Source organism: Phasianus colchicus, chromosome Z (genome assembly GCF_987193195.1).
Source record: "Phasianus colchicus chromosome Z, bPhaCol1.hap1.1, whole genome shotgun sequence".
In the NCBI taxonomy this organism is placed as follows: Eukaryota; Metazoa; Chordata; class Aves; order Galliformes; family Phasianidae; genus Phasianus; species Phasianus colchicus.
In genome coordinates this window covers 41,344,066-41,414,951 of record NC_143476.1, presented here as the reverse complement: position 1 = coordinate 41,414,951, position 70,886 = coordinate 41,344,066, and the positions used below count along the sequence as shown (strand labels likewise).

At 45.4% G+C, this 70,886-nt stretch overlaps 2 long non-coding RNA genes across 3 annotated transcripts; both read right to left on the bottom strand.

Moving 5' to 3' along the window:
* Positions 1 to 31,550: 31,550 nt before the first annotated feature.
* Positions 31,551 to 32,463, bottom strand: LOC149912911 (uncharacterized). Its single transcript, XR_016462314.1, has 3 exons — positions 32,314 to 32,463; positions 31,973 to 32,117; positions 31,551 to 31,571 (listed from the first exon to the last, which is right to left on the bottom strand). It is a non-coding gene; the product is annotated as an uncharacterized LOC149912911 (long non-coding RNA).
* A 10,548-nt stretch (positions 32,464 to 43,011) lies between these two features.
* LOC149912910 (uncharacterized) lies at positions 43,012 to 48,208 on the bottom strand. 2 transcript variants are annotated; one of them, XR_016462201.1, is made up of 3 exons: positions 48,062 to 48,204; positions 47,721 to 47,865; positions 43,012 to 43,119 (listed from the first exon to the last, which is right to left on the bottom strand). It is a non-coding gene; the product is annotated as an uncharacterized LOC149912910 (long non-coding RNA). The 2 variants fall into 2 exon arrangements; XR_016462202.1 differs by lacking the exon at positions 43,012 to 43,119 and adding an exon at positions 45,362 to 45,482 and having other exon boundaries at positions 48,062 to 48,208.
* Positions 48,209 to 70,886: the final 22,678 nt, after the last annotated feature.

Below are 70,886 nucleotides of genomic sequence, written 5' to 3'. Positions count from 1 at the left end.
GAGAAAATGCCCCAAATCGGGGAGTAAGTGTCATCCTGAGGCGTGTCATGGAGTAGATTTGGGAGGAAATGGAGGTGTTTCAAAGAGTAGCGGCACTTCTGGGAGAAAATGTCCTCAGTGGGAAAGACAATGTCCTCTTGAGGGAAGAAAACAGGTCTTTCTTACAGCAAATGTCATCCAATTGGGAGAAAATCTCCTCTCTTGGGGAGAAAAGTGGTCTTTCTGAGAGAAGGTGTCCTCTTCTTGGCTGCAAGTGTCCCATTTGGCATTGTCATGGAGGCTTTTTGGGGAGAAAGCGTGTGGCAGTTGTAAGAGAAGGGGTATTTCTGGGAGCAAATCTCCTCTTTTTGGAAGAGAAGGTGAAATTTCCAAGGGAAAAGTGGCATTTCTGGGAGGAAATGACATAGCTGGGGGAGAAAAGTGGGAACCGGTGGGAAAGAAGATCTTGTACTGGAGAGCAACGGTGGTCTTTTTGGTGTGCCAAGTGGTCTCTTGGGGAGACAACGTGGTAAATAGGGGAGACAATGTCCTCTGGAGGAGTGTCAAGTAGTATTTGGGAGAGCAAACGTCAGGTATTTCTCGGAAACCGGCTGTTTCTGGGAGATAGTAGCAGACTTGGTTGGAAAATGACAGGTGTTTGTGAGAAAGCTGGTATTTTGGGGAAAAAAGGCCGTTTTTTAAAGAATAAGCTGGCATTTCTGGGAGAATATGTCCCATCTTTGGGAGAAAACGGGTGTATGTGGGAGAAAATGTCGTGTATTTGGGAGAAAGCTGGTGTACGTGGGAGAAAAGGCCATTGTGATGGGAGTCAGTGTGATCTTGAGGAGTGGAAAGCAGTATTCTTGAGATGAAACGTGAGGTATTTCTAAGAGTCCTGGTATTTCTGGGAGAAAATGTCTTGTTTTGGAGAGCCAAAGTCCCATTTTGGGGGCAGAAGCTGGTATTTCTGTGACACTGCCATCTTGATGGGGGTAAGTGTGATCTTGAGGAGTGTAAAGCAGCATTTTGGTTAGAAAATGGGAGCTCTTCCTAAGAGCAGTGCTATTTCTGGGAGAAAAGGAGCTCTACTGGGCATAAAAATGGTGTATCTGTGATAAAATGCCACGTTTCTGAAAGAAACTGTCCTCTTGCGGAGTGTAATGCTGTATGTTCCGGAGGAAATGGGAAATATTCAGCAGAGTCCTGGTATTTCTGGGAGAAGAGGTCTGATGTGGGGGGGGGAAGGTGATGTATCTGTGAGAAAGCTGGTGTTTCTGGGAGCAAATGCCAGGTATTGGTGAGGAAACAGATGCTAGAGAGGGAAAAGGCCATCCCTTTGGGAGAGAAGTGGTATTTCTGGGAGAAAATGCCCCAAATCGGGGAGTAAGTGTCATCCTGAGGCGTGTCATGGAGTAGATCTGGGAGGAAATGGAGGTGTTTCAAAGAGTAGCGGCACTTCTGGGAGAAAATGTCCTCAGTGGGAAAGACAATGTCCTCTTGAGGGAAGAAAACAGGTCTTTCTTACAGCAAATGTCATCCAATTGGGAGAAAATCTCCTCTCTTGGGGAGAAAAGTGGTCTTTCTGAGAGAAGGTGTCCTCTTCTTGGCTGCAAGTGTCCCATTTGGCATTGTCATGGAGGCTTTTTGGGGAGAAAGCGTGTGGCAGTTGTAAGAGAAGGGGTATTTCTGGGAGCAAATCTCCTCTTTTTGGAAGAGAAGGTGAAATTTCCAAGGGAAAAGTGGCATTTCTGGGAGGAAATGACATAGCTGGGGGAGAAAAGTGGGAACCGGTGGGAAAGAAGATCTTGTACTGGAGAGCAACGCTGGTCTTTTTGGTGTGCCAAGTGGTCTCCTGGGGAGACAACGTGGTAAATAGGGGAGACAATGTCCTCTGGAGGAGTGTCAAGTAGTATTTGGGAGAGCAAACGTCAGGTATTTCTCGGAAACCGGCTGTTTCTGGGAGATAGTAGCAGACTTGGTTGGAAAATGACAGGTGTTTGTGAGAAAGCTGGTATTTTGGGGAAAAAAGGCCGTTTTTTAAAGAATAAGCTGGCATTTCTGGGAGAATATGTCCCATCTTTGGGAGAAAACGGGTGTATGTGGGAGAAAATGTCGTGTATTTGGGAGAAAGCTGGTGTATGTGGGAGAAAAGGCCATTGTGATGGGAGTCAGTGTGATCTTGAGGAGTGGAAAGCAGTATTCTTGAGATGAAACGTGAGGTATTTCTAAGAGTCCTGGTATTTCTGGGAGAAAATGTCTTGTTTTGGAGAGCCAAAGTCCCATTTTGGGGGCAGAAGCTGGTATTTCTGTGACACTGCCATCTTGATGGGGGTAAGTGTGATCTTGAGGAGTGTAAAGCAGCATTTTGGTTAGAAAATGGGAGCTCTTCCTAAGAGCAGTGCTATTTCTGGGAGAAAAGGAGCTCTACTGGGCATAAAAATGGTGTATCTGTGATAAAATGCCACCTTTCTGAAAGAAACTGTCCTCTTGCGGAGTGTAATGCTGTATGTTCCGGAGGAAATGGGAAATATTCAGCAGAGTCCTGGTATTTCTGGGAGAAGAGGACTGATGTGGGGGGGGGAAGGTGATGTATCTGTGAGAAAGCTGGTGTTTCTGGGAGAAAATGCCAGGTATTGGTGAGGAAACAGATGCTAGAGAGGGAAAAGGCCATCCCTTTGGGAGAGAAGTGGTATTTCTGGGAGAAAATGCCCCAAATCGGGGAGTAAGTGTCATCCTGAGGCGTGTCATGGAGTAGATCTGGGAGGAAATGGAGGTGTTTCAAAGAGTAGCGGCACTTCTGGGAGAAAATGTCCTCAGTGGGAAAGACAATGTCCTCTTGAGGGAAGAAAACAGGTCTTTCTTACAGCAAATGTCATCCAATTGGGAGAAAATCTCCTCTCTTGGGGAGAAAAGTGGTCTTTCTGAGAGAAGGTGTCCTCTTCTTGGCTGCAAGTGTCCCATTTGGCATTGTCATGGAGGCTTTTTGGGGAGAAAGCGTGTGGCAGTTGTAAGAGAAGGGGTATTTCTGGGAGCAAATCTCCTCTTTTTGGAAGAGAAGGTGAAATTTCCAAGGGAAAAGTGGCATTTCTGGGAGGAAATGACATAGCTGGGGGAGAAAAGTGGGAACCGGTGGGAAAGAAGATCTTGTACTGGAGAGCAACGCTGGTCTTTTTGGTGTGCCAAGTGGTCTCCTGGGGAGACAACGTGGTAAATAGGGGAGACAATGTCCTCTGGAGGAGTGTCAAGTAGTATTTGGGAGAGCAAACGTCAGGTATTTCTCGGAAACCGGCTGTTTCTGGGAGATAGTAGCAGACTTGGTTGGAAAATGACAGGTGTTTGTGAGAAAGCTGGTATTTTGGGGAAAAAAGGCCGTTTTTTAAAGAATAAGCTGGCATTTCTGGGAGAATATGTCCCATCTTTGGGAGAAAACGGGTGTATGTGGGAGAAAATGTCGTGTATTTGGGAGAAAGCTGGTGTATGTGGGAGAAAAGGCCATTGTGATGGGAGTCAGTGTGATCTTGAGGAGTGGAAAGCAGTATTCTTGAGATGAAACGTGAGGTATTTCTAAGAGTCCTGGTATTTCTGGGAGAAAATGTCTTGTTTTGGAGAGCCAAAGTCCCATTTTGGGGGCAGAAGCTGGTATTTCTGTGACACTGCCATCTTGATGGGGGTAAGTGTGATCTTGAGGAGTGTAAAGCAGCATTTTGGTTAGAAAATGGGAGCTCTTCCTAAGAGCAGTGCTATTTCTGGGAGAAAAGGAGCTCTACTGGGCATAAAAATGGTGTATCTGTGATAAAATGCCACCTTTCTGAAAGAAACTTTCCTCTTGCGGAGTGTAATGCTGTATGTTCCGGAGGAAATGGGAAATATTCAGCAGAGTCCTGGTATTTCTGGGAGAAGAGGTCTGATGTGGGGGGGGGAAGGTGATGTATCTGTGAGAAAGCTGGTGTTTCTGGGAGCAAATGCCAGGTATTGGTGAGGAAACAGATGCTAGAGAGGGAAAAGGCCATCCCTTTGGGAGAGAAGTGGTCTTTCTGGGAGAAAATGCCCCAAATCGGGGAGTAAGTGTCATCCTGAGGCGTGTCATGGAGTAGATTTGGGAGGAAATGGAGGTGTTTCAAAGAGTAGCGGCACTTCTGGGAGAAAATGTCCTCAGTGGGAAAGACAATGTCCTCTTGAGGGAAGAAAACAGGTCTTTCTTACAGCAAATGTCATCCAATTGGGAGAAAATCTCCTCTCTTGGGGAGAAAAGTGGTCTTTCTGAGAGAAGGTGTCCTCTTCTTGGCTGCAAGTGTCCCATTTGGCATTGTCATGGAGGCTTTTTGGGGAGAAAGCGTGTGGCAGTTGTAAGAGAAGGGGTATTTCTGGGAGCAAATCTCCTCTTTTTGGAAGAGAAGGTGAAATTTCCAAGGGAAAAGTGGCATTTCTGGGAGGAAATGACATAGCTGGGGGAGAAAAGTGGGAACCGGTGGGAAAGAAGATCTTGTACTGGAGAGCAACGCTGGTCTTTTTGGTGTGCCAAGTGGTCTCCTGGGGAGACAACGTGGTAAATAGGGGAGACAATGTCCTCTGGAGGAGTGTCAAGTAGTATTTGGGAGAGCAAACGTCAGGTATTTCTCGGAAACCGGCTGTTTCTGGGAGATAGTAGCAGACTTGGTTGGAAAATGACAGGTGTTTGTGAGAAAGCTGGTATTTTGGGGAAAAAAGGCCGTTTTTTAAAGAATAAGCTGGCATTTCTGGGAGAATATGTCCCATCTTTGGGAGAAAACGGGTGTATGTGGGAGAAAATGTCGTGTATTTGGGAGAAAGCTGGTGTATGTGGGAGAAAAGGCCATTGTGATGGGAGTCAGTGTGATCTTGAGGAGTGGAAAGCAGTATTCTTGAGATGAAACGTGAGGTATTTCTAAGAGTCCTGGTATTTCTGGGAGAAAATGTCTTGTTTTGGAGAGCCAAAGTCCCATTTTGGGGGCAGAAGCTGGTATTTCTGTGACACTGCCATCTTGATGGGGGTAAGTGTGATCTTGAGGAGTGTAAAGCAGCATTTTGGTTAGAAAATGGGAGCTCTTCCTAAGAGCAGTGCTATTTCTGGGAGAAAAGGAGCTCTACTGGGCATAAAAATGGTGTATCTGTGATAAAATGCCACCTTTCTGAAAGAAACTGTCCTCTTGCGGAGTGTAATGCTGTATGTTCCGGAGGAAATGGGAAATATTCAGCAGAGTCCTGGTATTTCTGGGAGAAGAGGACTGATGTGGGGGGGGGAAGGTGATGTATCTGTGAGAAAGCTGGTGTTTCTGGGAGCAAATGCCAGGTATTGGTGAGGAAACAGATGCTAGAGAGGGAAAAGGCCATCCCTTTGGGAGAGAAGTGGTATTTCTGGGAGAAAATGCCCCAAATCGGGGAGTAAGTGTCATCCTGAGGCGTGTCATGGAGTAGATCTGGGAGGAAATGGAGGTGTTTCAAAGAGTAGCGGCACTTCTGGGAGAAAATGTCCTCAGTGGGAAAGACAATGTCCTCTTGAGGGAAGAAAACAGGTCTTTCTTACAGCAAATGTCATCCAATTGGGAGAAAATCTCCTCTCTTGGGGAGAAAAGTGGTCTTTCTGAGAGAAGGTGTCCTCTTCTTGGCTGCAAGTGTCCCATTTGGCATTGTCATGGAGGCTTTTTGGGGAGAAAGCGTGTGGCAGTTGTAAGAGAAGGGGTATTTCTGGGAGCAAATCTCCTCTTTTTGGAAGAGAAGGTGAAATTTCCAAGGGAAAAGTGGCATTTCTGGGAGGAAATGACATAGCTGGGGGAGAAAAGTGGGAACCGGTGGGAAAGAAGATCTTGTACTGGAGAGCAACGCTGGTCTTTTTGGTGTGCCAAGTGGTCTCCTGGGGAGACAACGTGGTAAATAGGGGAGACAATGTCCTCTGGAGGAGTGTCAAGTAGTATTTGGGAGAGCAAACGTCAGGTATTTCTCGGAAACCGGCTGTTTCTGGGAGATAGTAGCAGACTTGGTTGGAAAATGACAGGTGTTTGTGAGAAAGCTGGTATTTTGGGGAAAAAAGGCCGTTTTTTAAAGAATAAGCTGGCATTTCTGGGAGAATATGTCCCATCTTTGGGAGAAAACGGGTGTATGTGGGAGAAAATGTCGTGTATTTGGGAGAAAGCTGGTGTATGTGGGAGAAAAGGCCATTGTGATGGGAGTCAGTGTGATCTTGAGGAGTGGAAAGCAGTATTCTTGAGATGAAACGTGAGGTATTTCTAAGAGTCCTGGTATTTCTGGGAGAAAATGTCTTGTTTTGGAGAGCCAAAGTCCCATTTTGGGGGCAGAAGCTGGTATTTCTGTGACACTGCCATCTTGATGGGGGTAAGTGTGATCTTGAGGAGTGTAAAGCAGCATTTTGGTTAGAAAATGGGAGCTCTTCCTAAGAGCAGTGCTATTTCTGGGAGAAAAGGAGCTCTACTGGGCATAAAAATGGTGTATCTGTGATAAAATGCCACGTTTCTGAAAGAAACTGTCCTCTTGCGGAGTGTAATGCTGTATGTTCCGGAGGAAATGGGAAATATTCAGCAGAGTCCTGGTATTTCTGGGAGAAGAGGACTGATGTGGGGGGGGGAAGGTGATGTATCTGTGAGAAAGCTGGTGTTTCTGGGAGCAAATGCCAGGTATTGGTGAGGAAACAGATGCTAGAGAGGGAAAAGGCCATCCCTTTGGGAGAGAAGTGGTATTTCTGGGAGAAAATGCCCCAAATCGGGGAGTAAGTGTCATCCTGAGGCGTGTCATGGAGTAGATTTGGGAGGAAATGGAGGTGTTTCAAAGAGTAGCGGCACTTCTGGGAGAAAATGTCCTCAGTGGGAAAGACAATGTCCTCTTGAGGGAAGAAAACAGGTCTTTCTTACAGCAAATGTCATCCAATTGGGAGAAAATCTCCTCTCTTGGGGAGAAAAGTGGTCTTTCTGAGAGAAGGTGTCCTCTTCTTGGCTGCAAGTGTCCCATTTGGCATTGTCATGGAGGCTTTTTGGGGAGAAAGCGTGTGGCAGTTGTAAGAGAAGGGGTATTTCTGGGAGCAAATCTCCTCTTTTTGGAAGAGAAGGTGAAATTTCCAAGGGAAAAGTGGCATTTCTGGGAGGAAATGACATAGCTGGGGGAGAAAAGTGGGAACCGGTGGGAAAGAAGATCTTGTACTGGAGAGCAACGCTGGTCTTTTTGGTGTGCCAAGTGGTCTCCTGGGGAGACAACGTGGTAAATAGGGGAGACAATGTCCTCTGGAGGAGTGTCAAGTAGTATTTGGGAGAGCAAACGTCAGGTATTTCTCGGAAACCGGCTGTTTCTGGGAGATAGTAGCAGACTTGGTTGGAAAATGACAGGTGTTTGTGAGAAAGCTGGTATTTTGGGGAAAAAAGGCCGTTTTTTAAAGAATAAGCTGGCATTTCTGGGAGAATATGTCCCATCTTTGGGAGAAAACGGGTGTATGTGGGAGAAAATGTCGTGTATTTGGGAGAAAGCTGGTGTATGTGGGAGAAAAGGCCATTGTGATGGGAGTCAGTGTGATCTTGAGGAGTGGAAAGCAGTATTCTTGAGATGAAACGTGAGGTATTTCTAAGAGTCCTGGTATTTCTGGGAGAAAATGTCTTGTTTTGGAGAGCCAAAGTCCCATTTTGGGGGCAGAAGCTGGTATTTCTGTGACACTGCCATCTTGATGGGGGTAAGTGTGATCTTGAGGAGTGTAAAGCAGCATTTTGGTTAGAAAATGGGAGCTCTTCCTAAGAGCAGTGCTATTTCTGGGAGAAAAGGAGCTCTACTGGGCATAAAAATGGTGTATCTGTGATAAAATGCCACCTTTCTGAAAGAAACTGTCCTCTTGCGGAGTGTAATGCTGTATGTTCCGGAGGAAATGGGAAATATTCAGCAGAGTCCTGGTATTTCTGGGAGAAGAGGTCTGATGTGGGGGGGGGAAGGTGATGTATCTGTGAGAAAGCTGGTGTTTCTGGGAGCAAATGCCAGGTATTGGTGAGGAAACAGATGCTAGAGAGGGAAAAGGCCATCCCTTTGGGAGAGAAGTGGTCTTTCTGGGAGAAAATGCCCCAAATCGGGGAGTAAGTGTCATCCTGAGGCGTGTCATGGAGTAGATTTGGGAGGAAATGGAGGTGTTTCAAAGAGTAGCGGCACTTCTGGGAGAAAATGTCCTCAGTGGGAAAGACAATGTCCTCTTGAGGGAAGAAAACAGGTCTTTCTTACAGCAAATGTCATCCAATTGGGAGAAAATCTCCTCTCTTGGGGAGAAAAGTGGTCTTTCTGAGAGAAGGTGTCCTCTTCTTGGCTGCAAGTGTCCCATTTGGCATTGTCATGGAGGCTTTTTGGGGAGAAAGCGTGTGGCAGTTGTAAGAGAAGGGGTATTTCTGGGAGCAAATCTCCTCTTTTTGGAAGAGAAGGTGAAATTTCCAAGGGAAAAGTGGCATTTCTGGGAGGAAATGACATAGCTGGGGGAGAAAAGTGGGAACCGGTGGGAAAGAAGATCTTGTACTGGAGAGCAACGCTGGTCTTTTTGGTGTGCCAAGTGGTCTCCTGGGGAGACAACGTGGTAAATAGGGGAGACAATGTCCTCTGGAGGAGTGTCAAGTAGTATTTGGGAGAGCAAACGTCAGGTATTTCTCGGAAACCGGCTGTTTCTGGGAGATAGTAGCAGACTTGGTTGGAAAATGACAGGTGTTTGTGAGAAAGCTGGTATTTTGGGGAAAAAAGGCCGTTTTTTAAAGAATAAGCTGGCATTTCTGGGAGAATATGTCCCATCTTTGGGAGAAAACGGGTGTATGTGGGAGAAAATGTCGTGTATTTGGGAGAAAGCTGGTGTATGTGGGAGAAAAGGCCATTGTGATGGGAGTCAGTGTGATCTTGAGGAGTGGAAAGCAGTATTCTTGAGATGAAACGTGAGGTATTTCTAAGAGTCCTGGTATTTCTGGGAGAAAATGTCTTGTTTTGGAGAGCCAAAGTCCCATTTTGGGGGCAGAAGCTGGTATTTCTGTGACACTGCCATCTTGATGGGGGTAAGTGTGATCTTGAGGAGTGTAAAGCAGCATTTTGGTTAGAAAATGGGAGCTCTTCCTAAGAGCAGTGCTATTTCTGGGAGAAAAGGAGCTCTACTGGGCATAAAAATGGTGTATCTGTGATAAAATGCCACCTTTCTGAAAGAAACTGTCCTCTTGCGGAGTGTAATGCTGTATGTTCCGGAGGAAATGGGAAATATTCAGCAGAGTCCTGGTATTTCTGGGAGAAGAGGTCTGATGTGGGGGGGGGAAGGTGATGTATCTGTGAGAAAGCTGGTGTTTCTGGGAGCAAATGCCAGGTATTGGTGAGGAAACAGATGCTAGAGAGGGAAAAGGCCATCCCTTTGGGAGAGAAGTGGTATTTCTGGGAGAAAATGCCCCAAATCGGGGAGTAAGTGTCATCCTGAGGCGTGTCATGGAGTAGATTTGGGAGGAAATGGAGGTGTTTCAAAGAGTAGCGGCACTTCTGGGAGAAAATGTCCTCAGTGGGAAAGACAATGTCCTCTTGAGGGAAGAAAACAGGTCTTTCTTACAGCAAATGTCATCCAATTGGGAGAAAATCTCCTCTCTTGGGGAGAAAAGTGGTCTTTCTGAGAGAAGGTGTCCTCTTCTTGGCTGCAAGTGTCCCATTTGGCATTGTCATGGAGGCTTTTTGGGGAGAAAGCGTGTGGCAGTTGTAAGAGAAGGGGTATTTCTGGGAGCAAATCTCCTCTTTTTGGAAGAGAAGGTGAAATTTCCAAGGGAAAAGTGGCATTTCTGGGAGGAAAGGACATAGCTGGGGGAGAAAAGTGGGAACCGGTGGGAAAGAAGATCTTGTACTGGAGAGCAACGCTGGTCTTTTTGGTGTGCCAAGTGGTCTCTTGGGGAGACAACGTGGTAAATAGGGGAGACAATGTCCTCTGGAGGAGTGTCAAGTAGTATTTGGGAGAGCAAACGTCAGGTATTTCTCGGAAACCGGCTGTTTCTGGGAGATAGTAGCAGACTTGGTTGGAAAATGACAGGTGTTTGTGAGAAAGCTGGTATTTTGGGGAAAAAAGGCCGTTTTTTAAAGAATAAGCTGGCATTTCTGGGAGAATATGTCCCATCTTTGGGAGAAAACGGGTGTATGTGGGAGAAAATGTCGTGTATTTGGGAGAAAGCTGGTGTATGTGGGAGAAAAGGCCATTGTGATGGGAGTCAGTGTGATCTTGAGGAGTGGAAAGCAGTATTCTTGAGATGAAACGTGAGGTATTTCTAAGAGTCCTGGTATTTCTGGGAGAAAATGTCTTGTTTTGGAGAGCCAAAGTCCCATTTTGGGGGCAGAAGCTGGTATTTCTGTGACACTGCCATCTTGATGGGGGTAAGTGTGATCTTGAGGAGTGTAAAGCAGCATTTTGGTTAGAAAATGGGAGCTCTTCCTAAGAGCAGTGCTATTTCTGGGAGAAAAGGAGCTCTACTGGGCATAAAAATGGTGTATCTGTGATAAAATGCCACGTTTCTGAAAGAAACTGTCCTCTTGCGGAGTGTAATGCTGTATGTTCCGGAGGAAATGGGAAATATTCAGCAGAGTCCTGGTATTTCTGGGAGAAGAGGTCTGATGTGGGGGGGGGGAAGGTGATGTATCTGTGAGAAAGCTGGTGTTTCTGGGAGCAAATGCCAGGTATTGGTGAGGAAACAGATGCTAGAGAGGGAAAAGGCCATCCCTTTGGGAGAGAAGTGGTATTTCTGGGAGAAAATGCCCCAAATCGGGGAGTAAGTGTCATCCTGAGGCGTGTCATGGAGTAGATTTGGGAGGAAATGGAGGTGTTTCAAAGAGTAGCGGCACTTCTGGGAGAAAATGTCCTCAGTGGGAAAGACAATGTCCTCTTGAGGGAAGAAAACAGGTCTTTCTTACAGCAAATGTCATCCAATTGGGAGAAAATCTCCTCTCTTGGGGAGAAAAGTGGTCTTTCTGAGAGAAGGTGTCCTCTTCTTGGCTGCAAGTGTCCCATTTGGCATTGTCATGGAGGCTTTTTGGGGAGAAAGCGTGTGGCAGTTGTAAGAGAAGGGGTATTTCTGGGAGCAAATCTCCTCTTTTTGGAAGAGAAGGTGAAATTTCCAAGGGAAAAGTGGCATTTCTGGGAGGAAATGACATAGCTGGGGGAGAAAAGTGGGAACCGGTGGGAAAGAAGATCTTGTACTGGAGAGCAACGGTGGTCTTTTTGGTGTGCCAAGTGGTCTCCTGGGGAGACAACGTGGTAAATAGGGGAGACAATGTCCTCTGGAGGAGTGTCAAGTAGTATTTGGGAGAGCAAACGTCAGGTATTTCTCGGAAACCGGCTGTTTCTGGGAGATAGTAGCAGACTTGGTTGGAAAATGACAGGTGTTTGTGAGAAAGCTGGTATTTTGGGGAAAAAAGGCCGTTTTTTAAAGAATAAGCTGGCATTTCTGGGAGAATATGTCCCATCTTTGGGAGAAAACGGGTGTATGTGGGAGAAAATGTCGTGTATTTGGGAGAAAGCTGGTGTACGTGGGAGAAAAGGCCATTGTGATGGGAGTCAGTGTGATCTTGAGGAGTGGAAAGCAGTATTCTTGAGATGAAACGTGAGGTATTTCTAAGAGTCCTGGTATTTCTGGGAGAAAATGTCTTGTTTTGGAGAGCCAAAGTCCCATTTTGGGGGCAGAAGCTGGTATTTCTGTGACACTGCCATCTTGATGGGGGTAAGTGTGATCTTGAGGAGTGTAAAGCAGCATTTTGGTTAGAAAATGGGAGCTCTTCCTAAGAGCAGTGCTATTTCTGGGAGAAAAGGAGCTCTACTGGGCATAAAAATGGTGTATCTGTGATAAAATGCCACCTTTCTGAAAGAAACTGTCCTCTTGCGGAGTGTAATGCTGTATGTTCCGGAGGAAATGGGAAATATTCAGCAGAGTCCTGGTATTTCTGGGAGAAGAGGTCTGATGTGGGGGGGGGAAGGTGATGTATCTGTGAGAAAGCTGGTGTTTCTGGGAGAAAATGCCAGGTATTGGTGAGGAAACAGATGCTAGAGAGGGAAAAGGCCATCCCTTTGGGAGAGAAGTGGTATTTCTGGGAGAAAATGCCCCAAATCGGGGAGTAAGTGTCATCCTGAGGCGTGTCATGGAGTAGATTTGGGAGGAAATGGAGGTGTTTCAAAGAGTAGCGGCACTTCTGGGAGAAAATGTCCTCAGTGGGAAAGACAATGTCCTCTTGAGGGAAGAAAACAGGTCTTTCTTACAGCAAATGTCATCCAATTGGGAGAAAATCTCCTCTCTTGGGGAGAAAAGTGGTCTTTCTGAGAGAAGGTGTCCTCTTCTTGGCTGCAAGTGTCCCATTTGGCATTGTCATGGAGGCTTTTTGGGGAGAAAGCGTGTGGCAGTTGTAAGAGAAGGGGTATTTCTGGGAGCAAATCTCCTCTTTTTGGAAGAGAAGGTGAAATTTCCAAGGGAAAAGTGGCATTTCTGGGAGGAAATGACATAGCTGGGGGAGAAAAGTGGGAACCGGTGGGAAAGAAGATCTTGTACTGGAGAGCAACGGTGGTCTTTTTGGTGTGCCAAGTGGTCTCCTGGGGAGACAACGTGGTAAATAGGGGAGACAATGTCCTCTGGAGGAGTGTCAAGTAGTATTTGGGAGAGCAAACGTCAGGTATTTCTCGGAAACCGGCTGTTTCTGGGAGATAGTAGCAGACTTGGTTGGAAAATGACAGGTGTTTGTGAGAAAGCTGGTATTTTGGGGAAAAAAGGCCGTTTTTTAAAGAATAAGCTGGCATTTCTGGGAGAATATGTCCCATCTTTGGGAGAAAACGGGTGTATGTGGGAGAAAATGTCGTGTATTTGGGAGAAAGCTGGCGTACGTGGGAGAAAAGGCCATTGTGATGGGAGTCAGTGTGATCTTGAGGAGTGGAAAGCAGTATTCTTGAGATGAAACGTGAGGTATTTCTAAGAGTCCTGGTATTTCTGGGAGAAAATGTCTTGTTTTGGAGAGCCAAAGTCCCATTTTGGGGGCAGAAGCTGGTATTTCTGTGACACTGCCATCTTGATGGGGGTAAGTGTGATCTTGAGGAGTGTAAAGCAGCATTTTGGTTAGAAAATGGGAGCTCTTCCTAAGAGCAGTGCTATTTCTGGGAGAAAAGGAGCTCTACTGGGCATAAAAATGGTGTATCTGTGATAAAATGCCACCTTTCTGAAAGAAACTGTCCTCTTGCGGAGTGTAATGCTGTATGTTCCGGAGGAAATGGGAAATATTCAGCAGAGTCCTGGTATTTCTGGGAGAAGAGGTCTGATGTGGGGGGGAAGGTGATGTATCTGTGAGAAAGCTGGTGTTTCTGGGAGAAAATGCCAGGTATTGGTGAGGAAACAGATGCTAGAGAGGGAAAAGGCCATCCCTTTGGGAGAGAAGTGGTATTTCTGGGAGAAAATGCCCCAAATCGGGGAGTAAGTGTCATCCTGAGGCGTGTCATGGAGTAGATCTGGGAGGAAATGGAGGTGTTTCAAAGAGTAGCGGCACTTCTGGGAGAAAATGTCCTCAGTGGGAAAGACAATGTCCTCTTGAGGGAAGAAAACAGGTCTTTCTTACAGCAAATGTCATCCAATTGGGAGAAAATCTCCTCTCTTGGGGAGAAAAGTGGTCTTTCTGAGAGAAGGTGTCCTCTTCTTGGCTGCAAGTGTCCCATTTGGCATTGTCATGGAGGCTTTTTGGGGAGAAAGCGTGTGGCAGTTGTAAGAGAAGGGGTATTTCTGGGAGCAAATCTCCTCTTTTTGGAAGAGAAGGTGAAATTTCCAAGGGAAAAGTGGCATTTCTGGGAGGAAATGACATAGCTGGGGGAGAAAAGTGGGAACCGGTGGGAAAGAAGATCTTGTACTGGAGAGCAACGCTGGTCTTTTTGGTGTGCCAAGTGGTCTCCTGGGGAGACAACGTGGTAAATAGGGGAGACAATGTCCTCTGGAGGAGTGTCAAGTAGTATTTGGGAGAGCAAACGTCAGGTATTTCTCGGAAACCGGCTGTTTCTGGGAGATAGTAGCAGACTTGGTTGGAAAATGACAGGTGTTTGTGAGAAAGCTGGTATTTTGGGGAAAAAAGGCCGTTTTTTAAAGAATAAGCTGGCATTTCTGGGAGAATATGTCCCATCTTTGGGAGAAAACGGGTGTATGTGGGAGAAAATGTCGTGTATTTGGGAGAAAGCTGGTGTACGTGGGAGAAAAGGCCATTGTGATGGGAGTCAGTGTGATCTTGAGGAGTGGAAAGCAGTATTCTTGAGATGAAACGTGAGGTATTTCTAAGAGTCCTGGTATTTCTGGGAGAAAATGTCTTGTTTTGGAGAGCCAAAGTCCCATTTTGGGGGCAGAAGCTGGTATTTCTGTGACACTGCCATCTTGATGGGGGTAAGTGTGATCTTGAGGAGTGTAAAGCAGCATTTTGGTTAGAAAATGGGAGCTCTTCCTAAGAGCAGTGCTATTTCTGGGAGAAAAGGAGCTCTACTGGGCATAAAAATGGTGTATCTGTGATAAAATGCCACCTTTCTGAAAGAAACTGTCCTCTTGCGGAGTGTAATGCTGTATGTTCCGGAGGAAATGGGAAATATTCAGCAGAGTCCTGGTATTTCTGGGAGAAGAGGTCTGATGTGGGGGGGGGAAGGTGATGTATCTGTGAGAAAGCTGGTGTTTCTGGGAGAAAATGCCAGGTATTGGTGAGGAAACAGATGCTAGAGAGGGAAAAGGCCATCCCTTTGGGAGAGAAGTGGTATTTCTGGGAGAAAATGCCCCAAATCGGGGAGTAAGTGTCATCCTGAGGCGTGTCATGGAGTAGATTTGGGAGGAAATGGAGGTGTTTCAAAGAGTAGCGGCACTTCTGGGAGAAAATGTCCTCAGTGGGAAAGACAATGTCCTCTTGAGGGAAGAAAACAGGTCTTTCTTACAGCAAATGTCATCCAATTGGGAGAAAATCTCCTCTCTTGGGGAGAAAAGTGGTCTTTCTGAGAGAAGGTGTCCTCTTCTTGGCTGCAAGTGTCCCATTTGGCATTGTCATGGAGGCTTTTTGGGGAGAAAGCGTGTGGCAGTTGTAAGAGAAGGGGTATTTCTGGGAGCAAATCTCCTCTTTTTGGAAGAGAAGGTGAAATTTCCAAGGGAAAAGTGGCATTTCTGGGAGGAAATGACATAGCTGGGGGAGAAAAGTGGGAACCGGTGGGAAAGAAGATCTTGTACTGGAGAGCAACGGTGGTCTTTTTGGTGTGCCAAGTGGTCTCCTGGGGAGACAACGTGGTAAATAGGGGAGACAATGTCCTCTGGAGGAGTGTCAAGTAGTATTTGGGAGAGCAAACGTCAGGTATTTCTCGGAAACCGGCTGTTTCTGGGAGATAGTAGCAGACTTGGTTGGAAAATGACAGGTGTTTGTGAGAAAGCTGGTATTTTGGGGAAAAAAGGCCGTTTTTTAAAGAATAAGCTGGCATTTCTGGGAGAATATGTCCCATCTTTGGGAGAAAACGGGTGTATGTGGGAGAAAATGTCGTGTATTTGGGAGAAAGCTGGCGTACGTGGGAGAAAAGGCCATTGTGATGGGAGTCAGTGTGATCTTGAGGAGTGGAAAGCAGTATTCTTGAGATGAAACGTGAGGTATTTCTAAGAGTCCTGGTATTTCTGGGAGAAAATGTCTTGTTTTGGAGAGCCAAAGTCCCATTTTGGGGGCAGAAGCTGGTATTTCTGTGACACTGCCATCTTGATGGGGGTAAGTGTGATCTTGAGGAGTGTAAAGCAGCATTTTGGTTAGAAAATGGGAGCTCTTCCTAAGAGCAGTGCTATTTCTGGGAGAAAAGGAGCTCTACTGGGCATAAAAATGGTGTATCTGTGATAAAATGCCACCTTTCTGAAAGAAACTGTCCTCTTGCGGAGTGTAATGCTGTATGTTCCGGAGGAAATGGGAAATATTCAGCAGAGTCCTGGTATTTCTGGGAGAAGAGGTCTGATGTGGGGGGGGGAAGGTGATGTATCTGTGAGAAAGCTGGTGTTTCTGGGAGAAAATGCCAGGTATTGGTGAGGAAACAGATGCTAGAGAGGGAAAAGGCCATCCCTTTGGGAGAGAAGTGGTATTTCTGGGAGAAAATGCCCCAAATCGGGGAGTAAGTGTCATCCTGAGGCGTGTCATGGAGTAGATCTGGGAGGAAATGGAGGTGTTTCAAAGAGTAGCGGCACTTCTGGGAGAAAATGTCCTCAGTGGGAAAGACAATGTCCTCTTGAGGGAAGAAAACAGGTCTTTCTTACAGCAAATGTCATCCAATTGGGAGAAAATCTCCTCTCTTGGGGAGAAAAGTGGTCTTTCTGAGAGAAGGTGTCCTCTTCTTGGCTGCAAGTGTCCCATTTGGCATTGTCATGGAGGCTTTTTGGGGAGAAAGCGTGTGGCAGTTGTAAGAGAAGGGGTATTTCTGGGAGCAAATCTCCTCTTTTTGGAAGAGAAGGTGAAATTTCCAAGGGAAAAGTGGCATTTCTGGGAGGAAATGACATAGCTGGGGGAGAAAAGTGGGAACCGGTGGGAAAGAAGATCTTGTACTGGAGAGCAACGCTGGTCTTTTTGGTGTGCCAAGTGGTCTCTTGGGGAGACAACGTGGTAAATAGGGGAGACAATGTCCTCTGGAGGAGTGTCAAGTAGTATTTGGGAGAGCAAACGTCAGGTATTTCTCGGAAACCGGCTGTTTCTGGGAGATAGTAGCAGACTTGGTTGGAAAATGACAGGTGTTTGTGAGAAAGCTGGTATTTTGGGGAAAAAAGGCCGTTTTTTAAAGAATAAGCTGGCATTTCTGGGAGAATATGTCCCATCTTTGGGAGAAAACGGGTGTATGTGGGAGAAAATGTCGTGTATTTGGGAGAAAGCTGGTGTACGTGGGAGAAAAGGCCATTGTGATGGGAGTCAGTGTGATCTTGAGGAGTGGAAAGCAGTATTCTTGAGATGAAACGTGAGGTATTTCTAAGAGTCCTGGTATTTCTGGGAGAAAATGTCTTGTTTTGGAGAGCCAAAGTCCCATTTTGGGGGCAGAAGCTGGTATTTCTGTGACACTGCCATCTTGATGGGGGTAAGTGTGATCTTGAGGAGTGTAAAGCAGCATTTTGGTTAGAAAATGGGAGCTCTTCCTAAGAGCAGTGCTATTTCTGGGAGAAAAGGAGCTCTACTGGGCATAAAAATGGTGTATCTGTGATAAAATGCCACCTTTCTGAAAGAAACTGTCCTCTTGCGGAGTGTAATGCTGTATGTTCCGGAGGAAATGGGAAATATTCAGCAGAGTCCTGGTATTTCTGGGAGAAGAGGTCTGATGTGGGGGGGGGAAGGTGATGTATCTGTGAGAAAGCTGGTGTTTCTGGGAGAAAATGCCAGGTATTGGTGAGGAAACAGATGCTAGAGAGGGAAAAGGCCATCCCTTTGGGAGAGAAGTGGTATTTCTGGGAGAAAATGCCCCAAATCGGGGAGTAAGTGTCATCCTGAGGCGTGTCATGGAGTAGATTTGGGAGGAAATGGAGGTGTTTCAAAGAGTAGCGGCACTTCTGGGAGAAAATGTCCTCAGTGGGAAAGACAATGTCCTCTTGAGGGAAGAAAACAGGTCTTTCTTACAGCAAATGTCATCCAATTGGGAGAAAATCTCCTCTCTTGGGGAGAAAAGTGGTCTTTCTGAGAGAAGGTGTCCTCTTCTTGGCTGCAAGTGTCCCATTTGGCATTGTCATGGAGGCTTTTTGGGGAGAAAGCGTGTGGCAGTTGTAAGAGAAGGGGTATTTCTGGGAGCAAATCTCCTCTTTTTGGAAGAGAAGGTGAAATTTCCAAGGGAAAAGTGGCATTTCTGGGAGGAAATGACATAGCTGGGGGAGAAAAGTGGGAACCGGTGGGAAAGAAGATCTTGTACTGGAGAGCAACGGTGGTCTTTTTGGTGTGCCAAGTGGTCTCCTGGGGAGACAACGTGGTAAATAGGGGAGACAATGTCCTCTGGAGGAGTGTCAAGTAGTATTTGGGAGAGCAAACGTCAGGTATTTCTCGGAAACCGGCTGTTTCTGGGAGATAGTAGCAGACTTGGTTGGAAAATGACAGGTGTTTGTGAGAAAGCTGGTATTTTGGGGAAAAAAGGCCGTTTTTTAAAGAATAAGCTGGCATTTCTGGGAGAATATGTCCCATCTTTGGGAGAAAACGGGTGTATGTGGGAGAAAATGTCGTGTATTTGGGAGAAAGCTGGTGTACGTGGGAGAAAAGGCCATTGTGATGGGAGTCAGTGTGATCTTGAGGAGTGGAAAGCAGTATTCTTGAGATGAAACGTGAGGTATTTCTAAGAGTCCTGGTATTTCTGGGAGAAAATGTCTTGTTTTGGAGAGCCAAAGTCCCATTTTGGGGGCAGAAGCTGGTATTTCTGTGACACTGCCATCTTGATGGGGGTAAGTGTGATCTTGAGGAGTGTAAAGCAGCATTTTGGTTAGAAAATGGGAGCTCTTCCTAAGAGCAGTGCTATTTCTGGGAGAAAAGGAGCTCTACTGGGCATAAAAATGGTGTATCTGTGATAAAATGCCACCTTTCTGAAAGAAACTGTCCTCTTGCGGAGTGTAATGCTGTATGTTCCGGAGGAAATGGGAAATATTCAGCAGAGTCCTGGTATTTCTGGGAGAAGAGGTCTGATGTGGGGGGGGGAAGGTGATGTATCTGTGAGAAAGCTGGTGTTTCTGGGAGAAAATGCCAGGTATTGGTGAGGAAACAGATGCTAGAGAGGGAAAAGGCCATCCCTTTGGGAGAGAAGTGGTATTTCTGGGAGAAAATGCCCCAAATCGGGGAGTAAGTGTCATCCTGAGGCGTGTCATGGAGTAGATTTGGGAGGAAATGGAGGTGTTTCAAAGAGTAGCGGCACTTCTGGGAGAAAATGTCCTCAGTGGGAAAGACAATGTCCTCTTGAGGGAAGAAAACAGGTCTTTCTTACAGCAAATGTCATCCAATTGGGAGAAAATCTCCTCTCTTGGGGAGAAAAGTGGTCTTTCTGAGAGAAGGTGTCCTCTTCTTGGCTGCAAGTGTCCCATTTGGCATTGTCATGGAGGCTTTTTGGGGAGAAAGCGTGTGGCAGTTGTAAGAGAAGGGGTATTTCTGGGAGCAAATCTCCTCTTTTTGGAAGAGAAGGTGAAATTTCCAAGGGAAAAGTGGCATTTCTGGGAGGAAATGACATAGCTGGGGGAGAAAAGTGGGAACCGGTGGGAAAGAAGATCTTGTACTGGAGAGCAACGGTGGTCTTTTTGGTGTGCCAAGTGGTCTCCTGGGGAGACAACGTGGTAAATAGGGGAGACAATGTCCTCTGGAGGAGTGTCAAGTAGTATTTGGGAGAGCAAACGTCAGGTATTTCTCGGAAACCGGCTGTTTCTGGGAGATAGTAGCAGACTTGGTTGGAAAATGACAGGTGTTTGTGAGAAAGCTGGTATTTTGGGGAAAAAAGGCCGTTTTTTAAAGAATAAGCTGGCATTTCTGGGAGAATATGTCCCATCTTTGGGAGAAAACGGGTGTATGTGGGAGAAAATGTCGTGTATTTGGGAGAAAGCTGGTGTACGTGGGAGAAAAGGCCATTGTGATGGGAGTCAGTGTGATCTTGAGGAGTGGAAAGCAGTATTCTTGAGATGAAACGTGAGGTATTTCTAAGAGTCCTGGTATTTCTGGGAGAAAATGTCTTGTTTTGGAGAGCCAAAGTCCCATTTTGGGGGCAGAAGCTGGTATTTCTGTGACACTGCCATCTTGATGGGGGTAAGTGTGATCTTGAGGAGTGTAAAGCAGCATTTTGGTTAGAAAATGGGAGCTCTTCCTAAGAGCAGTGCTATTTCTGGGAGAAAAGGAGCTCTACTGGGCATAAAAATGGTGTATCTGTGATAAAATGCCACCTTTCTGAAAGAAACTGTCCTCTTGCGGAGTGTAATGCTGTATGTTCCGGAGGAAATGGGAAATATTCAGCAGAGTCCTGGTATTTCTGGGAGAAGAGGTCTGATGTGGGGGGGGGAAGGTGATGTATCTGTGAGAAAGCTGGTGTTTCTGGGAGAAAATGCCAGGTATTGGTGAGGAAACAGATGCTAGAGAGGGAAAAGGCCATCCCTTTGGGAGAGAAGTGGTATTTCTGGGAGAAAATGCCCCAAATCGGGGAGTAAGTGTCATCCTGAGGCGTGTCATGGAGTAGATCTGGGAGGAAATGGAGGTGTTTCAAAGAGTAGCGGCACTTCTGGGAGAAAATGTCCTCAGTGGGAAAGACAATGTCCTCTTGAGGGAAGAAAACAGGTCTTTCTTACAGCAAATGTCATCCAATTGGGAGAAAATCTCCTCTCTTGGGGAGAAAAGTGGTCTTTCTGAGAGAAGGTGTCCTCTTCTTGGCTGCAAGTGTCCCATTTGGCATTGTCATGGAGGCTTTTTGGGGAGAAAGCGTGTGGCAGTTGTAAGAGAAGGGGTATTTCTGGGAGCAAATCTCCTCTTTTTGGAAGAGAAGGTGAAATTTCCAAGGGAAAAGTGGCATTTCTGGGAGGAAATGACATAGCTGGGGGAGAAAAGTGGGAACCGGTGGGAAAGAAGATCTTGTACTGGAGAGCAACGCTGGTCTTTTTGGTGTGCCAAGTGGTCTCCTGGGGAGACAACGTGGTAAATAGGGGAGACAATGTCCTCTGGAGGAGTGTCAAGTAGTATTTGGGAGAGCAAACGTCAGGTATTTCTCGGAAACCGGCTGTTTCTGGGAGATAGTAGCAGACTTGGTTGGAAAATGACAGGTGTTTGTGAGAAAGCTGGTATTTTGGGGAAAAAAGGCCGTTTTTTAAAGAATAAGCTGGCATTTCTGGGAGAATATGTCCCATCTTTGGGAGAAAACGGGTGTATGTGGGAGAAAATGTCGTGTATTTGGGAGAAAGCTGGTGTACGTGGGAGAAAAGGCCATTGTGATGGGAGTCAGTGTGATCTTGAGGAGTGGAAAGCAGTATTCTTGAGATGAAACGTGAGGTATTTCTAAGAGTCCTGGTATTTCTGGGAGAAAATGTCTTGTTTTGGAGAGCCAAAGTCCCATTTTGGGGGCAGAAGCTGGTATTTCTGTGACACTGCCATCTTGATGGGGGTAAGTGTGATCTTGAGGAGTGTAAAGCAGCATTTTGGTTAGAAAATGGGAGCTCTTCCTAAGAGCAGTGCTATTTCTGGGAGAAAAGGAGCTCTACTGGGCATAAAAATGGTGTATCTGTGATAAAATGCCACCTTTCTGAAAGAAACTGTCCTCTTGTGGAGTGTAATGCTGTATGTTCCGGAGGAAATGGGAAATATTCAGCAGAGTCCTGGTATTTCTGGGAGAAGAGGTCTGATGTGGGGGGGGGAAGGTGATGTATCTGTGAGAAAGCTGGTGTTTCTGGGAGAAAATGCCAGGTATTGGTGAGGAAACAGATGCTAGAGAGGGAAAAGGCCATCCCTTTGGGAGAGAAGTGGTATTTCTGGGAGAAAATGCCCCAAATCGGGGAGTAAGTGTCATCCTGAGGCGTGTCATGGAGTAGATTTGGGAGGAAATGGAGGTGTTTCAAAGAGTAGCGGCACTTCTGGGAGAAAATGTCCTCAGTGGGAAAGACAATGTCCTCTTGAGGGAAGAAAACAGGTCTTTCTTACAGCAAATGTCATCCAATTGGGAGAAAATCTCCTCTCTTGGGGAGAAAAGTGGTCTTTCTGAGAGAAGGTGTCCTCTTCTTGGCTGCAAGTGTCCCATTTGGCATTGTCATGGAGGCTTTTTGGGGAGAAAGCGTGTGGCAGTTGTAAGAGAAGGGGTATTTCTGGGAGCAAATCTCCTCTTTTTGGAAGAGAAGGTGAAATTTCCAAGGGAAAAGTGGCATTTCTGGGAGGAAATGACATAGCTGGGGGAGAAAAGTGGGAACCGGTGGGAAAGAAGATCTTGTACTGGAGAGCAACGCTGGTCTTTTTGGTGTGCCAAGTGGTCTCCTGGGGAGACAACGTGGTAAATAGGGGAGACAATGTCCTCTGGAGGAGTGTCAAGTAGTATTTGGGAGAGCAAACGTCAGGTATTTCTCGGAAACCGGCTGTTTCTGGGAGATAGTAGCAGACTTGGTTGGAAAATGACAGGTGTTTGTGAGAAAGCTGGTATTTTGGGGAAAAAAGGCCGTTTTTTAAAGAATAAGCTGGCATTTCTGGGAGAATATGTCCCATCTTTGGGAGAAAACGGGTGTATGTGGGAGAAAATGTCGTGTATTTGGGAGAAAGCTGGTGTACGTGGGAGAAAAGGCCATTGTGATGGGAGTCAGTGTGATCTTGAGGAGTGGAAAGCAGTATTCTTGAGATGAAACGTGAGGTATTTCTAAGAGTCCTGGTATTTCTGGGAGAAAATGTCTTGTTTTGGAGAGCCAAAGTCCCATTTTGGGGGCAGAAGCTGGTATTTCTGTGACACTGCCATCTTGATGGGGGTAAGTGTGATCTTGAGGAGTGTAAAGCAGCATTTTGGTTAGAAAATGGGAGCTCTTCCTAAGAGCAGTGCTATTTCTGGGAGAAAAGGAGCTCTACTGGGCATAAAAATGGTGTATCTGTGATAAAATGCCACCTTTCTGAAAGAAACTGTCCTCTTGCGGAGTGTAATGCTGTATGTTCCGGAGGAAATGGGAAATATTCAGCAGAGTCCTGGTATTTCTGGGAGAAGAGGTCTGATGTGGGGGGGGGAAGGTGATGTATCTGTGAGAAAGCTGGTGTTTCTGGGAGAAAATGCCAGGTATTGGTGAGGAAACAGATGCTAGAGAGGGAAAAGGCCATCCCTTTGGGAGAGAAGTGGTATTTCTGGGAGAAAATGCCCCAAATCGGGGAGTAAGTGTCATCCTGAGGCGTGTCATGGAGTAGATCTGGGAGGAAATGGAGGTGTTTCAAAGAGTAGCGGCACTTCTGGGAGAAAATGTCCTCAGTGGGAAAGACAATGTCCTCTTGAGGGAAGAAAACAGGTCTTTCTTACAGCAAATGTCATCCAATTGGGAGAAAATCTCCTCTCTTGGGGAGAAAAGTGGTCTTTCTGAGAGAAGGTGTCCTCTTCTTGGCTGCAAGTGTCCCATTTGGCATTGTCATGGAGGCTTTTTGGGGAGAAAGCGTGTGGCAGTTGTAAGAGAAGGGGTATTTCTGGGAGCAAATCTCCTCTTTTTGGAAGAGAAGGTGAAATTTCCAAGGGAAAAGTGGCATTTCTGGGAGGAAATGACATAGCTGGGGGAGAAAAGTGGGAACCGGTGGGAAAGAAGATCTTGTACTGGAGAGCAACGCTGGTCTTTTTGGTGTGCCAAGTGGTCTCCTGGGGAGACAACGTGGTAAATAGGGGAGACAATGTCCTCTGGAGGAGTGTCAAGTAGTATTTGGGAGAGCAAACGTCAGGTATTTCTCGGAAACCGGCTGTTTCTGGGAGATAGTAGCAGACTTGGTTGGAAAATGACAGGTGTTTGTGAGAAAGCTGGTATTTTGGGGAAAAAAGGCCGTTTTTTAAAGAATAAGCTGGCATTTCTGGGAGAATATGTCCCATCTTTGGGAGAAAACGGGTGTATGTGGGAGAAAATGTCGTGTATTTGGGAGAAAGCTGGTGTACGTGGGAGAAAAGGCCATTGTGATGGGAGTCAGTGTGATCTTGAGGAGTGGAAAGCAGTATTCTTGAGATGAAACGTGAGGTATTTCTAAGAGTCCTGGTATTTCTGGGAGAAAATGTCTTGTTTTGGAGAGCCAAAGTCCCATTTTGGGGGCAGAAGCTGGTATTTCTGTGACACTGCCATCTTGATGGGGGTAAGTGTGATCTTGAGGAGTGTAAAGCAGCATTTTGGTTAGAAAATGGGAGCTCTTCCTAAGAGCAGTGCTATTTCTGGGAGAAAAGGAGCTCTACTGGGCATAAAAATGGTGTATCTGTGATAAAATGCCACCTTTCTGAAAGAAACTGTCCTCTTGTGGAGTGTAATGCTGTATGTTCCGGAGGAAATGGGAAATATTCAGCAGAGTCCTGGTATTTCTGGGAGAAGAGGTCTGATGTGGGGGGGGGAAGGTGATGTATCTGTGAGAAAGCTGGTGTTTCTGGGAGAAAATGCCAGGTATTGGTGAGGAAACAGATGCTAGAGAGGGAAAAGGCCATCCCTTTGGGAGAGAAGTGGTATTTCTGGGAGAAAATGCCCCAAATCGGGGAGTAAGTGTCATCCTGAGGCGTGTCATGGAGTAGATTTGGGAGGAAATGGAGGTGTTTCAAAGAGTAGCGGCACTTCTGGGAGAAAATGTCCTCAGTGGGAAAGACAATGTCCTCTTGAGGGAAGAAAACAGGTCTTTCTTACAGCAAATGTCATCCAATTGGGAGAAAATCTCCTCTCTTGGGGAGAAAAGTGGTCTTTCTGAGAGAAGGTGTCCTCTTCTTGGCTGCAAGTGTCCCATTTGGCATTGTCATGGAGGCTTTTTGGGGAGAAAGCGTGTGGCAGTTGTAAGAGAAGGGGTATTTCTGGGAGCAAATCTCCTCTTTTTGGAAGAGAAGGTGAAATTTCCAAGGGAAAAGTGGCATTTCTGGGAGGAAAGGACATAGCTGGGGGAGAAAAGTGGGAACCGGTGGGAAAGAAGATCTTGTACTGGAGAGCAACGCTGGTCTTTTTGGTGTGCCAAGTGGTCTCCTGGGGAGACAACGTGGTAAATAGGGGAGACAATGTCCTCTGGAGGAGTGTCAAGTAGTATTTGGGAGAGCAAACGTCAGGTATTTCTCGGAAACCGGCTGTTTCTGGGAGATAGTAGCAGACTTGGTTGGAAAATGACAGGTGTTTGTGAGAAAGCTGGTATTTTGGGGAAAAAAGGCCGTTTTTTAAAGAATAAGCTGGCATTTCTGGGAGAATATGTCCCATCTTTGGGAGAAAACGGGTGTATGTGGGAGAAAATGTCGTGTATTTGGGAGAAAGCTGGTGTACGTGGGAGAAAAGGCCATTGTGATGGGAGTCAGTGTGATCTTGAGGAGTGGAAAGCAGTATTCTTGAGATGAAACGTGAGGTATTTCTAAGAGTCCTGGTATTTCTGGGAGAAAATGTCTTGTTTTGGAGAGCCAAAGTCCCATTTTGGGGGCAGAAGCTGGTATTTCTGTGACACTGCCATCTTGATGGGGGTAAGTGTGATCTTGAGGAGTGTAAAGCAGCATTTTGGTTAGAAAATGGGAGCTCTTCCTAAGAGCAGTGCTATTTCTGGGAGAAAAGGAGCTCTACTGGGCATAAAAATGGTGTATCTGTGATAAAATGCCACCTTTCTGAAAGAAACTGTCCTCTTGCGGAGTGTAATGCTGTATGTTCCGGAGGAAATGGGAAATATTCAGCAGAGTCCTGGTATTTCTGGGAGAAGAGGTCTGATGTGGGGGGGGGAAGGTGATGTATCTGTGAGAAAGCTGGTGTTTCTGGGAGAAAATGCCAGGTATTGGTGAGGAAACAGATGCTAGAGAGGGAAAAGGCCATCCCTTTGGGAGAGAAGTGGTATTTCTGGGAGAAAATGCCCCAAATCGGGGAGTAAGTGTCATCCTGAGGCGTGTCATGGAGTAGATCTGGGAGGAAATGGAGGTGTTTCAAAGAGTAGCGGCACTTCTGGGAGAAAATGTCCTCAGTGGGAAAGACAATGTCCTCTTGAGGGAAGAAAACAGGTCTTTCTTACAGCAAATGTCATCCAATTGGGAGAAAATCTCCTCTCTTGGGGAGAAAAGTGGTCTTTCTGAGAGAAGGTGTCCTCTTCTTGGCTGCAAGTGTCCCATTTGGCATTGTCATGGAGGCTTTTTGGGGAGAAAGCGTGTGGCAGTTGTAAGAGAAGGGGTATTTCTGGGAGCAAATCTCCTCTTTTTGGAAGAGAAGGTGAAATTTCCAAGGGAAAAGTGGCATTTCTGGGAGGAAATGACATAGCTGGGGGAGAAAAGTGGGAACCGGTGGGAAAGAAGATCTTGTACTGGAGAGCAACGCTGGTCTTTTTGGTGTGCCAAGTGGTCTCCTGGGGAGACAACGTGGTAAATAGGGGAGACAATGTCCTCTGGAGGAGTGTCAAGTAGTATTTGGGAGAGCAAACGTCAGGTATTTCTCGGAAACCGGCTGTTTCTGGGAGATAGTAGCAGACTTGGTTGGAAAATGACAGGTGTTTGTGAGAAAGCTGGTATTTTGGGGAAAAAAGGCCGTTTTTTAAAGAATAAGCTGGCATTTCTGGGAGAATATGTCCCATCTTTGGGAGAAAACGGGTGTATGTGGGAGAAAATGTCGTGTATTTGGGAGAAAGCTGGTGTACGTGGGAGAAAAGGCCATTGTGATGGGAGTCAGTGTGATCTTGAGGAGTGGAAAGCAGTATTCTTGAGATGAAACGTGAGGTATTTCTAAGAGTCCTGGTATTTCTGGGAGAAAATGTCTTGTTTTGGAGAGCCAAAGTCCCATTTTGGGGGCAGAAGCTGGTATTTCTGTGACACTGCCATCTTGATGGGGGTAAGTGTGATCTTGAGGAGTGTAAAGCAGCATTTTGGTTAGAAAATGGGAGCTCTTCCTAAGAGCAGTGCTATTTCTGGGAGAAAAGGAGCTCTACTGGGCATAAAAATGGTGTATCTGTGATAAAATGCCACCTTTCTGAAAGAAACTGTCCTCTTGTGGAGTGTAATGCTGTATGTTCCGGAGGAAATGGGAAATATTCAGCAGAGTCCTGGTATTTCTGGGAGAAGAGGTCTGATGTGGGGGGGGGAAGGTGATGTATCTGTGAGAAAGCTGGTGTTTCTGGGAGAAAATGCCAGGTATTGGTGAGGAAACAGATGCTAGAGAGGGAAAAGGCCATCCCTTTGGGAGAGAAGTGGTATTTCTGGGAGAAAATGCCCCAAATCGGGGAGTAAGTGTCATCCTGAGGCGTGTCATGGAGTAGATTTGGGAGGAAATGGAGGTGTTTCAAAGAGTAGCGGCACTTCTGGGAGAAAATGTCCTCAGTGGGAAAGACAATGTCCTCTTGAGGGAAGAAAACAGGTCTTTCTTACAGCAAATGTCATCCAATTGGGAGAAAATCTCCTCTCTTGGGGAGAAAAGTGGTCTTTCTGAGAGAAGGTGTCCTCTTCTTGGCTGCAAGTGTCCCATTTGGCATTGTCATGGAGGCTTTTTGGGGAGAAAGCGTGTGGCAGTTGTAAGAGAAGGGGTATTTCTGGGAGCAAATCTCCTCTTTTTGGAAGAGAAGGTGAAATTTCCAAGGGAAAAGTGGCATTTCTGGGAGGAAAGGACATAGCTGGGGGAGAAAAGTGGGAACCGGTGGGAAAGAAGATCTTGTACTGGAGAGCAACGCTGGTCTTTTTGGTGTGCCAAGTGGTCTCCTGGGGAGACAACGTGGTAAATAGGGGAGACAATGTCCTCTGGAGGAGTGTCAAGTAGTATTTGGGAGAGCAAACGTCAGGTATTTCTCGGAAACCGGCTGTTTCTGGGAGATAGTAGCAGACTTGGTTGGAAAATGACAGGTGTTTGTGAGAAAGCTGGTATTTTGGGGAAAAAAGGCCGTTTTTTAAAGAATAAGCTGGCATTTCTGGGAGAATATGTCCCATCTTTGGGAGAAAACGGGTGTATGTGGGAGAAAATGTCGTGTATTTGGGAGAAAGCTGGTGTACGTGGGAGAAAAGGCCATTGTGATGGGAGTCAGTGTGATCTTGAGGAGTGGAAAGCAGTATTCTTGAGATGAAACGTGAGGTATTTCTAAGAGTCCTGGTATTTCTGGGAGAAAATGTCTTGTTTTGGAGAGCCAAAGTCCCATTTTGGGGGCAGAAGCTGGTATTTCTGTGACACTGCCATCTTGATGGGGGTAAGTGTGATCTTGAGGAGTGTAAAGCAGCATTTTGGTTAGAAAATGGGAGCTCTTCCTAAGAGCAGTGCTATTTCTGGGAGAAAAGGAGCTCTACTGGGCATAAAAATGGTGTATCTGTGATAAAATGCCACCTTTCTGAAAGAAACTGTCCTCTTGCGGAGTGTAATGCTGTATGTTCCGGAGGAAATGGGAAATATTCAGCAGAGTCCTGGTATTTCTGGGAGAAGAGGTCTGATGTGGGGGGGGGAAGGTGATGTATCTGTGAGAAAGCTGGTGTTTCTGGGAGAAAATGCCAGGTATTGGTGAGGAAACAGATGCTAGAGAGGGAAAAGGCCATCCCTTTGGGAGAGAAGTGGTATTTCTGGGAGAAAATGCCCCAAATCGGGGAGTAAGTGTCATCCTGAGGCGTGTCATGGAGTAGATCTGGGAGGAAATGGAGGTGTTTCAAAGAGTAGCGGCACTTCTGGGAGAAAATGTCCTCAGTGGGAAAGACAATGTCCTCTTGAGGGAAGAAAACAGGTCTTTCTTACAGCAAATGTCATCCAATTGGGAGAAAATCTCCTCTCTTGGGGAGAAAAGTGGTCTTTCTGAGAGAAGGTGTCCTCTTCTTGGCTGCAAGTGTCCCATTTGGCATTGTCATGGAGGCTTTTTGGGGAGAAAGCGTGTGGCAGTTGTAAGAGAAGGGGTATTTCTGGGAGCAAATCTCCTCTTTTTGGAAGAGAAGGTGAAATTTCCAAGGGAAAAGTGGCATTTCTGGGAGGAAATGACATAGCTGGGGGAGAAAAGTGGGAACCGGTGGGAAAGAAGATCTTGTACTGGAGAGCAACGCTGGTCTTTTTGGTGTGCCAAGTGGTCTCCTGGGGAGACAACGTGGTAAATAGGGGAGACAATGTCCTCTGGAGGAGTGTCAAGTAGTATTTGGGAGAGCAAACGTCAGGTATTTCTCGGAAACCGGCTGTTTCTGGGAGATAGTAGCAGACTTGGTTGGAAAATGACAGGTGTTTGTGAGAAAGCTGGTATTTTGGGGAAAAAAGGCCGTTTTTTAAAGAATAAGCTGGCATTTCTGGGAGAATATGTCCCATCTTTGGGAGAAAACGGGTGTATGTGGGAGAAAATGTCGTGTATTTGGGAGAAAGCTGGTGTACGTGGGAGAAAAGGCCATTGTGATGGGAGTCAGTGTGATCTTGAGGAGTGGAAAGCAGTATTCTTGAGATGAAACGTGAGGTATTTCTAAGAGTCCTGGTATTTCTGGGAGAAAATGTCTTGTTTTGGAGAGCCAAAGTCCCATTTTGGGGGCAGAAGCTGGTATTTCTGTGACACTGCCATCTTGATGGGGGTAAGTGTGATCTTGAGGAGTGTAAAGCAGCATTTTGGTTAGAAAATGGGAGCTCTTCCTAAGAGCAGTGCTATTTCTGGGAGAAAAGGAGCTCTACTGGGCATAAAAATGGTGTATCTGTGATAAAATGCCACCTTTCTGAAAGAAACTGTCCTCTTGTGGAGTGTAATGCTGTATGTTCCGGAGGAAATGGGAAATATTCAGCAGAGTCCTGGTATTTCTGGGAGAAGAGGTCTGATGTGGGGGGGGGAAGGTGATGTATCTGTGAGAAAGCTGGTGTTTCTGGGAGAAAATGCCAGGTATTGGTGAGGAAACAGATGCTAGAGAGGGAAAAGGCCATCCCTTTGGGAGAGAAGTGGTATTTCTGGGAGAAAATGCCCCAAATCGGGGAGTAAGTGTCATCCTGAGGCGTGTCATGGAGTAGATTTGGGAGGAAATGGAGGTGTTTCAAAGAGTAGCGGCACTTCTGGGAGAAAATGTCCTCAGTGGGAAAGACAATGTCCTCTTGAGGGAAGAAAACAGGTCTTTCTTACAGCAAATGTCATCCAATTGGGAGAAAATCTCCTCTCTTGGGGAGAAAAGTGGTCTTTCTGAGAGAAGGTGTCCTCTTCTTGGCTGCAAGTGTCCCATTTGGCATTGTCATGGAGGCTTTTTGGGGAGAAAGCGTGTGGCAGTTGTAAGAGAAGGGGTATTTCTGGGAGCAAATCTCCTCTTTTTGGAAGAGAAGGTGAAATTTCCAAGGGAAAAGTGGCATTTCTGGGAGGAAATGACATAGCTGGGGGAGAAAAGTGGGAACCGGTGGGAAAGAAGATCTTGTACTGGAGAGCAACGGTGGTCTTTTTGGTGTGCCAAGTGGTCTCCTGGGGAGACAACGTGGTAAATAGGGGAGACAATGTCCTCTGGAGGAGTGTCAAGTAGTATTTGGGAGAGCAAACGTCAGGTATTTCTCGGAAACCGGCTGTTTCTGGGAGATAGTAGCAGACTTGGTTGGAAAATGACAGGTGTTTGTGAGAAAGCTGGTATTTTGGGGAAAAAAGGCCGTTTTTTAAAGAATAAGCTGGCATTTCTGGGAGAATATGTCCCATCTTTGGGAGAAAACGGGTGTATGTGGGAGAAAATGTCGTGTATTTGGGAGAAAGCTGGTGTACGTGGGAGAAAAGGCCATTGTGATGGGAGTCAGTGTGATCTTGAGGAGTGGAAAGCAGTATTCTTGAGATGAAACGTGAGGTATTTCTAAGAGTCCTGGTATTTCTGGGAGAAAATGTCTTGTTTTGGAGAGCCAAAGTCCCATTTTGGGGGCAGAAGCTGGTATTTCTGTGACACTGCCATCTTGATGGGGGTAAGTGTGATCTTGAGGAGTGTAAAGCAGCATTTTGGTTAGAAAATGGGAGCTCTTCCTAAGAGCAGTGCTATTTCTGGGAGAAAAGGAGCTCTACTGGGCATAAAAATGGTGTATCTGTGATAAAATGCCACCTTTCTGAAAGAAACTGTCCTCTTGCGGAGTGTAATGCTGTATGTTCCGGAGGAAATGGGAAATATTCAGCAGAGTCCTGGTATTTCTGGGAGAAGAGGTCTGATGTGGGGGGGGGAAGGTGATGTATCTGTGAGAAAGCTGGTGTTTCTGGGAGAAAATGCCAGGTATTGGTGAGGAAACAGATGCTAGAGAGGGAAAAGGCCATCCCTTTGGGAGAGAAGTGTTTTTATATTCTCAGAAGTGAATCATCAGATTAAACTAGCATGCCACATTTTAGTGGTAAACCTCTAACACTACCAAATCTACATATGTAGATTTTGCTTTAATGTCACAGGCAACAGAATGTAATCAACTAACAAACAAAACAAGCAAACAGAAAATTCACATCCAAATAAACCAGAAAGAGGAGTTTATAGACACTCTACAGAACTGTTAGCTGTGCTATGCTTTTCAAAAGCTGGAATTTGTCCTACAGACATCTCAGAAGTTGCACATCTGTCCAAGAAGAATCATTGCACTTTATTTCTACTGTACATGTTTATCTTACATCTTATTCTTCATTACTGTTATGTACTATGCAAAATACATAAAGAAAAAAAGCAGTAATCAAACTATACATACTGTGAGCAGGGCTTTGTGAAGGCTGCAGTACTGTACAGAAGAAAGCCTTGAACAGATCTATCTCAAATTCAGGGTAATAATACATTTATTTCCTACCCACATTGCTCATGTAATCCACCAACTATTTTAGGAACGCCTAGATTCTTAAAAATACAGAAATTAAAGTGATTTCCTGATCAACCCTTACAGAAAGACACAAGTTTAAACATGAAAGCAACTATGAATGCTTTGGAGAGAAAAAAATAGAATGTAATGTTAATAATCCCTGTAATGTTAATAAGCTAAATAACAGTTTCAAAGTTTAGTATCTTGATGCTTTACGGAGCTCCCATAAAATGGCTCTGAGCCTTCCCTTTCTCATGATTTTGCACACCCACGCAACTTGCTCTGTGGGGATGGAAGATAACAGGATTTAGATCCTTGACACACTGCAATTGATTTAACAATAAATATTGTCCATCCTAGTTTTGGGTTACTATAAGATGAAAGCAAAAATGTATATACTGATCTACTGGTTTTCTTTTAAAAAACATTCATCTGATGCTGAAGGCTAATTCTGTAAAGCTGAAACTTAAATCCCAGCAGAAACAGGTTCCCAGATATTAAAAACAAACAAACAAACAAACAAACAAAAAAAAATCATAAAAGTATGTATAATGAAATCTTTAGGCATGTGACAAACTTTGTTTTATATATTATATGATTTCAGAACATCTGTCACACACACTCACAAACTTTCCTTAGAAGGAGAAGCAGAAGTTTAGATGATGATAAAGTTATGTTCTTACCACATTAGAAGGTTCCAATTTCTTCCTTCTAGCAAGGTCAGTGATATTATTGCCATTGTAGTTGATGCTCTCCATACAGCCTTTGAAATTTTTTTCTGCTGTTAGAACTTGGCTTCCCAGAAAAAGGCATGCCTCCAAAGGTTATCTTTGTATCAGAAAATGAAAGACAGTTACTGGAGGACAAGGGCTTAGAATTTTTGCTTACTAGAAAAAGAAAGTATCAAACAAGTACTGGAGAAGTAGGAAAAAGTTAAGTTTCAAGGACATTTCCATCAGAAAGAATGGAAATGAAGAAAGAACGGAGCCCCCAGGCTGGTTGTTGAGTGAGAATTACTGCTTACCCAGCATCCGTTTGCTTCATCAAATGTCCCCCATCTGCTCACAGAAACCTCTCTAAGATGCTTTTCTGAAGAATATTTGGCAGCATGTTTCCCAGGGCTGATACCTAGAGGAGAGGGTTACATGGAGACTTGCTGTCTATCTTGATGGCAAACCCCTCCTAAGTAGGAATCCAGAGCTGGTGACTCACTTTGTAGCCTTGTATAGGTCTGGGGCAAGACAACATTATGGCAGTGGGGAGATACACATGGTCAGGCTGGACAGGCCTCTGAGGTCTCTCATTACACTCCGCAAGAGGACAGTTTCTTTCAGAAATGTGGCATTTTATCACAGATACACCATTTTTATGCCCAGTAGAGCTCCTTTTCTCCCAGAAATAGCACTGCTCTTAGGAAGAGCTCCCATTTTCTAACCAAAATGCTGCTTTACACTCCTCAAGATCACACTTACCCCCATCAAGATGGCAGTGTCACAGAAATACCAGCTTCTGCCCCCAAAATGGGACTTTGGCTCTCCAAAACAAGACATTTTCTCCCAGAAATACCAGGACTCTTAGAAATACCTCACGTTTCATCTCAAGAATACTGCTTTCCACTCCTCAAGATCACACTGACTCCCATCACAATGGCCTTTTCTCCCACATACACCAGCTTTCTCCCAAATACACGACATTTTCTCCCACATACACCCGTTTTCTCCCAAAGATGGGACATATTCTCCCAGAAATGCCAGCTTATTCTTTAAAAAACGGCCTTTTTTCCCCAAAATACCAGCTTTCTCACAAACACCTGTCATTTTCCAACCAAGTCTGCTACTATCTCCCAGAAACAGCCGGTTTCCGAGAAATACCTGACGTTTGCTCTCCCAAATACTACTTGACACTCCTCCAGAGGACATTGTCTCCCCTATTTACCACGTTGTCTCCCCAAGAGACCACTTGGCACACCAAAAAGACCACCGTTGCTCTCCAGTACAAGATCTTCTTTCCCACCGGTTCCCACTTTTCTCCCCCAGCTATGTCATTTCCTCCCAGAAATGCCACTTTTCCCTTGGAAATTTCACCTTCTCTTCCAAAAAGAGGAGATTTGCTCCCAGAAATACCCCTTCTCTTACAACTGCCACACGCTTTCTCCCCAAAAAGCCTCCATGACAATGCCAAATGGGACACTTGCAGCCAAGAAGAGGACACCTTCTCTCAGAAAGACCACTTTTCTCCCCAAGAGAGGAGATTTTCTCCCAATTGGATGACATTTGCTGTAAGAAAGACCTGCTTTCTTCCCTCAAGAGGACATTGTCTTTCCCACTGAGGACATTTTCTCCCAGAAGTGCCGCTACTCTTTGAAACACCTCCATTTCCTCCCAGATCTACTCCATGACACGCCTCAGGATGACACTTACTCCCCGATTTGGGGCATTTTCTCCCAGAAATACCACTTCTCTCCCAAAGGGATGGCCTTTTCCCTCTCTAGCATCTGTTTCCTCACCAATACCTGGCATTTGCTCCCAGAAACACCAGCTTTCTCACAGATACATCACCTTCCCCCCCCCACATCAGACCTCTTCTCCCAGAAATACCAGGACTCTGCTGAATATTTCCCATTTCCTCCGGAACATACAGCATTACACTCCGCAAGAGGACAGTTTCTTTCAGAAACGTGGCATTTTATCACAGATACACCATTTTTATGCCCAGTAGAGCTCCTTTTCTCCCAGAAATAGCACTGCTCTTAGGAAGAGCTCCCATTTTCTAACCAAAATGCTGCTTTACACTCCTCAAGATCACACTTACCCCCATCAAGATGGCAGTGTCACAGAAATACCAGCTTCTGCCCCCAAAATGGGACTTTGGCTCTCCAAAACAAGACATTTTCTCCCAGAAATACCAGGACTCTTAGAAATACCTCACGTTTCATCTCAAGAATACTGCTTTCCACTCCTCAAGATCACACTGACTCCCATCACAATGGCCTTTTCTCCCACGTACACCAGCTTTCTCCCAAATACACGACATTTTCTCCCACATACACCCGTTTTCTCCCAAAGATGGGACATATTCTCCCAGAAATGCCAGCTTATTCTTTAAAAAACGGCCTTTTTTCCCCAAAATACCAGCTTTCTCACAAACACCTGTCATTTTCCAACCAAGTCTGCTACTATCTCCCAGAAACAGCCGGTTTCCGAGAAATACCTGACGTTTGCTCTCCCAAATACTACTTGACACTCCTCCAGAGGACATTGTCTCCCCTATTTACCACGTTGTCTCCCCAAGAGACCACTTGGCACACCAAAAAGACCACCGTTGCTCTCCAGTACAAGATCTTCTTTCCCACTGGTTCCCACTTTTCTCCCCCAGCTATGTCATTTCCTCCCAGAAATGCCACTTTTCCCTTGGAAATTTCACCTTCTCTTCCAAAAAGAGGAGATTTGCTCCCAGAAATACCCCTTCTCTTACAACTGCCACACGCTTTCTCCCCAAAAAGCCTCCATGACAATGCCAAATGGGACACTTGCAGCCAAGAAGAGGACACCTTCTCTCAGAAAGACCACTTTTCTCCCCAAGAGAGGAGATTTTCTCCCAATTGGATGACATTTGCTGTAAGAAAGACCTGTTTTCTTCCCTCAAGAGGACATTGTCTTTCCCACTGAGGACATTTTCTCCCAGAAGTGCCGCTACTCTGTGAAACACCTCCATTTCCTCCCAAATCTACTCCATGACACGCCTCAGGATGACACTTACTCCCCGATTTGGGGCATTTTCTCCCAGAAATACCACTTCTCTCCCAAAGGGATGGCCTTTTCCCTCTCTAGCATCTGTTTCCTCACCAATACCTGGCATTTGCTCCCAGAAACACCAGCTTTCTCACAGATACATCACCTTCCCCCCCCCACATCAGACCTCTTCTCCCAGAAATACCAGGACTCTGCTGAATATTTCCCATTTCCTCCGGAACATACAGCATTACACTCCGCAAGAGGACAGTTTCTTTCAGAAACGTGGCATTTTATCACAGATACACCATTTTTATGCCCAGTAGAGCTCCTTTTCTCCCAGAAATAGCACTGCTCTTAGGAAGAGCTCCCATTTTCTAACCAAAATGCTGCTTTACACTCCTCAAGATCACACTTACCCCCATCAAGATGGCAGTGTCACAGAAATACCAGCTTCTGCCCCCAAAATGGGACTTTGGCTCTCCAAAACAAGACATTTTCTCCCAGAAATACCAGGACTCTTAGAAATACCTCACGTTTCATCTCAAGAATACTGCTTTCCACTCCTCAAGATCACACTGACTCCCATCACAATGGCCTTTTCTCCCACATACACCAGCTTTCTCCCAAATACACGACATTTTCTCCCACATACACCCGTTTTCTCCCAAAGGTGGGACATATTCTCCCAGAAATGCCAGCTTATTCTTTAAAAAACGGCCTTTTTTCCCCAAAATACCAGCTTTCTCACAAACACCTGTCATTTTCCAACCAAGTCTGCTACTATCTCCCAGAAACAGCCGGTTTCCGAGAAATACCTGACGTTTGCTCTCCCAAATACTACTTGACACTCCTCCAGAGGACATTGTCTCCCCTATTTACCACGTTGTCTCCCCAAGAGACCACTTGGCACACCAAAAAGACCACCGTTGCTCTCCAGTACAAGATCTTCTTTCCCACCGGTTCCCACTTTTCTCCCCCAGCTATGTCATTTCCTCCCAGAAATGCCACTTTTCCCTTGGAAATTTCACCTTCTCTTCCAAAAAGAGGAGATTTGCTCCCAGAAATACCCCTTCTCTTACAACTGCCACACGCTTTCTCCCCAAAAAGCCTCCATGACAATGCCAAATGGGACACTTGCAGCCAAGAAGAGGACACCTTCTCTCAGAAAGACCACTTTTCTCCCCAAGAGAGGAGATTTTCTCCCAATTGGATGACATTTGCTGTAAGAAAGACCTGTTTTCTTCCCTCAAGAGGACATTGTCTTTCCCACTGAGGACATTTTCTCCCAGAAGTGCCGCTACTCTTTGAAACACCTCCATTTCCTCCCAAATCTACTCCATGACACGCCTCAGGATGACACTTACTCCCCGATTTGGGGCATTTTCTCCCAGAAATACCACTTCTCTCCCAAAGGGATGGCCTTTTCCCTCTCTAGCATCTGTTTCCTCACCAATACCTGGCATTTGCTCCCAGAAACACCAGCTTTCTCACAGATACATCACCTTCCCCCCCCCACATCAGACCTCTTCTCCCAGAAATACCAGGACTCTGCTGAATATTTCCCATTTCCTCCGGAACATACAGCATTACACTCCGCAAGAGGACAGTTTCTTTCAGAAACGTGGCATTTTATCACAGATACACCATTTTTATGCCCAGTAGAGCTCCTTTTCTCCCAGAAATAGCACTGCTCTTAGGAAGAGCTCCCATTTTCTAACCAAAATGCTGCTTTACACTCCTCAAGATCACACTTACCCCCATCAAGATGGCAGTGTCACAGAAATACCAGCTTCTGCCCCCAAAATGGGACTTTGGCTCTCCAAAACAAGACATTTTCTCCCAGAAATACCAGGACTCTTAGAAATACCTCACGTTTCATCTCAAGAATACTGCTTTCCACTCCTCAAGATCACACTGACTCCCATCACAATGGCCTTTTCTCCCACATACACCAGCTTTCTCCCAAATACACGACATTTTCTCCCACATACACCCGTTTTCTCCCAAAGATGGGACATATTCTCCCAGAAATGCCAGCTTATTCTTTAAAAAACGGCCTTTTTTCCCCAAAATACCAGCTTTCTCACAAACACCTGTCATTTTCCAACCAAGTCTGCTACTATCTCCCAGAAACAGCCGGTTTCCGAGAAATACCTGACGTTTGCTCTCCCAAATACTACTTGACACTCCTCCAGAGGACATTGTCTCCCCTATTTACCACGTTGTCTCCCCAAGAGACCACTTGGCACACCAAAAAGACCACCGTTGCTCTCCAGTACAAGATCTTCTTTCCCACCGGTTCCCACTTTTCTCCCCCAGCTATGTCATTTCCTCCCAGAAATGCCACTTTTCCCTTGGAAATTTCACCTTCTCTTCCAAAAAGAGGAGATTTGCTCCCAGAAATACCCCTTCTCTTACAACTGCCACACGCTTTCTCCCCAAAAAGCCTCCATGACAATGCCAAATGGGACACTTGCAGCCAAGAAGAGGACACCTTCTCTCAGAAAGACCACTTTTCTCCCCAAGAGAGGAGCCGCTTTAGACGTGCGTGAGCGAAATAACGGAACTGTGATGCCAGGAACGTGTGAATTCTGACTACTGCATTGCCTGAAAACAGGGGGTTTTTTCTCCGCAGGAAAGAATCCACATCTCTAGACTTTCTGTAACGTCCTCTCTGAAAGCACAACGTGTGTCGCTCCTGGAACTTCTAGCTGCCTTATTAGAGGGGCTTTTCCCTTCCACTCTGTTCATCACAGAATGCTGAAGTGTAGCATCGGAAAAACAGAGAAAAACGAAATGTCCCTAGGAATAAACGGAAAGGCATAAGAATGAGAGAGAAGCGTAGTGCAGAATGCATGGACACAAGGAGAAGACAAGAACCGCTCCTTTGCGATGTGCGCAGAAGAAGCCGCTCGTCCGAGAAAAGCAACCGGCTGAAGTCGCTCTTTCTCGGCATGCGAGAGAGACGAGACCGCTGCTGAAGGCACAAAGCGGCATTCAGGGAGAAAAGCGATTTAACGGCCAGCAACTGCAAACTCTCCGAAGCGGTTCAACGCGAGAGCCGCTTTAGACGTGCGTGACCGAAATAACGGAACTGTGATGCCAAGAACGTGTGAATTCTGCATACTGCATTGCCTGAAAACAGGGGTTTTTTTCTCCGCAGGAAAGAATCCACATCTCTCGACTTTCTGTAACGTCCTCTCTGAAAGCACAACGTATGTCTCTCCTGGAACTTCTAGCTGCCTTATTAGAGGGGCTTTTCCCTTCTACTCTGTTCGTCACAGAATGCTGAAGTGTAGCATCGGAAAAACAGAGAAAAACGAAATGTCCCTAGGAATAAACGGAAAGGCATAAGAATGAGAGAGAAGCGTAGTGCAGAATGCATGGACACAAGGAGAAGACAAGAACCACTCCTTTGCGATGTGCGCAGAAGAAGCCGCTCGTCCGAGAAAAGCATCCGGCTGAAGTCGCTCTTTCTCGGCATGCGAGAGAGACGAGACCGCTGCTGAAGGCACAAAGCGGCATTCAGGGAGAAAAGCGATTTAACGGCCAGCAACTGCAAACTCTCCGAAGCGGTTCAACGCGAGAGCCGCTTTAGACGTGCGTGACCGAAATAACGGAACTGTGATGCCAAGAACGTGTGAATTCTGCATACTGCATTGCCTGAAAACAGGGGCTTTTTTCTCCGCAGGAAAGAATCCACATCTCTCGACTTTCTGTAACGTCCTCTCTGAAAGCACAACGTGTGTCGCTCCTGGAACTTCTAGCTGCCTTATTAGAGGGGCTTTTCCCTTCTACTCTGTTCGTCACAGAATGCTGAAGTGTAGCATCGGAAAAACAGAGAAAAACGAAATGTCCCTAGGAATAAACGGAAAGGCATAAGAATGAGAGAGAAGCGTAGTGCAGAATGCATGGACACAAGGAGAAGACAAGAACCGCTCCTTTGCGATGTGCGCAGAAGAAGCCGCTCGTCCGAGAAAAGCATCCGGCTGAAGTTGCCCTTTCTCGGCATCCGACAAGACCGCTGCTGAAGGCACAAAGCGGCATTCGGGGAGAACCGCGATTTAACGGCCAGCAACTGCAAACTCTCCGTAGAGATAATATCATTGGATTGCAGAAATGTGGTATTTCGGGGAGATAATGTCCTAATTTGGGGAGAAGATGCCGTTCTGTGAGGGGGAAGCATGCATTTCTGAGAGAAAATCTCCCATTTTAGGGTGAAAGTGTCATCTTGCTAACGAACTTCATGGAGAAATTATGAGGTATTTTTATGAAACCTGGTATTCCCTTGAAAGAGTATATCTGTGATCAAATGCCATATTTCTGGGAGGGAACATCTGATGTGGGGGGGAGAAGGTGATGTATGTGTGAGAAAGCTGGTGTTTCTGGGAGAAAATGTCAGGTATTGGTGAGGAAACAGATGCTAGAGAGGGAAAAGGGAGAGAAGTGGTTTCTCCCCTTTGGGAGAGAAGTGGTATTTCTGGGAGAAAATGCCCCAAATCGGGGAGTAAGTGTCATCCTGAGGCGTGTCATGGAGTAGATTTGGGAGGAAATGGAGGTGTTTCACAGAGTAGCGGCACTTCTGGGAGAAAATGTCCTCAGTGGGAAAGACAATGTCCTCTTGAGGGAAGAAAACAGGTCTTTCTTACAGCAAATGTCATCCAATTGGGAGAAAATCTCCTCTCTTGGGGAGAAAAGTGGTCTTTCTGAGAGAAGGTGTCCTCTTCTTGGCTGCAAGTGTCCCATTTGGCATTGTCATGGAGGCTTTTTGGGGAGAAAGCGTGTGGCAGTTGTAAGAGAAGGGGTATTTCTGGGAGCAAATCTCCTCTTTTTGGAAGAGAAGGTGAAATTTCCAAGGGAAAAGTGGCATTTCTGGGAGGAAATGACATAGCTGGGGGAGAAAAGTGGGAACCGGTGGGAAAGAAGATCTTGTACTGGAGAGCAACGGTGGTCTTTTTGGTGTGCCAAGTGGTCTCTTGGGGAGACAACGTGGTAAATAGGGGAGACAATGTCCTCTGGAGGAGTGTCAAGTAGTATTTGGGAGAGCAAACGTCAGGTATTTCTCGGAAACCGGCTGTTTCTGGGAGATAGTAGCAGACTTGGTTGGAAAATGACAGGTGTTTGTGAGAAAGCTGGTATTTTGGGGAAAAAAGGCCGTTTTTTAAAGAATAAGCTGGCATTTCTGGGAGAATATGTCCCATCTTTGGGAGAAAACGGGTGTATGTGGGAGAAAATGTCGTGTATTTGGGAGAAAGCTGGTGTACGTGGGAGAAAAGGCCATTGTGATGGGAGTCAGTGTGATCTTGAGGAGTGGAAAGCAGTATTCTTGAGATGAAACGTGAGGTATTTCTAAGAGTCCTGGTATTTCTGGGAGAAAATGTCTTGTTTTGGAGAGCCAAAGTCCCATTTTGGGGGCAGAAGCTGGTATTTCTGTGACACTGCCATCTTGATGGGGGTAAGTGTGATCTTGAGGAGTGTAAAGCAGCATTTTGGTTAGAAAATGGGAGCTCTTCCTAAGAGCAGTGCTATTTCTGGGAGAAAAGGAGCTCTACTGGGCATAAAAATGGTGTATCTGTGATAAAATGCCACGTTTCTGAAAGAAACTGTCCTCTTGCGGAGTGTAATGCTGTATGTTCCGGAGGAAATGGGAAATATTCAGCAGAGTCCTGGTATTTCTGGGAGAAGAGGTCTGATGTGGGGGGGGGAAGGTGATGTATCTGTGAGAAAGCTGGTGTTTCTGGGAGCAAATGCCAGGTATTGGTGAGGAAACAGATGCTAGAGAGGGAAAAGGCCATCCCTTTGGGAGAGAAGTGGTATTTCTGGGAGAAAATGCCCCAAATCGGGGAGTAAGTGTCATCCTGAGGCGTGTCATGGAGTAGATCTGGGAGGAAATGGAGGTGTTTCAAAGAGTAGCGGCACTTCTGGGAGAAAATGTCCTCAGTGGGAAAGACAATGTCCTCTTGAGGGAAGAAAACAGGTCTTTCTTACAGCAAATGTCATCCAATTGGGAGAAAATCTCCTCTCTTGGGGAGAAAAGTGGTCTTTCTGAGAGAAGGTGTCCTCTTCTTGGCTGCAAGTGTCCCATTTGGCATTGTCATGGAGGCTTTTTGGGGAGAAAGCGTGTGGCAGTTGTAAGAGAAGGGGTATTTCTGGGAGCAAATCTCCTCTTTTTGGAAGAGAAGGTGAAATTTCCAAGGGAAAAGTGGCATTTCTGGGAGGAAATGACATAGCTGGGGGAGAAAAGTGGGAACCGGTGGGAAAGAAGATCTTGTACTGGAGAGCAACGCTGGTCTTTTTGGTGTGCCAAGTGGTCTCTTGGGGAGACAACGTGGTAAATAGGGGAGACAATGTCCTCTGGAGGAGTGTCAAGTAGTATTTGGGAGAGCAAACGTCAGGTATTTCTCGGAAACCGGCTGTTTCTGGGAGATAGTAGCAGACTTGGTTGGAAAATGACAGGTGTTTGTGAGAAAGCTGGTATTTTGGGGAAAAAAGGCCGTTTTTTAAAGAATAAGCTGGCATTTCTGGGAGAATATGTCCCATCTTTGGGAGAAAACGGGTGTATGTGGGAGAAAATGTCGTGTATTTGGGAGAAAGCTGGTGTACGTGGGAGAAAAGGCCATTGTGATGGGAGTCAGTGTGATCTTGAGGAGTGGAAAGCAGTATTCTTGAGATGAAACGTGAGGTATTTCTAAGAGTCCTGGTATTTCTGGGAGAAAATGTCTTGTTTTGGAGAGCCAAAGTCCCATTTTGGGGGCAGAAGCTGGTATTTCTGTGACACTGCCATCTTGATGGGGGTAAGTGTGATCTTGAGGAGTGTAAAGCAGCATTTTGGTTAGAAAATGGGAGCTCTTCCTAAGAGCAGTGCTATTTCTGGGAGAAAAGGAGCTCTACTGGGCATAAAAATGGTGTATCTGTGATAAAATGCCACGTTTCTGAAAGAAACTGTCCTCTTGCGGAGTGTAATGCTGTATGTTCCGGAGGAAATGGGAAATATTCAGCAGAGTCCTGGTATTTCTGGGAGAAGAGGTCTGATGTGGGGGGGGGAAGGTGATGTATCTGTGAGAAAGCTGGTGTTTCTGGGAGCAAATGCCAGGTATTGGTGAGGAAACAGATGCTAGAGAGGGAAAAGGCCATCCCTTTGGGAGAGAAGTGGTATTTCTGGGAGAAAATGCCCCAAATCGGGGAGTAAGTCTTGTTTTGTTTTATTGTTTTTAATATTTATATATTTTTTTTGTTGCAATTTCAAGGATACACTTTGATCGAAATTGCTTTTAATTCTTTTGGCATACATAGAAGATGCGAAAATGCACATCATATTTTCACATGAATGTAGTAACACAAAAAAAGTTCAAAGCAGTAACTGATACACTCAATTATAAAAGCTGCCCTTCCTGTGCAAGAAATGTAACTCAGCCCTTGGGCTAGATGCCATTCTGTGTCATTGATGTAAACCTGGCGGACAGTACAAATACTCTGAATTTAAAATGGCATGACTAAAAATGGAGTCTTTCCTCTAGCTTTTAAGTTTTAAGAAACATAAAATATGTACGTATGCTTGGCAACTTTTCCTTTCATTATATACAAAAGTGACTCTCTCTAAAATAACTGTCAAACTAAGAGGGACTGTCAGAAACCTATCACAGGAGGTAATCTATTTGCTCAGGTGGCTGAAGAGCAATGAAAAAGTAGATATTGAGTTTCAGTTTTCAGCACATACATTAAAGTCCCATGCCTGTAATTAGGTCTCCTACCTTCCAAATAGAATTTTAAAAAAGTTTGATACATGATTATTTTAAATTATTTTTCTATAATTGGTTAGTGGTATTGTGGAACACATATTTAAGGATTAATGATGAGAAAGATTAGAAATCCAAAAAGTGTAAAATTCCATGCAAACTCAATTAAGTTTCAAGGACATTTCCATCAGAAAGAATGGAAATGAAGAAAGAACGGAGCCCCCAGGCTGGTTGTTGAGTGAGAATTACTGCTTACCCAGCATCCGTTTGCTTCATCAAATGTCCCCCATCTGCTCACAGAAACCTCTCTAAGATGCTTTTCTGAAGAATATTTGGCAGCATGTTTCCCAGGGCTGATGCCTAGAGGAGAGGGTTACATGGAGACTTGCTGTCTATCTTGATGGCAAACCCCTCCTAAGTAGGAATCCAGAGCTGGTGACTCACTTTGTAGTCTTGTATAGGTCTGGGGCAAGACAACATTATGGCAGTGGGGAGATATTCATGGTCAGGCTGGACAGGCCTCTGAGGTCTCTGACCTCTGTGGGTGTCCCTGTTCATTACTGGGGAACTGGACTCAATGGTCTGTAAGAGTCCCTTCCAACTCAAAAAAAAATTCTATGATTCTATGATTCTATGAATATTCCTGGTTTTATTACAAGTACAAATACTGATAAAGCCTACATTCAAATTGTTTATTCCTTGCTTTTGGAGAAGCTAAAACACTAGCACTAAGAGTTTTAATCAACGTAGATAATAGCTTGTCAGTTGCTATGCACAGTGGTACGTGCACCCAGTTTGAAATTTCAGTGCCATTAATGTTTTTAATTTTTTAAGTGATATGACACAGTACATGCAATCAACAATAATGAACATACCATGGTTCAGGACCCCTGATCTCTCAGCTAGTAATTTAAAATATTTTCATGTGTAGAGACAAGACAAGTATTATGTCCTAAATGGAGTCTAGGTCCCCAGCACTATTTCTCTCTCTATTTGATCCCTAAAAACAACTGTTTTCTTGCCAAAGATTTTGCATCGTTAAATCTCCTTTCTGAAACAATGAATATTGTGTAGTTGCAGGCCACTTTTTCAAACCTGTGGACATTCCCTTTGCTTCTACTTCTTTAAGCAACCTGCAGTTGCAATACACTTTTGCAGTACAGTCTTGAACCTCTTTATTCCTTGTTTTTCAGTCACCATGGGCTGTGTCTGTGCTGTCTTTGTAACCAGGACCAGGGAATGACCTCTTTTCTCCCAGTCAGTTTTCTCAACACATCTACTGGTGTGGATGAAGCAAGCAAAGGCAACAAGAAGAGCAAATACAATTATACTAGCAAGCAGGAGTATCATTTATTATAGATGATAATCACATGTTGGTTTGTCACTAGGTGTGTTTAATCAACTACTTTCTTTTTGAAATAAGAGTGAAGATAAAAGAAAAGTTCAAATAGGATTCCTACATGTCTCGTTTTCATTAAAGATTAGATCTGCTACAACACGATGAACTGAGGATAATATAATGTAACGTCCAAACACTTTTTTTCAAGTAATGTTAACACTGAATGAAAGGTATACAGGCTTCAATGAAATTAGGAAGTTGAGGCCTAGTTGAATGCTATTTGTTGTTGAATGGTATTTGTGACAGTGTTGAAAGAAATGGCTGATGTTATTGTAAAGTTACTGTCTGTCATCTATGAAAAACGGTGTTCTGCACACGTCTGTGAGTGTTAGAAATGGGCTTTCTTGAAGAGCTGTCTTTATGGAAAAGGAGGCATTGCTTGCAAACTGGTAAATTGGGAAAAAAAAAAAAAAAAAAAAAAAAAAAAAAGTCACATTTCTGATTTCCAATTTAGTTATTAGAAAATCCCCATCATCTCTCTTTATATTATATGAATATGCATTTCCTATTTAAACCCTCACTCAGCAAGAGAAGGAAAAACACTTCTCAGTTTCAGTGTAAGTGCCCCATGGAATTTCCTACAGGAAAAATATCACTTTAGATCTGTCAGACAATAACATTTTATTACCTCAAGGATGTTATCTGAACCTGAGGTCTAATATCTAAATGAACTGCAGTTCAGATTATTTGAGATTTAGCAGAAAGACAGAGGGATGGAAAGTTTCATAGAAAGATTCTATGGGGAGAAGTCTCATTCATTTATTGTGGATAAATATGATGAAAAGGTATTCATATACCAAGTTTTAATAACTGTATGGTTAACAGGAGGAACAGTAGACAGCTTTGAGCAGTAGCTGACATACAGAACAGGAGAGTTGGAAGAGTGATATTTCCAAGAAGATTAATTTAATTTAAAGGCAGAATGTTTTTTGGCTATTGGAAAGTTCTCTGTTGTGTTGAGCAAAAGGATATATATACTGGCTGAAAATAAACCTGTAAAAGTGAGGTAATGCATTTACTAAAACAACAATAATTGCTATATCAGGATGGATCATATATTAAAGGCAATAAAACTCTGATTAATAGCTGTCAGGTTATTTCTTTATTTTCTCAAATATTTATTTGAGCGCAACATACTATAAATACTTTAAAGAAAATGTTTATCTTATATTTGTACATGATTGCACTCAGTAATACATGGAAGAGCAGCCACTGAAGTGGGAGGATCATAAGCCCAATGTATGTGAAGAGAGAGAGCAATAAATTTGATTCTTCTCAGCATTTTTCTGTTACAGGTTTTGAGAAACTTGTTAGATTTTAGTACCTGCAAATGTAAATGAAACCAACATAAAATACCATACATAACCTTATTGCTTTAAATAACATAGAAAATATGGATTGGAAGACTCGTGTGCATGTTCTTTTTTTCTGTCTTAGACCTGAATAAAGCTGTAAAGAAGAAATTAATGCTCTAGTAAGTCACTGTCAACTCTTGCAAGTCCATTTGGGAGAAAATTTGACACTCCATTTTTTTTTTCTTGTTGTCCTTCTATCTCCTACTCTCCTTTCTGTGTATGTTTATTATTTGCCTCATTTCTGTGAAAACAAATCAGGCTCCATTAATAAAAGCAAAAACTGTTTAAGGCCATCCATCTTACTCTTTCTCCTCAAAGGTTTGCTGCCACTTGTTCTATCACAGAGGACTGCAAAACTTTTTTGCTCCACATTGTTACCCTCTAAAGATAAAATGAATAAATTGCTTAAGAAGATGTTGAAAGACTCTTAATGGTGCATTTATGATCATAACATACGTATTTGTGAGACCTAAGGATTTTTATTCATTCTATTTTTGTTCAATGTAAAATCAAGATTAACTTCTTAGATTTTCTGGACATCCTCGTCGTATAAATTTAATTTTTTACTCCTTTTCCTTGTACAACTTCTGAAATCTGACAGTAAGAACATTTTTATTTTTGTCTCAAACCTCTTTTTTATTCTTTGTCCATCTATTTTTTTTTCCCCCCTATGATGCTTCTTATAACTTTACCAATTACTTTGTGTTCCATTTCATTACGTTATTTATTTTTGCTTTTTCTTTAGGGCAGGATATGTCTACTGCTATGCATCTGCACAGTTCCTACAATGGAGCTTTGATCCTGGTTGGATTGCTTAAGTGCCATTAACATAAACGTGGTTAACAAAAATAGTAGTTTCAGCTTAGTATTTTTCATGCTAAATCAGGTTCAAAACTAGAAGAATAAAAGTTTTTTTGTAAGAAACATAAACATCCATGTTGATTTCATAAGTGAAACTGATTCTGTTTTTGAAGAGCGGAAGAAATTTAAATAATTCATCTGAAAGCAAAGTTCACTTCTGTTTTTATATTCTCAGAAGTGAATCATCAGATTAAACTAGCATGCCACAGTTTAGTGGTAAACCTCTAACACTACCAAATCTACATATGTAGATTTTGCTTTAATGTCACAGGCAACAGAATGTAATCAACTAACAAACAAAACAAGCAAACAGAAAATTCACATCCAAATAAACCAGAAAGAGGAGTTTATAGACACTCTACAGAACTGTTAGCTGTGCTATGCTTTTCAAAAGCTGGAATTTGTCCTACAGACATCTCAGAAGTTGCACATCTGTCCAAGAAGAATCATTGCACTTTATTTCTACTGTACATGTTTATCTTATATCTTATTCTTCATTACTGTTATGTACTATGCAAAATACATAAAGAAAAAAAGCAGTAATCAAACTATACATACTGTGAGCAGGGCTTTGTGAAGGCTGCAGTACTGTACAGAAGAAAGCCTTGAACAGATCTATCTCAAATTCAGGGTAATAATACATTTATTTCCTACCCACATTGCTCATGTAATCCACCAACTATTTTAGGAACGCCTAGATTCTTAAAAATACAGAAATTAAAGTGATTTCCTGATCAACCCTTACAGAAAGACACAAGTTTAAACATGAAAGCAACTATGAATGCTTTGGAGAGAAAAAAATAGAATGTAATGTTAATAATCCCTGTAATGTTAATAAGCTAAATAACAGTTTCAAAGTTTAGTATCTTGATGCTTTACGGAGCTCCCATAAAATGGCTCTGAGCCTTCCCTTTCTCATGATTTTGCACACCCACGCAACTTGCTCTGTGGGGATGGAAGATAACAGGATTTAGATCCTTGACACACTGCAATTGATTTAACAATAAATATTGTCCATCCTAGTTTTGGGTTACTATAAGATGAAAGCAAAAATGTATATACTGATCTACTGGTTTTCTTTTAAAAAACATTCATCTGATGCTGAAGGCTAATTCTGTAAAGCTGAAACTTAAATCCCAGCAGAAACAGGTTCCCAGATATTAAAAACAAACAAACAAACAAACAAACAAACAAAAATCATAAAAGTATGTATAATGAAATGTTTAGGCATGTGACAAACTTTGTTTTATATATTATATGATTTCAGAACATCTGTCACACACACTCACAAACTTTCCTTAGAAGGAGAAGCAGAAGTTTAGATGATGATAAAGTTATGTTCTTACCACATTAGAAGGTTCCAATTTCTTCCTTCTAGCAAGGTCAGTGATATTATTGCCATTGTAGTTGATGCTCTCCATACAGCCTTTGAAATTTTTTTCTGCTGTTAGAACTTGGCTTCCCAGAAAAAGGCATGCCTCCAAAGGTTATCTTTGTATCAGAAAATGAAAGACAGTTACTGGAGGACAAGGGCTTAGAATTTTTGCTTACTAGAAAAAGAAAGTATCAAACAAGTACTGGAAAAGTAGGAAAAAGTTAAGTTTCAAGGACATTTCCATCAGAAAGAATGGAAATGAAGAAAGAACGGAGCCCCCAGGCTGGTTGTTGAGTGAGAATTACTGCTTACCCAGCATCCGTTTGCTTCATCAAATGTCCCCCATCTGCTCACAGAAACCTCTCTAAGATGCTTTTCTGAAGAATATTTGGCAGCATGTTTCCCAGGGCTGATACCTAGAGGAGAGGGTTACATGGAGACTTGCTGTCTATCTTGATGGCAAACCCCTCCTAAGTAGGAATCCAGAGCTGGTGACTCACTTTGTAGCCTTGTATAGGTCTGGGGCAAGACAACATTATGGCAGTGGGGAGATACTCATGGTCAGGCTGGACAGGCCTCTGAGGTCTCTCATTACACTCCGCAAGAGGACAGTTTCTTTCAGAAATGTGGCATTTTATCACAGATACACCATTTTTATGCCCAGTAGAGCTCCTTTTCTCCCAGAAATAGCACTGCTCTTAGGAAGAGCTCCCATTTTCTAACCAAAATGCTGCTTTACACTCCTCAAGATCACACTTACCCCCATCAAGATGGCAGTGTCACAGAAATACCAGCTTCTGCCCCCAAAATGGGACTTTGGCTCTCCAAAACTAGACATTTTCTCCCAGAAATACCAGGACTCTTAGAAATACCTCACGTTTCATCTCAAGAATACTGCTTTCCACTCCTCAAGATCACACTGACTCCCATCACAATGGCCTTTTCTCCCACATACACCAGCTTTCTCCCAAATACACGACATTTTCTCCCACATACACCCGTTTTCTCCCAAAGATGGGACATATTCTCCCAGAAATGCCAGCTTATTCTTTAAAAAAACGGCCTTTTTTCCCGAAAATACCAGCTTTCTCACAAACACCTGTCATTTTCCAACCAAGTCTGCTACTATCTCCCAGAAACAGCCGGTTTCCGAGAAATACCTGACGTTTGCTCTCCCAAATACTACTTGACACTCCTCCAGAGGACATTGTCTCCCCTATTTACCACGTTGTCTCCCCAAGAGACCACTTGGCACACCAAAAAGACCACCGTTGCTCTCCAGTACAAGATCTTCTTTCCCACCGGTTCCCACTTTTCTCCCCCAGCTATGTCCTTTCCTCCCAGAAATGCCACTTTTCCCTTGGAAATTTCACCTTCTCTTCCAAAAAGAGGAGATTTGCTCCCAGAAATACCCCTTCTCTTACAACTGCCACACGCTTTCTCCCCAAAAAGCCTCCATGACAATGCCAAATGGGACACTTGCAGCCAAGAAGAGGACACCTTCTCTCAGAAAGACCACTTTTCTCCCCAAGAGAGGAGATTTTCTCCCAATTGGATGACATTTGCTGTAAGAAAGACCTGTTTTCTTCCCTCAAGAGGACATTGTCTTTCCCACTGAGGACATTTTCTCCCAGAAGTGCCGCTACTCTTTGAAACACCTCCATTTCCTCCCAAATCTACTCCATGACACGCCTCAGGATGACACTTACTCCCCGATTTGGGGCATTTTCTCCCAGAAATACCACTTCTCTCCCAAAGGGATGGCCTTTTCCCTCTCTAGCATCTGTTTCCTCACCAATACCTGGCATTTGCTCCCAGAAACACCAGCTTTCTCACAGATACATCACCTTCCCCCCCCCCCACATCAGACCTCTTCTCCCAGAAATACCAGGACTCTGCTGAATATTTCCCATTTCCTCCGGAACATACAGCATTACACTCCGCAAGAGGACACTTTCTTTCAGAAACGTGGCATTTTATCACAGATACACCATTTTTATGCCCAGTAGAGCTCCTTTTCTCCCAGAAATAGCACTGCTCTTAGGAAGAGCTCCCATTTTCTAACCAAAATGCTGCTTTACACTCCTCAAGATCACACTTACCCCCATCAAGATGGCAGTGTCACAGAAATACCAGATTCTGCCCCCAAAATGGGACTTTGGCTCTCCAAAACAAGACATTTTCTCCCAGAAATACCAGGACTCTTAGAAATACCTCACGTTTCATCTCAAGAATACTGCTTTCCACTCCTCAAGATCACACTGACTCCCATCACAATGGCCTTTTCTCCCACGTACACCAGCTTTCTCCCAAATACACGACATTTTCTCCCACATACACCCGTTTTCTCCCAAAGATGGGACATATTCTCCCAGAAATGCCAGCTTATTCTTTAAAAAACGGCCTTTTTTCCCCAAAATACCAGCTTTCTCACAAACACCTGTCATTTTCCAACCAAGTCTGCTACTATCTCCCAGAAACAGCCGGTTTCCGAGAAATACCTGACGTTTGCTCTCCCAAATACTACTTGACACTCCTCCAGAGGACATTGTCTCCCCTATTTACCACGTTGTCTCCCCAAGAGACCACTTGGCACACCAAAAAGACCACCGTTGCTCTCCAGTACAAGATCTTCTTTCCCACCGGTTCCCACTTTTCTCCCCCAGCTATGTCATTTCCTCCCAGAAATGCCACTTTTCCCTTGGAAATTTCACCTTCTCTTCCAAAAAGAGGAGATTTGCTCCCAGAAATACCCCTTCTCTTACAACTGCCACACGCTTTCTCCCCAAAAAGCCTCCATGACAATGCCAAATGGGACACTTGCAGCCAAGAAGAGGACACCTTCTCTCAGAAAGACCACTTTTCTCCCCAAGAGAGGAGATTTTCTCCCAATTGGATGACATTTGCTGTAAGAAAGACCTGTTTTCTTCCCTCAAGAGGACATTGTCTTTCCCACTGAGGACATTTTCTCCCAGAAGTGCCGCTACTCTTTGAAACACCTCCATTTCCTCCCAAATCTACTCCATGACACGCCTCAGGATGACACTTACTCCCCGATTTGGGGCATTTTCTCCCAGAAATACCACTTCTCTCCCAAAGGGATGGCCTTTTCCCTCTCTAGCATCTGTTTCCTCACCAATACCTGGCATTTGCTCCCAGAAACACCAGCTTTCTCACAGATACATCACCTTCCCCCCCCCTCATCAGACCTCTTCTCCCAGAAATACCAGGACTCTGCTGAATATTTCCCATTTCCTCCGGAACATACAGCATTACACTCCGCAAGAGGACAGTTTCTTTCAGAAACGTGGCATTTTATCACAGATACACCATTTTTATGCCCAGTAGAGCTCCTTTTCTCCCAGAAATAGCACTGCTCTTAGGAAGAGCTCCCATTTTCTAACCAAAATGCTGCTTTACACTCCTCAAGATCACACTTACCCCCATCAAGATGGCAGTGTCACAGAAATACCAGCTTCTGCCCCCAAAATGGGACTTTGGCTCTCCAAAACAAGACATTTTCTCCCAGAAATACCAGGACTCTTAGAAATACCTCACGTTTCATCTCAAGAATACTGCTTTCCACTCCTCAAGATCACACTGACTCCCATCACAATGGCCTTTTCTCCCACGTACACCAGCTTTCTCCCAAATACACGACATTTTCTCCCACATACACCCGTTTTCTCCCAAAGATGGGACATATTCTCCCAGAAATGCCAGCTTATTCTTTAAAAAACGGCCTTTTTTCCCCAAAATACCAGCTTTCTCACAAACACCTGTCATTTTCCAACCAAGTCTGCTACTATCTCCCAGAAACAGCCGGTTTCCGAGAAATACCTGACGTTTGCTCTCCCAAATACTACTTGACACTCCTCCAGAGGACATTGTCTCCCCTATTTACCACGTTGTCTCCCCAAGAGACCACTTGGCACACCAAAAAGACCACCGTTGCTCTCCAGTACAAGATCTTCTTTCCCACCGGTTCCCACTTTTCTCCCCCAGCTATGTCCTTTCCTCCCAGAAATGCCACTTTTCCCTTGGAAATTTCACCTTCTCTTCCAAAAAGAGGAGATTTGCTCCCAGAAATACCCCTTCTCTTACAACTGCCACACGCTTTCTCCCCAAAAAGCCTCCATGACAATGCCAAATGGGACACTTGCAGCCAAGAAGAGGACACCTTCTCTCAGAAAGACCACTTTTCTCCCCAAGAGAGGAGATTTTCTCCCAATTGGATGACATTTGCTGTAAGAAAGACCTGTTTTCTTCCCTCAAGAGGACATTGTCTTTCCCACTGAGGACATTTTCTCCCAGAAGTGCCGCTACTCTTTGAAACACCTCCATTTCCTCCCAAATCTACTCCATGACACGCCTCAGGATGACACTTACTCCCCGATTTGGGGCATTTTCTCCCAGAAATACCACTTCTCTCCCAAAGGGATGGCCTTTTCCCTCTCTAGCATCTGTTTCCTCACCAATACCTGGCATTTGCTCCCAGAAACACCAGCTTTCTCACAGATACATCACCTTCCCCCCCCTCATCAGACCTCTTCTCCCAGAAATACCAGGACTCTGCTGAATATTTCCCATTTCCTCCGGAACATACAGCATTACACTCCGCAAGAGGACAGTTTCTTTCAGAAACGTGGCATTTTATCACAGATACACCATTTTTATGCCCAGTAGAGCTCCTTTTCTCCCAGAAATAGCACTGCTCTTAGGAAGAGCTCCCATTTTCTAACCAAAATGCTGCTTTACACTCCTCAAGATCACACTTACCCCCATCAAGATGGCAGTGTCACAGAAATACCAGCTTCTGCCCCCAAAATGGGACTTTGGCTCTCCAAAACAAGACATTTTCTCCCAGAAATACCAGGACTCTTAGAAATACCTCACGTTTCATCTCAAGAATACTGCTTTCCACTCCTCAAGATCACACTGACTCCCATCACAATGGCCTTTTCTCCCACGTACACCAGCTTTCTCCCAAATACACATTTTCTCCCACATACACCCGTTTTCTCCCAAAGATGGGACATATTCTCCCAGAAATGCCAGCTTATTCTTTAAAAAACGGCCTTTTTTCCCCAAAATACCAGCTTTCTCACAAACACCTGTCATTTTCCAACCAAGTCTGCTACTATCTCCCAGAAACAGCCGGTTTCCGAGAAATACCTGACGTTTGCTCTCCCAAATACTACTTGACACTCCTCCAGAGGACATTGTCTCCCCTATTTACCACGTTGTCTCCCCAAGAGACCACTTGGCACACCAAAAAGACCACCGTTGCTCTCCAGTACAAGATCTTCTTTCCCACCGGTTCCCACTTTTCTCCCCCAGCTATGTCCTTTCCTCCCAGAAATGCCACTTTTCCCTTGGAAATTTCACCTTCTCTTCCAAAAAGAGGAGATTTGCTCCCAGAAATACCCCTTCTCTTACAACTGCCACACGCTTTCTCCCCAAAAAGCCTCCATGACAATGCCAAATGGGACACTTGCAGCCAAGAAGAGGACACCTTCTCTCAGAAAGACCACTTTTCTCCCCAAGAGAGGAGATTTTCTCCCAATTGGATGACATTTGCTGTAAGAAAGACCTGTTTTCTTCCCTCAAGAGGACATTGTCTTTCCCACTGAGGACATTTTCTCCCAGAAGTGCCGCTACTCTTTGAAACACCTCCATTTCCTCCCAGATCTACTCCATGACACGCCTCAGGATGACACTTACTCCCCGATTTGGGGCATTTTCTCCCAGAAATACCACTTCTCTCCCAAAGGGATGGCCTTTTCCCTCTCTAGCATCTGTTTCCTCACCAATACCTGGCATTTTCTCCCAGAAACACCAGCTTTCTCACAGATACATCACCTTCCCCCCCCCACATCAGACCTCTTCTCCCAGAAATACCAGGACTCTGCTGAATATTTCCCATTTCCTCCGGAACATACAGCATTACACTCCGCAAGAGGACAGTTTCTTTCAGAAACGTGGCATTTTATCACAGATACACCATTTTTATGCCCAGTAGAGCTCCTTTTCTCCCAGAAATAGCACTGCTCTTAGGAAGAGCTCCCATTTTCTAACCAAAATGCTGCTTTACACTCCTCAAGATCACACTTACCCCCATCAAGATGGCAGTGTCACAGAAATACCAGCTTCTGCCCCCAAAATGGGACTTTGGCTCTCCAAAACAAGACATTTTCTCCCAGAAATACCAGGACTCTTAGAAATACCTCACGTTTCATCTCAAGAATACTGCTTTCCACTCCTCAAGATCACACTGACTCCCATCACAATGGCCTTTTCTCCCACATACACCAGCTTTCTCCCAAATACACGACATTTTCTCCCACATACACCCGTTTTCTCCCAAAGATGGGACATATTCTCCCAGAAATGCCAGCTTATTCTTTAAAAAACGGCCTTTTTTCCCCAAAATACCAGCTTTCTCACAAACACCTGTCATTTTCCAACCAAGTCTGCTACTATCTCCCAGAAACAGCCGGTTTCCGAGAAATACCTGACGTTTGCTCTCCCAAATACTACTTGACACTCCTCCAGAGGACATTGTCTCCCCTATTTACCACGTTGTCTCCCCAAGAGACCACTTGGCACACCAAAAAGACCACCGTTGCTCTCCAGTACAAGATCTTCTTTCCCACCGGTTCCCACTTTTCTCCCCCAGCTATGTCATTTCCTCCCAGAAATGCCACTTTTCCCTTGGAAATTTCACCTTCTCTTCCAAAAAGAGGAGATTTGCTCCCAGAAATACCCCTTCTCTTACAACTGCCACACGCTTTCTCCCCAAAAAGCCTCCATGACAATGCCAAATGGGACACTTGCAGCCAAGAAGAGGACACCTTCTCTCAGAAAGACCACTTTTCTCCCCAAGAGAGGAGATTTTCTCCCAATTGGATGACATTTGCTGTAAGAAAGACCTGCTTTCTTCCCTCAAGAGGACATTGTCTTTCCCACTGAGGACATTTTCTCCCAGAAGTGCCGCTACTCTTTGAAACACCTCCATTTCCTCCCAGATCTACTCCATGACACGCCTCAGGATGACACTTACTCCCCGATTTGGGGCATTTTCTCCCAGAAATACCACTTCTCTCCCAAAGGGATGGCCTTTTCCCTCTCTAGCATCTGTTTCCTCACCAATACCTGGCATTTGCTCCCAGAAACACCAGCTTTCTCACAGATACATCACCTTCCCCCCCCCCCACATCAGACCTCTTCTCCCAGAAATACCAGGACTCTGCTGAATATTTCCCATTTCCTCCGGAACATACAGCATTACACTCCGCAAGAGGACAGTTTCTTTCAGAAACGTGGCATTTTATCACAGATACACCATTTTTATGCCCAGTAGAGCTCCTTTTCTCCCAGAAATAGCACTGCTCTTAGGAAGAGCTCCCATTTTCTAACCAAAATGCTGCTTTACACTCCTCAAGATCACACTTACCCCCATCAAGATGGCAGTGTCACAGAAATACCAGCTTCTGCCCCCAAAATGGGACTTTGGCTCTCCAAAACAAGACATTTTCTCCCAGAAATACCAGGACTCTTAGAAATACCTCACGTTTCATCTCAAGAATACTGCTTTCCACTCCTCAAGATCACACTGACTCCCATCACAATGGCCTTTTCTCCCACGTACACCAGCTTTCTCCCAAATACACGACATTTTCTCCCACATACACCCGTTTTCTCCCAAAGATGGGACATATTCTCCCAGAAATGCCAGCTTATTCTTTAAAAAACGGCCTTTTTTCCCCAAAATACCAGCTTTCTCACAAACACCTGTCATTTTCCAACCAAGTCTGCTACTATCTCCCAGAAACAGCCGGTTTCCGAGAAATACCTGACGTTTGCTCTCCCAAATACTACTTGACACTCCTCCAGAGGACATTGTCTCCCCTATTTACCACGTTGTCTCCCCAAGAGACCACTTGGCACACCAAAAAGACCACCGTTGCTCTCCAGTACAAGATCTTCTTTCCCACCGGTTCCCACTTTTCTCCCCCAGCTATGTCCTTTCCTCCCAGAAATGCCACTTTTCCCTTGGAAATTTCACCTTCTCTTCCAAAAAGAGGAGATTTGCTCCCAGAAATACCCCTTCTCTTACAACTGCCACACGCTTTCTCCCCAAAAAGCCTCCATGACAATGCCAAATGGGACACTTGCAGCCAAGAAGAGGACACCTTCTCTCAGAAAGACCACTTTTCTCCCCAAGAGAGGAGATTTTCTCCCAATTGGATGACATTTGCTGTAAGAAAGACCTGCTTTCTTCCCTCAAGAGGACATTGTCTTTCCCACTGAGGACATTTTCTCCCAGAAGTGCCGCTACTCTTTGAAACACCTCCATTTCCTCCCAAATCTACTCCATGACACGCCTCAGGATGACACTTACTCCCCGATTTGGGGCATTTTCTCCCAGAAATACCACTTCTCTCCCAAAGGGATGGCCTTTTCCCTCTCTAGCATCTGTTTCCTCACCAATACCTGGCATTTGCTCCCAGAAACACCAGCTTTCTCACAGATACATCACCTTCCCCCCCCCCCACATCAGACCTCTTCTCCCAGAAATACCAGGACTCTGCTGAATATTTCCCATTTCCTCCGGAACATACAGCATTACACTCCGCAAGAGGACACTTTCTTTCAGAAACGTGGCATTTTATCACAGATACACCATTTTTATGCCCAGTAGAGCTCCTTTTCTCCCAGAAATAGCACTGCTCTTAGGAAGAGCTCCCATTTTCTAACCAAAATGCTGCTTTACACTCCTCAAGATCACACTTACCCCCATCAAGATGGCAGTGTCACAGAAATACCAGATTCTGCCCCCAAAATGGGACTTTGGCTCTCCAAAACAAGACATTTTCTCCCAGAAATACCAGGACTCTTAGAAATACCTCACGTTTCATCTCAAGAATACTGCTTTCCACTCCTCAAGATCACACTGACTCCCATCACAATGGCCTTTTCTCCCACGTACACCAGCTTTCTCCCAAATACACGACATTTTCTCCCACATACACCCGTTTTCTCCCAAAGATGGGACATATTCTCCCAGAAATGCCAGCTTATTCTTTAAAAAACGGCCTTTTTTCCCCAAAATACCAGCTTTCTCACAAACACCTGTCATTTTCCAACCAAGTCTGCTACTATCTCCCAGAAACAGCCGGTTTCCGAGAAATACCTGACGTTTGCTCTCCCAAATACTACTTGACACTCCTCCAGAGGACATTGTCTCCCCTATTTACCACGTTGTCTCCCCAAGAGACCACTTGGCACACCAAAAAGACCACCGTTGCTCTCCAGTACAAGATCTTCTTTCCCACCGGTTCCCACTTTTCTCCCCCAGCTATGTCCTTTCCTCCCAGAAATGCCACTTTTCCCTTGGAAATTTCACCTTCTCTTCCAAAAAGAGGAGATTTGCTCCCAGAAATACCCCTTCTCTTACAACTGCCACACGCTTTCTCCCCAAAAAGCCTCCATGACAATGCCAAATGGGACACTTGCAGCCAAGAAGAGGACACCTTCTCTCAGAAAGACCACTTTTCTCCCCAAGAGAGGAGATTTTCTCCCAATTGGATGACATTTGCTGTAAGAAAGACCTGCTTTCTTCCCTCAAGAGGACATTGTCTTTCCCACTGAGGACATTTTCTCCCAGAAGTGCCGCTACTCTTTGAAACACCTCCATTTCCTCCCAAATCTACTCCATGACACGCCTCAGGATGACACTTACTCCCCGATTTGGGGCATTTTCTCCCAGAAATACCACTTCTCTCCCAAAGGGATGGCCTTTTCCCTCTCTAGCATCTGTTTCCTCACCAATACCTGGCATTTTCTCCCAGAAACACCAGCTTTCTCACAGATACATCACCTTCCCCCCCCCCCACATCAGACCTCTTCTCCCAGAAATACCAGGACTCTGCTGAATATTTCCCATTTCCTCCGGAACATACAGCATTACACTCCGCAAGAGGACACTTTCTTTCAGAAACGTGGCATTTTATCACAGATACACCATTTTTATGCCCAGTAGAGCTCCTTTTCTCCCAGAAATAGCACTGCTCTTAGGAAGAGCTCCCATTTTCTAACCAAAATGCTGCTTTACACTCCTCAAGATCACACTTACCCCCATCAAGATGGCAGTGTCACAGAAATACCAGCTTCTGCCCCCAAAATGGGACTTTGGCTCTCCAAAACAAGACATTTTCTCCCAGAAATACCAGGACTCTTAGAAATACCTCACGTTTCATCTCAAGAATACTGCTTTCCACTCCTCAAGATCACACTGACTCCCATCACAATGGCCTTTTCTCCCACATACACCAGCTTTCTCCCAAATACACGACATTTTCTCCCACATACACCCGTTTTCTCCCAAAGATGGGACATATTCTCCCAGAAATGCCAGCTTATTCTTTAAAAAACGGCCTTTTTTCCCCAAAATACCAGCTTTCTCACAAACACCTGTCATTTTCCAACCAAGTCTGCTACTATCTCCCAGAAACAGCCGGTTTCCGAGAAATACCTGACGTTTGCTCTCCCAAATACTACTTGACACTCCTCCAGAGGACATTGTCTCCCCTATTTACCACGTTGTCTCCCCAAGAGACCACTTGGCACACCAAAAAGACCACCGTTGCTCTCCAGTACAAGATCTTCTTTCCCACCAGTTCCCACTTTTCTCCCCCAGCTATGTCATTTCCTCCCAGAAATGCCACTTTTCCCTTGGAAATTTCACCTTCTCTTCCAAAAAGAGGAGATTTGCTCCCAGAAATACCCCTTCTCTTACAACTGCCACACGCTTTCTCCCCAAAAAGCCTCCATGACAATGCCAAATGGGACACTTGCAGCCAAGAAGAGGACACCTTCTCTCAGAAAGACCACTTTTCTCCCCAAGAGAGGAGATTTTCTCCCAATTGGATGACATTTGCTGTAAGAAAGACCTGTTTTCTTCCCTCAAGAGGACATTGTCTTTCCCACTGAGGACATTTTCTCCCAGAAGTGCCGCTACTCTTTGAAACACCTCCATTTCCTCCCAGATCTACTCCATGACACGCCTCAGGATGACACTTACTCCCCGATTTGGGGCATTTTCTCCCAGAAATACCACTTCTCTCCCAAAGGGATGGCCTTTTCCCTCTCTAGCATCTGTTTCCTCACCAATACCTGGCATTTTCTCCCAGAAACACCAGCTTTCTCACAGATACATCACCTTCCCCCCCCAAAACCAGACCTCTTCTCCCAGAAATACCAGGACTCTGCTGAATATTTCCCATTTCCTCCGGAACATACAGCATTACACTCCGCAAGAGGACAGTTTCTTTCAGAAACGTGGCATTTTATCACAGATACACCATTTTTATGCCCAGTAGAGTTCCTTTTCTCCCAGAAATAGCACTGCTCTTAGGAAGAGCTCCCATTTTCTAACCAAAATGCTGCTTTACACTCCTCAAGATCACACTTACCCCCATCAAGATGGCAGTGTCACAGAAATACCAGCTTCTGCCCCCAAAATGGGACTTTGGCTCTCCAAAACAAGACATTTTCTCCCAGAAATACCAGGACTCTTAGAAATACCTCACGTTTCATCTCAAGAATACTGCTTTCCACTCCTCAAGATCACACTGACTCCCATCACAATGGCCTTTTCTCCCACGTACACCAGCTTTCTCCCAAATACACGACATTTTCTCCCACATACACCCGTTTTCTCCCAAAGATGGGACATATTCTCCCAGAAATGCCAGCTTATTCTTTAAAAAACGGCCTTTTTTCCCCAAAATACCAGCTTTCTCACAAACACCTGTCATTTTCCAACCAAGTCTGCTACTATCTCCCAGAAACAGCCGGTTTCCGAGAAATACCTGACGTTTGCTCTCCCAAATACTACTTGACACTCCTCCAGAGGACATTGTCTCCCCTATTTACCACGTTGTCTCCCCAAGAGACCACTTGGCACACCAAAAAGACCACCGTTGCTCTCCAGTACAAGATCTTCTTTCCCACCGGTTCCCACTTTTCTCCCCCAGCTATGTCCTTTCCTCCCAGAAATGCCACTTTTCCCTTGGAAATTTCACCTTCTCTTCCAAAAAGAGGAGATTTGCTCCCAGAAATACCCCTTCTCTTACAACTGCCACACGCTTTCTCCCCAAAAAGCCTCCATGACAATGCCAAATGGGACACTTGCAGCCAAGAAGAGGACACCTTCTCTCAGAAAGACCACTTTTCTCCCCAAGAGAGGAGATTTTCTCCCAATTGGATGACATTTGCTGTAAGAAAGACCTGTTTTCTTCCCTCAAGAGGACATTGTCTTTCCCACTGAGGACATTTTCTCCCAGAAGTGCCGCTACTCTTTGAAACACCTCCATTTCCTCCCAGATCTACTCCATGACACGCCTCAGGATGACACTTACTCCCCGATTTGGGGCATTTTCTCCCAGAAATACCACTTCTCTCCCAAAGGGATGGCCTTTTCCCTCTCTAGCATCTGTTTCCTCACCAATACCTGGCATTTTCTCCCAGAAACACCAGCTTTCTCACAGATACATCACCTTCCCCCCCCAAAACCAGACCTCTTCTCCCAGAAATACCAGGACTCTGCTGAATATTTCCCATTTCCTCCGGAACATACAGCATTACACTCCGCAAGAGGACAGTTTCTTTCAGAAAGGTGGCATTTTATCACAGATACACCATTTTTATGCCCAGTAGAGCTCCTTTTCTCCCAGAAATAGCACTGCTCTTAGGAAGAGCTCCCATTTTCTAACCAAAATGCTGCTTTACACTCCTCAAGATCACACTTACCCCCATCAAGATGGCAGTGTCACAGAAATACCAGCTTCTGACCCCAAAATGGGACTTTGGCTCTCCAAAACAAGACATTTTCTCCCAGAAATACCAGGACTCTTAGAAATACCTCACGTTTCATCTCAAGAATACTGCTTTCCACTCCTCAAGATCACACTGACTCCCATCACAATGGCCTTTTCTCCCACGTACACCAGCTTTCTCCCAAATACACGACATTTTCTCCCACATACACCCGTTTTCTCCCAAAGATGGGACATATTCTCCCAGAAATGCCAGCTTATTCTTTAAAAAACGGCCTTTTTTCCCCAAAATACCAGCTTTCTCACAAACACCTGTCATTTTCCAACCAAGTCTGCTACTATCTCCCAGAAACAGCCGGTTTCCGAGAAATACCTGACGTTTGCTCTCCCAAATACTACTTGACACTCCTCCAGAGGACATTGTCTCCCCTATTTACCACGTTGTCTCCCCAGGAGACCACTTGGCACACCAAAAAGACCACCGTTGCTCTCCAGTACAAGATCTTCTTTCCCACCGGTTCCCACTTTTCTCCCCCAGCTATGTCATTTCCTCCCAGAAATGCCACTTTTCCCTTGGAAATTTCACCTTCTCTTCCAAAAAGAGGAGATTTGCTCCCAGAAATACCCCTTCTCTTACAACTGCCACACGCTTTCTCCCCAAAAAGCCTCCATGACAATGCCAAATGGGACACTTGCAGCCAAGAAGAGGACACCTTCTCTCAGAAAGACCACTTTTCTCCCCAAGAGAGGAGATTTTCTCCCAATTGGATGACATTTGCTGTAAGAAAGACCTGTTTTCTTCCCTCAAGAGGACATTGTCTTTCCCACTGAGGACATTTTCTCCCAGAAGTGCCGCTACTCTGTGAAACACCTCCATTTCCTCCCAAATCTACTCCATGACACGCCTCAGGATGACACTTACTCCCCGATTTGGGGCATTTTCTCCCAGAAATACCACTTCTCTCCCAAAGGGATGGCCTTTTCCCTCTCTAGCATCTGTTTCCTCACCAATACCTGGCATTTTCTCCCAGAAACACCAGCTTTCTCACAGATACATCACCTTCCCCCCCCCACATCAGACCTCTTCTCCCAGAAATACCAGGACTCTGCTGAATATTTCCCATTTCCTCCGGAACATACAGCATTACACTCCGCAAGAGGACAGTTTCTTTCAGAAACGTGGCATTTTATCACAGATACACCATTTTTATGCCCAGTAGAGTTCCTTTTCTCCCAGAAATAGCACTGCTCTTAGGAAGAGCTCCCATTTTCTAACCAAAATGCTGCTTTACACTCCTCAAGATCACACTTACCCCCATCAAGATGGCAGTGTCACAGAAATACCAGCTTCTGCCCCCAAAATGGGACTTTGGCTCTCCAAAACAAGACATTTTCTCCCAGAAATACCAGGACTCTTAGAAATACCTCACGTTTCATCTCAAGAATACTGCTTTCCACTCCTCAAGATCACACTGACTCCCATCACAATGGCCTTTTCTCCCACGTACACCAGCTTTCTCCCAAATACACGACATTTTCTCCCACATACACCCGTTTTCTCCCAAAGATGGGACATATTCTCCCAGAAATGCCAGCTTATTCTTTAAAAAACGGCCTTTTTTCCCCAAAATACCAGCTTTCTCACAAACACCTGTCATTTTCCAACCAAGTCTGCTACTATCTCCCAGAAACAGCCGGTTTCCGAGAAATACCTGACGTTTGCTCTCCCAAATACTACTTGACACTCCTCCAGAGGACATTGTCTCCCCTATTTACCACGTTGTCTCCCCAAGAGACCACTTGGCACACCAAAAAGACCACCGTTGCTCTCCAGTACAAGATCTTCTTTCCCACCGGTTCCCACTTTTCTCCCCCAGCTATGTCATTTCCTCCCAGAAATGCCACTTTTCCCTTGGAAATTTCACCTTCTCTTCCAAAAAGAGGAGATTTGCTCCCAGAAATACCCCTTCTCTTACAACTGCCACACGCTTTCTCCCCAAAAAGCCTCCATGACAATGCCAAATGGGACACTTGCAGCCAAGAAGAGGACACCTTCTCTCAGAAAGACCACTTTTCTCCCCAAGAGAGGAGATTTTCTCCCAATTGGATGACATTTGCTGTAAGAAAGACCTGTTTTCTTCCCTCAAGAGGACATTGTCTTTCCCACTGAGGACATTTTCTCCCAGAAGTGCCGCTACTCTTTGAAACACCTCCATTTCCTCCCAAATCTACTCCATGACACGCCTCAGGATGACACTTACTCCCCGATTTGGGGCATTTTCTCCCAGAAATACCACTTCTCTCCCAAAGGGATGGCCTTTTCCCTCTCTAGCATCTGTTTCCTCACCAATACCTGGCATTTTCTCCCAGAAACACCAGCTTTCTCACAGATACATCACCTTCCCCCCCCCCCCACATCAGACCTCTTCTCCCAGAAATACCAGGACTCTGCTGAATATTTCCCATTTCCTCCGGAACATACAGCATTACACTCCGCAAGAGGACAGTTTCTTTCAGAAACGTGGCATTTTATCACAGATACACCATTTTTATGCCCAGTAGAGCTCCTTTTCTCCCAGAAATAGCACTGCTCTTAGGAAGAGCTCCCATTTTCTAACCAAAATGCTGCTTTACACTCCTCAAGATCACACTTACCCCCATCAAGATGGCAGTGTCACAGAAATACCAGCTTCTGACCCCAAAATGGGACTTTGGCTCTCCAAAACAAGACATTTTCTCCCAGAAATACCAGGACTCTTAGAAATACCTCACGTTTCATCTCAAGAATACTGCTTTCCACTCCTCAAGATCACACTGACTCCCATCACAATGGCCTTTTCTCCCACGTACACCAGCTTTCTCCCAAATACACGACATTTTCTCCCACATACACCCGTTTTCTCCCAAAGATGGGACATATTCTCCCAGAAATGCCAGCTTATTCTTTAAAAAACGGCCTTTTTTCCCCAAAATACCAGCTTTCTCACAAACACCTGTCATTTTCCAACCAAGTCTGCTACTATCTCCCAGAAACAGCCGGTTTCCGAGAAATACCTGACGTTTGCTCTCCCAAATACTACTTGACACTCCTCCAGAGGACATTGTCTCCCCTATTTACCACGTTGTCTCCCCAGGAGACCACTTGGCACACCAAAAAGACCACCGTTGCTCTCCAGTACAAGATCTTCTTTCCCACCGGTTCCCACTTTTCTCCCCCAGCTATGTCATTTCCTCCCAGAAATGCCACTTTTCCCTTGGAAATTTCACCTTCTCTTCCAAAAAGAGGAGATTTGCTCCCAGAAATACCCCTTCTCTTACAACTGCCACACGCTTTCTCCCCAAAAAGCCTCCATGACAATGCCAAATGGGACACTTGCAGCCAAGAAGAGGACACCTTCTCTCAGAAAGACCACTTTTCTCCCCAAGAGAGGAGATTTTCTCCCAATTGGATGACATTTGCTGTAAGAAAGACCTGTTTTCTTCCCTCAAGAGGACATTGTCTTTCCCACTGAGGACATTTTCTCCCAGAAGTGCCGCTACTCTGTGAAACACCTCCATTTCCTCCCAAATCTACTCCATGACACGCCTCAGGATGACACTTACTCCCCGATTTGGGGCATTTTCTCCCAGAAATACCACTTCTCTCCCAAAGGGGAGAAACCACTTCTCTCCCTTTTCCCTCTCTAGCATCTGTTTCCTCACCAAGACCTGACATTTTCTCCCAGAAACACCAGCTTTCTCACACATACATCACCTTCTCCCCCCCACATCAGATGTTCCCTCCCAGAAATATGGCATTTGATCACAGATATACTCTTTCAAGGGAATACCAGGTTTCATAAAAATACCTCATAATTTCTCCATGAAGTTCGTTAGCAAGATGACAGTTTCACCCTAAATACGAGATTTTCTCTCAGAAATGCATGCTTCCCCCTCACAGAACGGCATCTTCTCCCCAAATTAGGACATTATCTCCCCGAAATACCACATTTCTGCAATCCAATGATATTATCTCTTCGGAGAGTTTGCAGTTGCTGGCCGTTAAATCGCGGTTCTCCCCGAATGCCGCTTTGTGCCTTCAGCAGCGGTCTCGTCTCTCTCGCATGCCGAGAAAGAGCGACTTCAGCCGGTTGCTTTTCTCGGACGAGCGGCTTCTTCTGCGCACATCGCAAAGGAGCGGTTCTTGTCTTCTCCTTGTGTCCATGCATTCTGCACTACGCTTCTCTCTCATTCTTATGCCTTTCCGTTTATTCCTAGGGACATTTCGTTTTTCTCTGTTTTTCCGATGCTACACTTCAGCATTCTGTGACGAACAGAGTAGAAGGGAAAAGCCCCTCTAATAAGGCAGCTAGAAGTTCCAGGAGCGACACACGTTGTGCTTTCAGAGAGGACGTTACAGAAAGTCGAGAGATGTGGATTCTTTCCTGCGGAGAAAAAACCCCCTGTTTTCAGGAAATGCAGTATTCTGAAATCGCACGTTCTCGGCATAGCAATTTCGCTATTTCGCTCTCGTGGGTGGACAGCGCCACTCTCTGTTAACCGCTTCGGAGAGTTTGCAGTTGCTGGCCGTTAAATCGCGGTTCTCCCCGAATGCCGCTTTGTGCCTTCAGCAGCGGTCTCGTCTCTCTCGCATGCCGAGAAAGAGCGACTTCAGCCGGATGCTTTTCTCGGACGAGCGGCTTCTTCTGCGCACATCGCAAAGGAGCGGTTCTTGTCTTCTCCTTGTGTCCATGCATTCTGCACTACGCTTCTCTCTCATTCTTATGCCTTTCCGTTTATTCCTAGGGACATTTCGTTTTTCTCTGTTTTTCCGATGCTACACTTCAGCATTCTGTGACGAACAGAGTGGAAGGGAAAAGCCCCTCTAATAAGGCAGCTAGAAGTTCCAGGAGCGACACACGTTGTGCTTTCAGAGAGGACGTTACAGAAAGTCGAGAGATGTGGATTCTTTCCTGCGGAGAAAAAACCCCCTGTTTTCAGGCAATGCAGTAGGCAGAATTCACACGTTCCTGGCATCACAGTTCCGTTATTTCGCTCACGCACGTCTAAAGCGGCTCTCGCGTTGAACCGCTTCGGAGAGTTTGCAGTTGCTGGCCGTTAAATCGCGGTTCTCCCCGAATGCCGCTTTGTGCCTTCAGCAGCGGTCTCGTCTCTCTCGCATGCCGAGAAAGAGCGACTTCAGCCGGATGCTTTTCTCGGACGAGCGGCTTCTTCTGCGCACATCGCAAAGGAGCGGTTCTTGTCTTCTCCTTGTGTCCATGCATTCTGCACTACGCTTCTCTCTCATTCTTAACCCTTGATTCCTAGGGACATTTCGTTTTTCTCTGTTTTTCAGCATTCTGTGACGAACAGAGTGGAAGGGAAAAGCCCCTCTAATAAGGCAGCTAGAAGTTCCAGGAGCGACACACGTTGTGCTTTCAGAGAGGACGTTACAGAAAGTCGAGAGATGTGGATTCTTTCCTGCGGAGAAAAAAAACCCTGTTTTCAGGAAATGCAGTATTCTGAAATCGCACGTTCTCGGCATAGCAATTTCGCTAGTTCGCTCTCGTGGGTGGACGGCGCCACTCTCTGTTAACCGCTTCGGAGAGTTTGCAGTTGCTGGCCGTTAAATCGCGGTTCTCCCCGAATGCCGCTTTGTGCCTTCAGCAGCGGTCTCGTCTCTCTCGCATGCCGAGAAAGGGCGACTTCAGCCGGATGCTTTTCTCGGACGAGCGGCTTCTTCTGCGCACATCGCAAAGGAGCGGTTCTTGTCTTCTCCTTGTGTCCATGCATTCTGCACTACGCTTCTCTCTCATTCTTATGCCTTTCCGTTTATTCCTAGGGACATTTCGTTTTTCTCTGTTTTTCCGATGCTACACTTCAGCATTCTGTGACGAACAGAGTAGAAGGGAAAAGCCCCTCTAATAAGGCAGCTAGAAGTTCCAGGAGCGACACACGTTGTGCTTTCAGAGAGGACGTTACAGAAAGTCGAGAGATGTGGATTCTTTCCTGCGGAGAAAAAACCCCCTGTTTTCAGGAAATGCAGTATTCTGAAATCGCACGTTCTCGGCATAGCAATTTCGTTATTTCGCTCTCGTGGGTGGACAGCGCCACTCTCTGTTAACCGCTTCGGAGAGTTTGCAGTTGCTGGCCGTTAAATCGCGGTTCTCCCCGAATGCCGCTTTGTGCCTTCAGCAGCGGTCTCGTCTCTCTCGCATGCCGAGAAAGAGCGACTTCAGGCGGTTGCTTTTCTCGGACGAGCGGCTTCTTCTGCGCACATCGCAAAGGAGCGGTTCTTGTCTTCTCCTTGTGTCCATGCATTCTGCACTACGCTTCTCTCTCATTCTTAACCCTTGATTCCTAGGGACATTTCGTTTTTCTCTGTTTTTCAGCATTCTGTGACGAACAGAGTGGAAGGGAAAAGCCCCTCTAATAAGGCAGCTAGAAGTTCCAGGAGCGACACACGTTGTGCTTTCAGAGAGGACGTTACAGAAAGTCGAGAGATGTGGATTCTTTCCTGCGGAGAAAAAAAACCCTGTTTTCAGGAAATGCAGTATTCTGAAATCGCACGTTCTCGGCATAGCAATTTCGCTAGTTCGCTCTCGTGGGTGGACGGCGCCACTCTCTGTTAACCGCTTCGGAGAGTTTGCAGTTGCTGGCCGTTAAATCGCGGTTCTCCCCGAATGCCGCTTTGTGCCTTCAGCAGCGGTCTCGTCTCTCTCGCATGCCGAGAAAGGGCGACTTCAGCCGGATGCTTTTCTCGGACGAGCGGCTTCTTCTGCGCACATCGCAAAGGAGCGGTTCTTGTCTTCTCCTTGTGTCCATGCATTCTGCACTACGCTTCTCTCTCATTCTTATGCCTTTCCGTTTATTCCTAGGGACATTTCGTTTTTCTCTGTTTTTCCGATGCTACACTTCAGCATTCTGTGACGAACAGAGTAGAAGGGAAAAGCCCCTCTAATAAGGCAGCTAGAAGTTCCAGGAGCGACACACGTTGTGCTTTCAGAGAGGACGTTACAGAAAGTCGAGAGATGTGGATTCTTTCCTGCGGAGAAAAAACCCCCTGTTTTCAGGAAATGCAGTATTCTGAAATCGCACGTTCTCGGCATAGCAATTTCGCTATTTTCACGCAAAGTGTGAATTCTGCATACTGCATTGCCTGAAAACAGGGGGTTTTTTCTCCGCAGGAAAGAATCCACATCTCTCGACTTTCTGTAACGTCCTCTCTGAAAGCACAACGTGTGTCGCTCCTGGAACTTCTAGCTGCCTTATTAGAGGGGCTTTTCCCTTCCACTCTGTTCGTCACAGAATGCTGAAGTGTAGCATCGGAAAAACAGAGAAAAACGAAATGTCCCTAGGAATAAACGGAAAGGCATAAGAATGAGAGAGAAGCGTAGTGCAGAATGCATGGACACAAGGAGAAGACAAGAACCGCTCCTTTGCGATGTGCGCAGAAGAAGCCGCTCGTCCGAGAAAAGCATCCGGCTGAAGTCGCTCTTTCTCGGCATGCGAGAGAGACGAGACCGCTGCTGAAGGCACACAGCGGCATTCGGGGAGAACCGCGATTTCTCGGCCAGCAACTGCAAACTCTCCGAAGCGGTTAACAGAGAGTGGCGCCGTCCACCCACGAGAGCGAACTAGCGAAATTGCTATGCCGAGAACGTGCGATTTCAGAATACTGCATTTCCTGAAAACAGGGGGTTTTTTCTCCGCAGGAAAGAATCCACATCTCTCGACTTTCTGTAACGTCCTCTCTGAAAGCACAACGTGTGTCGCTCCTGGAACTTCTAGCTGCCTTATTAGAGGGGCTTTTCCCTTCCACTCTGTTCGTCACAGAATGCTGAAAAACAGAGAAAAACGAAATGTCCCTAGGAATCAAGGGTTAAGAATGAGAGAGAAGCGTAGTGCAGAATGCATGGACACAAGGAGAAGACAAGAACCGCTCCTTTGCGATGTGCGCAGAAGAAGCCGCTCGTCCGAGAAAAGCATCCGGCTGAAGTCGCTCTTTCTCGGCATGCGAGAGAGACGAGACCGCTGCTGAAGGCACAAAGCGGCATTCGGGGAGAACCGCGATTTAACGGCCAGCAACTGCAAACTCTCCGAAGCGGTTCAACGCGAGAGCCGCTTTAGACGTGCGTGAGCGAAATAACGGAACTGTGATGCCAGGAACGTGTGAATTCTGCCTACTGCATTGCCTGAAAACAGGGGGTTTTTTCTCCGCAGGAAAGAATCCACATCTCTCGACTTTCTGTAACGTCCTCTCTGAAAGCACAACGTGTGTCGCTCCTGGAACTTCTAGCTGCCTTATTAGAGGGGCTTTTCCCTTCCACTCTGTTCGTCACAGAATGCTGAAAAACAGAGAAAAACGAAATGTCCCTAGGAATCAAGGGTTAAGAATGAGAGAAAAGCGTAGTGCAGAATGCATGGACACAAGGAGAAGACAAGAACCGCTCCTTTGCGATGTGCGCAGAAGAAGCCGCTCGTCCGAGAAAAGCATCCGGCTGAAGTCGCTCTTTCTCGGCATGCGAGAGAGACGAGACCGCTGCTGAAGGCACAAAGCGGCATTCGGGGAGAAACGCGATTTAACGGCCAGCAACTGCAAACTCTCCGAAGCGGTTCAACGCGAGAGCCGCTTTAGACGTGCGTGAGCGAAATAACGGAACTGTGATGCCAGGAACGTGTGAATTCTGCCTACTGCATTGCCTGAAAACAGGGGGTTTTTTCTCCGCAGGAAAGAATCCACATCTCTCGACTTTCTGTAACGTCCTCTCTGAAAGCACAACGTGTGTCGCTTCTGGAACTTCTAGCTGCCTTATTAGAGGGGCTTTTCCCTTCCACTCTGTTCGTCACAGAATGCTGAAAAACAGAGAAAAACGAAATGTCCCTAGGAATCAAGGGTTAAGAATGAGAGAGAAGCGTAGTGCAGAATGCATGGACACAAGGAGAAGACAAGAACCGCTCCTTTGCGATGTGCGCAGAAGAAGCCGCTCGTCCGAGAAAAGCATCCGGCTGAAGTCGCTCTTTCTCGGCATGCGAGAGAGACGAGACCGCTGCTGAAGGCACAAAGCGGCATTCGGGGAGAACCGCGATTTAACGGCCAGCAACTGCAAACTCTCCGAAGCGGTTCAACGCGAGAGCCGCTTTAGACGTGCGTGAGCGAAATAACGGAACTGTGATGCCAGGAACGTGTGAATTCTGCCTACTGCATTGCCTGAAAACAGGGGGTTTTTTCTCCGCAGGAAAGAATCCACATCTCTCGACTTTCTGTAACGTCCTCTCTGAAAGCACAACGTGTGTCGCTCCTGGAACTTCTAGCTGCCTTATTAGAGGGGCTTTTCCCTTCCACTCTGTTCGTCACAGAATGCTGAAGTGTAGCATCGGAAAAACAGAGAAAAACGAAATGTCCCTAGGAATAAACGGAAAGGCATAAGAATGAGAGAGAAGCGTAGTGCAGAATGCATGGACACAAGGAGAAGACAAGAACCGCTCCTTTGCGATGTGCGCAGAAGAAGCCGCTCGTCCGAGAAAAGCATCCGGCTGAAGTCGCTCTTTCTCGGCATGCGAGAGAGACGAGACCGCTGCTGAAGGCACAAAGCGGCATTCGGGGAGAACCGCGATTTAACGGCCAGCAACTGCAAACTCTCCGAAGCGGTTAACAGAGAGTGGCGCTGTCCACCCACGAGAGCGAAATAGCGAAATTGCTATGCCGAGAACGTGCGATTTCAGAATACTGCATTTCCTGAAAACAGGGGTTTTTTTCTCCGCAGGAAAGAATCCACATCTCTCGACTTTCTGTAACGTCCTCTCTGAAAGCACAACGTGTGTCGCTCCTGGAACTTCTAGCTGCCTTATTAGAGGGGCTTTTCCCTTCTACTCTGTTCGTCACAGAATGCTGAAGTGTAGCATCGGAAAAACAGAGAAAAACGAAATGTCCCTAGGAATAAACGGAAAGGCATAAGAATGAGAGAGAAGCGTAGTGCAGAATGCATGGACACAAGGAGAAGACAAGAACCGCTCCTTTGCGATGTGCGCAGAAGAAGCCGCTCGTCCGAGAAAAGCATCCGGCTGAAGTCGCCCTTTCTCGGCATGCGAGAGAGACGAGACCGCTGCTGAAGGCACAAAGCGGCATTCGGGGAGAACCGCGATTTAACGGCCAGCAACTGCAAACTCTCCGAAGCGGTTAACAGAGAGTGGCGCCGTCCACCCAAGAGAGCGAACTAGCGAAATTGCTATGCCGAGAACGTGCGATTTCAGAATACTGCATTTCCTGAAAACAGAGGGTTTTTTCTCCGCAGGAAAGAATCCACATCTCTCGA